General features: G+C 45.1%; 1 protein-coding gene across 1 annotated transcript; it reads left to right on the plus strand.

Annotated features, from left to right (window-relative positions):
* Positions 1 to 52374: 52374 nt before the first annotated feature.
* On the plus strand, positions 52375 to 60629 carry LOC126082522 (anomalous homeobox protein-like). The gene is made up of 9 exons (XM_049895021.1): positions 52375 to 52623; positions 54776 to 54903; positions 55982 to 56105; positions 56507 to 56723; positions 57285 to 57402; positions 58608 to 58864; positions 59268 to 59388; positions 59972 to 60121; positions 60545 to 60629. The coding sequence occupies exons 1-9, from the start codon at positions 52375 to 52377 to the stop codon at positions 60627 to 60629; spliced, it is 1449 nt and encodes a 482-aa protein (XP_049750978.1).
* The last annotated feature ends 7039 nt before the right edge of the window (positions 60630 to 67668 follow it).

Below are 67668 nucleotides of genomic sequence, written 5' to 3' on the forward strand. Positions count from 1 at the left end.
AGTGGGCGGCCTTGGGGTGTTCTTTGGAGCCTGAGCTGCCAAGAATTGCTGGTGGATCAGACTTATGACGTGAGGGGAATGGAGAAACAAAGGTGACTTCTAAAATTCAGGTGACAGAGCATGCTCACCGGAGCCATTCTCCACCATGTAGAAAACCACAGAGAAACAAGCTTGAAAAATTTACCAGAAGATTTCTTCTGGACATGTTAGATTTAAATATTTGGAGATACCAAACTTTGGGGAGCAGTGCATAGCTATGGTAAAACTGAGGCAGAGTAGTTTTCTGGGTTCTAATCAAGAATTTGTAGATCATCACCCTATAGCGGATTTGAAAGTCACTATGAGGTCAATGGAAACCCTGGTAGCATAGTTGTTAAGCACTATGGCTGCTAACCAAGAGGTTGGCAGTTTGAATCCGCCAGGCACTCCTTGGAAACTCTATTTGGCAGTTCAACTCTGTCCTATAGGGTCACTATGAGTCGGAATCAACTCAAGGATTCTACTCTGTCCTGTAGGGTCGCTGTGAGTCGGAATCGACTCAACGGCAGTGGGATTGGTCTTTTGTTTTATTTTCTGGTATGAGGTCAATACGATGTCCAAAGGGTAGAACGCTATATTTACTATAGAATACAGCTGTATAAGGTGTCCTAAGGAGTCACTGGACCGACAATCCAATTTGATATTTAAACAAAAATTTTATTGAAGGAATGATTCCGCAGGAGAGAATGCATTCAGATCAACTCTAACAGTATGCTCTGCCTTGCAGACAGAACAAAGATATTTAACAAGTAAGGCGAATACAGATAACCCTCTACATCAAAGCAATTGAAGGGGGAAGAAATTTTACAAGCAGGCAATTAACTGTGAACCTTCTCATGAGCTTCCAGTTTCACACAGATCTCTCATTTTCTATATAATTTAACTAAGGAAATATTTCCACAATGAAAAGTACAAACAATTTCAACATGAAAGTTTAACGATATGTTTGCAGCTGGGACAACTTAATTGGAATCTTTGGATACAGAACTGACCATTAGGTAGGAAGGTGTAAAGGTCAGATCAATTTCAAATCTAAGTCTTTTGAAAAGCAAACTCTGCTTATTTACCTCGGAGACAAAGAGATAAAGTCTTTGTGTCTGCTAAGGAAATTCTTTTAAGGTAGTTAAAACAACATGTTCATCTATATGTTCTAATTTATTTATCAGCTCAGTGAGGCTTTTTCTAAGGCAGGCTGCTGGAGCACTATTAACATAACAAGTGCTGAGCTTTGTCATTCAAATGGTAAACTTCAATAGAAACAATGTTTATCAGGAGTGTAGAAGTGAGATTTCAGTTAAAGTTAGAATACAGTGCCTAATTTTAGTTCTGAAATCCCCCCAATTACACCTATCAGTAGGTCAAAATTTTCCTCACACAAAGGAGAATCAAGAAACAGTTTGTTTACCATATTTACTAATATGTAATGATTTACAAGATACATTAAGTGAAAAAAGGCAGAATGAGAGCTTCTACTCTCTTCCTCATCTCTGTTCACTGCATGTCTATGTACATTGTGCCACTTACGTGGATGAAGTGTGAATTTTCTCCTCTTCATGAACTGACTTAAAGAAAAAAAGGACCATTTCCTTATTTCCTCTGTGAATACCTGGCCTTATTGAGGCTGGTCCAATTTGGTAAACATGTTATGAGACCATCATTTCTATCTCATTGTCCTGCTGGCCCAAGTGATTCCCAGGCACCTCAGTTCACTAAGAAAAGTTTTCCAGAGGCGAAGGCAATTGCCAGGCCCACAAGTGAACTTAGAAAACATCTCTGGCAGTTCTGGTAGGACATGGGCACCCTCCCCAAGACCCTCAAGTCAACGCAGATCAGTTCAGCATCCACATGGGAACGTGGAAAATTTTCAGAGCCTCATGTAAGCAGCAGGAACCCAGTGGGAATGCAGGAAAGAGCATGGGCTCTAGGTGTGTGTATGTGTGCATGGGACCCCTGTCATCATCTCCGGTTCTCTATGCATTGAGAAATTTTACTCAACAGCATGACCACCACCACCATCGTCATCATGAATAATAATGATAACAATGACCTACCCCATGGACATTCCCTGCAGGCTGTGGATGGTCTGGACCACCAGAAGGGGACTTGGAAAATTTTCTGGAGGCTCAACCAAAGATCACTCCATGAAGCATCGGAACAATATGGGTATAGGATACTGATATATCGATTGGTCAGTCCACAGCCAAGTCATGACCTGCTATCCAGGGACTAAAAGGTCTCTACAGAAATATGTTCAGGATATACAATAATTAATTGCAAAAGGAGAGTTGAAGGCATTAAAACTTTAATTCAATGCGATTGAACATTTTTACTGCAAACACAATGAATTATAACCTGCTGGGGCCATTGCCAGCTAGCTTGCCTCTTGGCATTCAAGGGAGAAGCCCTCAGGAACACAGGGATGTCAAAATGCTACCAACAACAAAGAGAACTAGGTGGAGAAGTTTTTACCTTATCCTACAGGAGAGGTGGGAAGGTGGCCAGCACTAGAACATTCTTTTCCCTCTAGGAAGGACTTGTCCCAGGAGCTGGACTGTCTGCTTTGCCACTGCCGGAGTGGGAACGAACCCACCTTTCAGTTCTTATCTCTTGAACATTTTCAAATACTGCCTCCAATATCAAACTGTTGAAACATTAGCTGTGGGCAAGAAGCCCTCCATGTTTCTCAGGTGACCTCCCTGCCAAGGAACTCTGGGAATTTCATCTTGTATTTGGGGATAGAGTTCCACAACTTGTCTTGAACAGCCAGACAATTCACATGTGTTCCTCTTGGAGTGCTGGCCATCTCCCAAGAGTCACCTCAGCCCAGGCTGCCCCCTGAAAACTCAAAGAGCATCTGTGCTCCCCAAAATGCATCACTGGAGGTTTGACCATCAGGCCACTGTACCTGGAAAACCAAACACAACATTATACACTCTGCTGCCAGGCTTCGGGGCTCTGCCTTTTCAACACAGAGAATTTTCTGACCCTGCATGAACACCACCCACTTTTGCAGCCCTGGTAGTAAACATCTCCCCATAGCACTCCATATCCACCTCCCCTCACAGCTCCCATTTTGCCAACTTCCAACCAGGAGCCCTCTTTTCCACCTGACTCATTTTTGCCTGGTTGATACACTCCAAAGGCAGCAGCTGAGCTTCTCCTCTATGCCATGCACGGGGGATACAGGAGATAGCAGGGAAACAAAGGTGCCTGTAGGAAGACCTCACCTGGCTGGAGGTCTGGGGCTGGCTTAGCTCCATGGTGGACTCAGGGTGAGGGAATGAGGACGTGGCCTGAGTCGGTTCTTGGGGGCTAAAAAGGAAACTGGGTGTCAGAACAGGGTCTGTCTCGAGTACCCAGGCATGCTAAGAAATAATAGCCACCCGTTTGGCGATGCGTATTGAGTATTTTCTACATATCAGGAACAGTTCTAGGTGTTTGACATTCATCAGGAACAAAACTTTCTGTGCTCGGGCACTCCGTTTTGGTGGAGAGAGGCAGAGAATCATGTGGAATTCGTTAGGAAGGGATGAGTGGTGTAATCTAGAGCAGAGTGGGCTCCCAGAGACAATTACAGACAGGATGTCAGCGTAGGCCTCCTTCAGCAGAAACATGAGGGCAGGAGAGATACCAGGGAAGGAGCAGACCTGGGGCGTGAAAGAAGAAAAGAGGCCAAAGTCACAAACAGATCAGAATGAGGATGAGGGACAGCAGGCAGTAGAACCATGGCAACCACTCTGGACAACAGTTGGCAGTGTTTTTTAAGGTTAAACATACACACACATAAAAATCAGGTGGGTTTCAATACACCAGCAATGAGCATTCTGAAAAGGAAAGTAAGATAATTCCATTTACGACAGCGTCTAAAAGAAGAGAATACCTAGAAATAAATTTAACCAGGGATGTAAAGGACTTACACAATGAAAATTATAAAACACTGCTGAAAGAGATTAAAAGCAGTAGAATCCACCGGATGTTCTTGCAAACCCCATGGAGCAGTTCTACTCTGTCCTATACAGTCGCTATGAGTCAGAATTGACTCGACGGCAATGGGTTTTATTTTTGGATTTTGGAAGTAAATTCGAATTCGCTGATTTGGAGACTTAATTAACATGATTAAGATGTCAACATTTCCCAAAGCAAGCTCCAGATTCAGTGTAATCATGGTCGAAATCACATAAGCTTTCTTTGCAAAAATGAAAAATAAAGTCCTCAAATTTATATGGAATTGCCAGAGGCCCCGAATAGCCAAAGCAGTCTCAATGAAGAAGGATGGAGCAGGACTACTCACACTCCCTGATTCCAAAGCATACTATAGACTATAGTAATCAAAAAGTCTGGTACTGATGTAATAATAGACACGTAGACCAACAGAATAGAATTGAGAGTGCAGAAATAAATGCATACATGTAAGTTCAACTGATTTTTGACGAGGGTGCTAAGTCCATGCAATAGACTTAATAAATGTGCTGGAACTACTGGATTTCCACATGCAAAAGAATAAAGCTGGACTCATATCTCACATCATACATGAAAATTAACTCAAAACAGAATAAGGACTTAGAACCTTAAAACTCCCAAGGGTATTGCTTCCAGACCTATACTTAACAATGAATTCTTAAATATTACACCAAAAGCATTAGTTATAAGACAAAATAAATAACTTGGACTCCATCAAAATCCAAAACTTTTGTTCAACAAAGAAATTTAACAGCAAAATGAAGAGACAATGTAGAAACTGGGAGAAAATTTCCTGGAATGACATATTGAATCAGGGTTTAATATCCTGAATATACTCTATAAAAACATCTACAACTTAACAACAAAAAGAAAAACAACCCAATCAATAAATGGATAAAGAATGTGAATAGACAGAGGGCAAAGGATTTCACCAAAGAAGGAATACAAATAGCCAACAAGCACATGAAAGATGCTCAACATCATTAACCATTACCAGTTGCCATTGATTCAATTCCAACTCATGATGACCCACAAGTTACAGAGAAGACTGTACTCTATAGGGTTTCCATGACCTTTTTGTTAGCAGCTGAACTCTTTAAACACTGTGCCCTCAAGGCTATATGCAAATCAAAACCACAGTGAAATACCACTTCCTACACCACTTGGATGGCTAAGATTGAAAAGAAATAAAAAAGAAACAAACACAAACCCAGAAAACAGCAAGTGTGGATGGATGAGGATGTGGAGAAACTGGGTCCCTTATCCACTGCCGGTGGGAATACAAAATGGTACAGCAGCTAGGGAAAACAGGTTGGCTGTGCCTCAAAAGCTAAACATAGAACTACCATACAACCCAGAAACTCCACTCTTGGATATATTCCTACCCCTTGCAGCTCGGTTAATTTCCTTCTATTTCCAACAGTCTTCAGCATTCACCACATCAATAGCAACTCCTCTCCCAGGCTGTTCCAGGCCCTTCCACACCCCTTTAAAACTACAATTTGGAATACAGAAGCAGGATCTTGTGGCCACTCAGAAACTCCCACAGTCCCTTGTCTGGGGAAAAGAAAACACTAGGAAAAGGCTTCTGGGACCTAGGGCCACCTTGGCGAAGAAGTGAGCCCTGAGCTTAGCACACTCAAAGAGCCTCAGAGATACAGGCCAGAGGACAGTGTCTAGGTCCACTCTGATGTTTCTGGGTGTTCTTCTGCTTGAGGGAAAACTACCCTTTTTTGGAGGAAGCAGCCTGGGAGGACTGCTCTCATTTTTACATATCCCTAAGGAAAGGTCTGATCTGCACAGTCTCAGGTGGGTGAGTCTACAAGTCAGGCACAACTCTGTCAGGCAGGGCCTGCATTCTCCTTCTTTGTGGCCTATAGAAAGCATTACCCAAGCCTTGGGGCTCTGCAGGGACTACCTTTGGGGAAAGATGGATTCCGGCGGCAGCAGCAGGGGCTGTAGCTCCATGTGTCCACCACCAGTACCTGGACCTTCCTCCAGATACTTGCTCTGGGGGGTCCCGCTGGGCATGTCAGTGAATCCTGTAGGAAAGAAATTCCACAACTCACTTCAAGGAGGAAGGAGTAGGACCCGTGTCAGATAGGAGGCAACGTGTGGTGCCCAGGCTCTCCATCTGCTTGGGCCTCAGTGCCCCTCTCTGAGAAAGACAAGCTCCATGAGAATGAAAGGGACACAACCAATGATCTCAATGGCCTTCCCCAGCTCTCTCATTCTTGGCTTCAGCAGACCAAAACAAGGTTGAATTTTGCAGACTTCATATTCTGCTTTGTCACAGGTGTGACCTCATTCCAGACCCCAGTCCCAGTGACCACACATGGGACTCTGCCACAAACTCCTTCCCGCTGACCTGTGAGGGATGTGCAATCCACACAATCATTGTTTTCTTTCCTAGTCGGTGCCTGAAATGGCTGAGGCCCAGCCCTTTTCCCTTTTCACTGAACTTTTACCTTGGCTTTCCCTAAGATTTCACTTACATGTAAGGTGTCACCAGCTTACCTTCCCTTTTGACTTTTTCTCTACTTAAAATGTTACAGAGGATATCTCAAAATATCTTTCACTCCTAAAGACAAGCTACCATGGATTTGACCAGAGCTAGGAGAGACACAACAAGTAAGGTGAGAATCTACGTCCGTTTCTTCCCTGAGTCTACTAGGTTGTAAAGCTAGCAGAAGGTGCTCCTGATCTTAGGCACAAAACAACAGGTCAGCTCAACTCTGTCCATGTTTACCACCACGGTGACCTCCTGAACCCGGGGGCCACCTGTCCAGGATCTTCTTGGACTGAAGGGATCTTTACAACTATTTGGTATATGAGGCTACTTTTGCCTTCCCATTATTTTCTTATTCCTGGAGAACCCTGAAGATGTTCTCAGGTAGAGAAAGTAAGGTTTAAGTGCTAATTTAACCATCCCAAAGCAAAACCAAACCCATGGCCGTCAAGTTGATTCTGATTCATAGCGACTCCATAAGACAGAGAATAACTGCCTCACAGGGATTCCAAGGAGCAACCGGTAGACTCAAACTGCTGACCTTTTGCTTAGCAGCCGAATGCTTAACCAGTATGCCACAAGGGCTCCCTTGCCACACTGCTGCCCCACCAACAAGATCAAGTCAGTGCCAGTGTCAGGTGCAGGAAACAATGGCTCTGTCCTGTGCAGACCCACCTGTCATGACAGCATCTGGACAGGGCATCCTGAAGCCCAGAACCTGGCTGTGGACCGATTTTCCAGGCTGGATAGAGGCTTTCCTGGAGGACACCAGTGCAAGTGACATCAGCCATGACCCTGAGGCAGCCAGGGATGGGTCTGCCACACTGCCGACAGCAGCCAGAGGGGAGAGGCCAAGGCCAGGGCAGACTAGGGTAAAGGTGGCAGGATCTTGGCCAGGACCCTACTGGTGCATCTCACCACCCTGTAGGGACCTGTAGACACAGCAAACACTGTCCCTCAGTGGGCAGAGGCTCCCCTGGCCAGCGTTGGGAAAGAGACTCCAGCAAGTCTGGGAATCTGGGTCACAACTCAACCTGGGCACCTATGGCCATGGGGCCCCACACATCACAAATCACACCGTGGCCCTATTCTCCTCGTGGCACATGGTGGATGCAAGGACTAGTGGTTAGGCTCTGACAGGTCAGCCCAAGGAGACAGTTAATAAATGCTATTTCTGGAAATCTTAAATGTAGTAGCAGTTTTATTTACAACAACCTGCACTGAAGCATTGTTCCACAATACTGAAAACGCAATGTGATCAGCCAGTGCCTATAGCCCAGTGAATAAAAGATGGCTGATCTTAAGGGAATACCATGCAGTCATGAATAATAATAACTTAAAGAATGCATGTTCCTTGAATGTTCCCGGAGTCTGAGACAGAAGACAGAGCCTTTTGCTAAACCCAGATATTCTTTGCAACAACTCCACACTGCAGGTCTTGTCATTATTCCCCATTGAACAGGTGAGAAAACTCAGCACTGAAAGGCCATGAGAACCTGCCCAACGTCAGACACCTGGATGGTACTGGCCCAGATGCCAGCCAGGCAGCAGGTATCAAAATGTTAAATGCTAAAGGAGGAACAGAGAGGTGACACGTGGTGTCATGGTTAGGTGGGGACTCAGGCTTGGCCCAGGCCTGCAGGGTGCAGTCCTGCGAGCACAGCACCTTCTCACCCAAGGACTGACTCAACACAGGACAATCTTGGGGCTCAAAGAAATTGCTTAGAACAGCATGTAGCACCTTGCAGAACCCCACAGACGGTTGGCAATGACATTTTTTTCTCAATGACATTAAAAAAAAAACACAAAAGACCATAAGAGACCACAGTAACCACAGGGTTGTATTTCAGAGGCAGGCTGGTAAGGTTTTTCCTTCTTTCTGAGTCTGTTTCCTTCACTCTCTAGGCTACAGAGGAAGTCAGGCTCTAGGGAGTATGCTCAGGGTTGGGAAATGCTGCCTGAACTGTCCCTGATGTGATCCCTTGCTTGTGCCTCCCCTTGACCCCTAGGACCATGGCTATCTCTCTTCTCATCACCCTGGGCCCCAGTGTCAGGGGGCCATGTCTCCTATCCCTGGGGAAGAGGAGGAGGCCAGACAGGTGAGCTGGTCATGCAGCTGTGGGGTCTCAGTACCTGGGAGCCAGTGGCTTTGAGAACCTCTTGTCTCCAGGAAGGCCCAGGGCAGGAACCAGCGGTGCCCACAATCCTTTAGTGGCCTCTGGGGACCATGGAGGCCCCTTTTCCTCACGTCCTGATTACAACAGAGCACAGTCAGATGGGGAAGGCTTAGTGGTGCCCTGAGTCCATGGTCTCCTTCCCTCAGGCTCTAGCTGTGCTTCCCAGAAGGTAAGAGTTAACCCCAACGTCCTTTGTCTCTGCCCTTTGGTCTGAACCAGCATTCTAGAGAACACAGGAGAGCCCAAACCCTGGTGCTTAGTTGGCCCCCCAGGTTCATTTGCCAACTGCCTCTCTCTAGCCACCTGATGCTGTCACCAGTCAACTCCTCCCATGGCCACACTGTAAGACCTCAGTGCACAATGGAGGCTATAAACCTATGGCCAGGCCCAGCGCCACAGACAAACCCCTGAGCCTATCCCGTGCCCAGCATCAGCCTCAGCAACCTCACTCCCTGATGAAAAATGTCCAATCTATAGCCTGACTATTAGCTTTCACCACTGGGTGAACCCCATCCCTGCTGAGGGGCCGCCTGCCTGACCAGAGCGACCCTGGACATAGTGGGGAGTGGGGGGAAACTGAGGGTCCAATATTGCCCTAAACCACAGGAGGCTGGGCCCTTGGGCCACTCACTCACCTGAACACTGAGACCTGTCCCTACACCAAGGGTCTGCATGGGGGTCCCCTGAGGGACAAGGGGGATCCAGACCCCTCCCCCAGGCATCAGGACCTTGTGCTGCCTTCCCCTCAGCCAGTTCTACGTGCTGGAGAAGGGCTCTTCGTTTCCGGTGATAATTGGCAAACCAGTTGTAGACTTGCTCCTCTGATAGGCTTGTCTCTGACGACAAGGTCTCCTGTGGAGACAACAGAACCCTGTGCCTGCTTCCACACCAAGAGGCACAGAGGGCTCCCCAACCATCATGCCCACTGAGAAAGGGCCCCGAGTCTGCCATGATCCCTCCAGGACCCGGTCATGTGTCCTGGCTAGAGGAGTATCTGCTGAGTACTTGCTCTGGGCAGCCCCTGGGGGACGCAGCCCCTGAGGGAGAATGGACTGCGTCCTCCCGCCATGGCCACATGACTGTTGAGGATGGGTCCTCACTGAGAAGCAAGCCCCACAGTGCAGGGACTGCCTTGTGGGCCAGCAAGACCCTCCGTCCCCAGTGAACTTGAGGGGAGCCCAGTCCACCCTCACCCTGGCAGATGGGGGCCACTCAGTATGTCTGAGGTGCCACAGGTGGGACAGCTTCCTCTTACCCGCTGGGCCTTGACAGGGTTGGTGCTCACGCCTGAGGCGAAGTCTTGCAGCTTCTGTCGAACCTCCCTGGGCAGGTTCCAGCTCCTCAAGCCCTCGGGACAGAGGGAGGGGGAGGGCGGTGGTGGGTTCCTGGATGAGGACAGGAGGAGGCAGTCTCAGAATAAGACCCCAGAATTTGCCTCTACCCAGACGCTGTCTTCCAAGGAAGTGATGTCCCAGGTCTTTTCGTCATGGAGCCTCTCTGGTTTTGGGCAGATAAGAAGCTCTTCTCTCCCCACAGAAATGAGAACACACAGAAGGAGTTCCCAACTGCATGGAGCCCAGCGGTTCCCCAGCCCCAGGTGCAGATGCAGAAGAGCGTGCTGAGGTTATATAACAGTCCCTCTCCCACAGCATGGCCCCCTGGACAGCACCCATGCTTGAGGTGTGTCTCCAGGCTGGTGGTGTGTACCAGCATTCCTGCCCATGTTCTGGCCACCCCTTGCCACAGTGTGACCCAGGAGCCCTCAACACTACCCACACTTGCAGTGAGTCCCTGAGCTCCTCCCACACGGCCATCTGGCCCCTCCAGGACTCCATGGCCTGTCACCAAAGACTCTGAGACCCTGACGTGCAGGGCACTCAGTCTAGGCTCCGCCTGGAATGCTGGTTCCCAGCCAAGCCTGACTCGAGGATAATCTCCTGCCTTTATTCCCTCTTTCACCATGAAAATTTCTTCTACCGAAGCATCCCCATTAGCAGATGAATGCTCTGTGCATCTCCCTCCCTCTGCCTGGGCAGCTCCTGTCTAGCTTAGGCCTCCCTCCAGGGCCCACAGCCTGTGCTGACTGCCTGTCCTAGAGAAGCCCTCCCGTGCAGCCCTCAGCTGGCAAGGCCTGGGGAGAGGTCAGAGGAGGAGGGCAAGGTCAGGGCACCCAGCTCCACCTCTCTGCAGCCAGCCTCCTTGTGGTCCTGGAGACTGCTCCCTCATACACTGCCTGGCCAGCCCTGGTCACCACTCAGGGTAAGCCTGACCACTCTCAGCCTATACCAGAGGTTCGTAAAGAGCTCACTCACACCAGCCCACTGTTACCATTGCGCTCCATCTGACCGGTGCCACCCTATTTTCCCTCTTCTGCGCTGCCTGGACCCCACCTTGATCCCTGGGGTGCCCCACAGGGCCTGCGTGAATAAACATACCCTTTCATGCAGTGGAACTTCTGCATGGGGCTCAGCATGACCACACCCAGCTTCCTCATGGCCAGACGGTAGTGTATGTCATTCCAGAGCTGCACCAGCTCCAAGCTTCTTCCAGGCACCCGACAGTCCTGCCGAGGAAAGCCTGGCTGAGCCATGGCTGCCTAGGCTGGGGGCACCTGGGGCCTACCCTCCTGGACCAGCCCGACCCCCGCACAGGCCAAGCTATCTGTGGAAGAATAGGGCCCTTGTTCCAATCCCACTCTCGCTGTTCACCAGTGGACCCTGGAGTTAGGTGGTCAAGGTGGAAATCCCTGCCAGCCCTGTGGTGTGACCCTGGGTAGCTGGTCACTCAGGGTGCTAGCCCTCCTGCCCCTGAGACCCTGCAGCCCTCTCAGGATGCACAGGAGGTCAGCACACAAACGTTTCAGGAGGGCCAGTTGTCAGGTGCCTGGTGAGTCCTGCGCTGGGTGGAACGGGGGTTCCCCTCTGTGTTGGCAGAACCTGCTGCACAGAACTGGACCTTCAGGATGACGGGCTCTCCTGTGAGGCTGTGGCCATTCATATAATTCAAATCATCTGCACAAGGCCACCCGTGACTCAATGATTTTGAATAATGTTCTCAGGATCTCAATGTAAACAATGTTCTTCTTTCTCCACATCGGGAAAGTCCTGGAATCCTGCCTGGCCTTGTGCTGAAGGCCCCACCCAGAGCTGTCTGCAGCAAGTGTGTCTGTGGGCCAGTCTACTGGATCCTCTCCACCAGGATGCAGTCACTGGGCTCGTACTGGAGCACCAGGGAAACATCATGGACACTCCAAACAGCTCAGACTCACCTCTCAGGGCCCAGCTTACATCTCTGCTCCCAGAGGTCACAGGCCCTGACTGGGTGTGTGAGCCCTCTCCTGGAGCTCTCTATCATCACGCCACTGACTGCCTTCACAGCAGCACTCACAGCTCTAAGGATGCGTTCCCATGTTTCTCATGTCATTCAGTTGTACTGACAGATTTGAAAAGCTCAAGTTCCTGCTGGCCCCGGGTGCTATCCTGTGTGCCAGTGGTCCCTAGGGTGGGGAGGACCAGATGGCCCCTCCCTCACAGGGCTTGCAGTGAAGTGAGGGAAACGGTGATACACAGATACACAAATATAAGGGGAGGGGCTGTGGTGGCTAACCAGGGTGATACTGGAGAATAATAGGGGGCTCCCTTAATGGGGTCATAGGGAAGAGCTGCAGGAGGCGGTGTCACTTGGCAGGACCGTGAAGAGTCAGAGAGCACCATGCACAAAAAGGGCACAGCAGAAGGAAGAGTATGTGCAAAGGTCCTGAGATGGCAAATACCTAGCTCTAGGACAGAAAGGAACCCAGCACAGCCACTGCAGAGGAAACCAGGGGAGACGGGACTGGACGACAGGCAGGGTGGCCACAGAGACCAGAGCCAGGGTCCCATCTGTAGTTATAAAAACTCCTCTGGCTGCTGCGTGAAGAACAGACTGGAGGGGGCAGGAGAGAGCAAAGGGGAGCAGCCAGGAGGACACAGCACAGAAAGAACAGGATGCAACTGAGGTGTTTCTGAAGGCAGACTCAACATAGTTATTCATGGATTGTATTATGAGGTGAAAAACAAACCCAGCCAAACCTGCCCCCATCGCGTCAATTCTGACTGATGGCAACCCTGTGGGGCTCAGTAGAACTGCCCCAATTGGGTTTCCAAGGAGTGGCTGGTGGACTCGACTGCCAATCTTTCGGTTAGCAGCTGTAGCTCTTAACCAATGTGAGGGAGCAAGGGAGGAATAAGCCCACAACCCCTTATTAAAAACTTTGGACCAGATGGGTTTTGGAATTGAAGATTTTTCAGATTTGGAGAAGTGACAGGAGATATATTTCTTGCGCTGCCCCAGCGTGATCTAGGGCCACATCCTATAATCAGACATATTCTTCTTTATGAAGCAAAACAGACACAGTTCGTGGAAAAGAAAGACCATAAATAGCTTCTCACCAACACAGGGCAGGGTTTGCTGCCAAATAAGTTCAGGCTCAATGTTGCACCAGATGAGTTTCAAAGATTCTCTTGATTTTCAGAGTTTTGGATAAAGGATTAAAGTCCTGAACTGATCCCCCGTTTGTCCCACTGACGAGCGTGTTGACTCTCAAGACATGACATGGTTCAGTTTGACTCTCTTGTGCTTTTCATTATCTGTCTGAGTACCTGGCACAGGGCTGCCACTCAGGAAATATATGATAAATGAATGTTTTTACATCAGATCACCAGGCTAACCAGAGCTGAGTGAATGGAGGTGGGGAAGAGAAGGTTTTCCCTTTGGGCTTCGGACCCTGGCTGACTTTTGGGCTCCCCTGTTCTGGGCCCCCCACCCTTCAGGCCCACCCTACCTCCAGGGCCCTGAAGGCTGCCTGGTGCTGCTCCTTCCAGGCCAGGACAAGCACACACACCAGGACAACGTCCTCTCTGTCCAGTAGGTACAGGAGGAGGGGGCTCCCCAGCACAGCCTCAACCAAGGGCTCCACCTGGGCAAGGTCATCCCGGAAGTCCCGGCACAGCTTTCCTGCAAGGTCTGCCAGCTCCGCCAGGGGTGGGCACCTGCCCCTGCTCTCCTTCAGTAGCTCCAGGGAGCTCTGCACCCTGCCCTGGCCCATGCTGTAACGCAGGTAACAGTGGGGACAGTGCTGACCACGTCCTCTCAGCACAGTCCTCAAACCAGCCAGGTGGCCCCATCATCACCTTGTGCCCAGACACTTGGAGGAACATGAGAACCCACCTTAGAGAGACAGGTGTGTCAGAAGCCACTAGAATTTCCTTTCAATCCCTGAAAAGCCTTTACGAGCTCCGTGTGCACCAGGCACTGTGCTCCTAGCTGTCCCCGCCACAGTGTCCCTCACTTCTCAGACACCAGTCATTCCCTGGGGACATGTCCTCTGGAGCCCAGACCACAAGGCCCATTGTCCACCCCTCCCCTGGCTCCTTACTACCCCCTCGTTCGCACTACGGTTTCTGCTGATGGCCACGTCTGACTCAACTCTGGCTCCCCAGCCTTTGTCAGATGACACCAGGGCCTCCTGCACCCCTTTGGCACCAGGTTGACCCAGGGAAACAGCCTGGGTCCTGGACAACTCTTATGTATGCTTTCTGCACGCTCGCAAATCATATCTGATTCTGTAATGTTCTTAAAACACATATGCGTAAGTCACTACCGTGAATGCTGTTACATTTTATGTAGAAATTTATGATACGATGTTAGAATTTCTGCACTTAGAAATAAAAACATATATTTCTATAATGTTCTTTATCCTTTAATTGTAAGTCATTAAAAAGTTGCTCTAACATTGAAAATATAGGAGAAATATGTGAAGTAGGTTGTAAATAACTTCCTTAAATTGGGCTTTGTGCCTCCACTCTGTGATAATGGAACATGACATTAATAAAATCTCTATAAATTAAGAAAACATAAATATGTCACTAAACCATTACCATAATTTTTAAGTAATCATCTTGGCCTTGAAACTTTATGTAGTAAAGAACACAAACATGTCATCCCCTAATTGTCAATAGTTCAAATATCTATAAATTAGCAAAATATTCATATGTCATACTATACCGCCCTTAACTGACAATAAAACATACCAATTGAACATGACAGCACACAGGGTATACAAACCCATGGATTTCTGCTCATATTCAGAGAAGACAGAAGCAAAGGGTCTCTCTGACTGAGACACCACTCACCACAACTGACCTCAGATGCTAGCTACCAGGGACCTCTTCTGAGTTGAAGGGCTGGTCAGGTCTTCTCCAGAGACCACTTTAACATTTAAACTAGCTTTGTAGTTGTCAGTTCTGGCTCTCCAATGCCAAATGAATGTCTTGAGGTCTTACTTGCATGCCTTGCCCTGACTATCTTGCAATGAACTATATAAGTGTATGCATGACAAACTGAGCATTTCTTATATATTCTTAAGGTAAAATCCTCCAGGACACCAACTAAAGCAGCAGGACTAGCCCCCTCTGGTATTAACTATTTCGTTTAGAAAAAGTTCTTGTTTGAAAAGTGAAAAATACAAAGAACTAAAAGTTGCCCTAACCTATCAACTTCACAAGAAATGAAATCTGTCCTCCACAGCGACCCCGTGCAGAGACGCCCTGTCAGGTCGGCACCCTTGGGTTCACTAAGAGCCGCCCTCCCTCTTTACAGGGCTTACTTCCAAGATTCCCTGGGAGATGACCCCAACAGGGTGGTCCCAGAGCCCAAGCACTGACCCCTCGGCACCCCAAAATCCCACTCTGTTACCCGGGGGCCACCAGGGCTCGCCATCACCGACACACTGCTCTCCCCACACGGTCCAAATTCCGACCAGTAGGGCTCACAAAATTTCAGAATTCTTGAAGCTTATGCAAGTGAACACCCGCCATTTTTAAAACAATTAAGAGACTCACTTCTTAGGCTGATGCTTCACCTAACATCACAGACATTTCCTGCCTTATAGCTGCCCTGCCCAGCTTCGTCGACGCCGGGACCATAGCAACTGCCAGGGACGTCCAGGCCGCCATTTTCGTCTGCTTTTCCGCATACAAGTCCTTTTATTTCCATAGAACACACTCTACAAGTGAGGTTCGCAGGTAGTGGGACCCCGACACCCGCATGTTTACAGATACTGAGAAGCTGCTTTCCGCAAAGAGTGGGATCCCCGCGCCGCCCACAGGGTCCTCCAGGGGAGGGGACCCGCTCAGGCACCCGTGCAGCCCCAACATGACGGCCAGACGTGATGGAGACCCCTTCCCGGCTGGGTGGAAGCTGCAGGCCAGGTTCAAGCCGTGCTTGTGCCCCGGATCTCGGATACTTTGGGGTCACCTGACTTTGAGTTGGTCTGGGCCTGCCGGGCCTTTATTATTTGGGGGCAAATATAATCATAGAGGAACCCTGATGGCACAATGGTAAAGAGCTTGGCTGCTAACCACAAGGCAGGCAGTTGGAATCCACCAGGCGCTCTTTGGAACCCTTACGGGGCAGTTCTACTCTGTCCTGTAGGGTCGCTATGAGTCAGAATCTACTAGACAGTAGTGGGTTTCTTTGTTTTTAAATGGGCAAAGAAGAGGGGAAGGTGACCCTGAAAACAGATTGCAAGTCCGCGGGACTTCCCCCGCCCGAGGTCCAGCAATTATTTACCTTTAGGAGAACATTGTTCAGGAAACCAAGTCGCCCGAAGCAGGCACCGAAGGGTCTACGCTAAGCGGTGGAGGTTGCCTAGGCGCAGGCCACCGCCCCACTGTGCCCCCACTTGGGGCTGTGCATGTGCTCCGGCCCCACCCCAGGAGGAGTGTCCTTAGTGGCCCCAGGCCTAGGTCTGGATACAAAGTGTCTGCAGCCATGGTCCAATCTAGACATGGGCAACGGGGGCGGTGGAGGGTGGCTCCTGCCCGGTAACGTAGCCTGTGGGTAGCACAACACTTCAAAGCTTGCAGAACTCTCTGCCCAGGCTGAGTCCCCACCAGGTCCTGGCTCCCTAGTCCTCAAGGCCGTGGAAGAGGTATGGTGAAAATAACAGGACCAAACAAAGCCTGTCCAGGCATGGGGAGCCACAACCTCCCCTCAGAAGCGTGACCTCTGACTGACCCTGTCCTGCCTGCTGAGCTGAAACAGGGTCTGGCTGAATTGTAGCCCCGGGGGGCTCACACTTGGTGGTCTGGGATGTGATAGTCTGGTGCTGAGCCGGAGCCCTGGGAGGAACTATACCTAAGTGGGATCCTTTGGGTGACCCCGACCCCAGGTTGACCCTGCATCACCCTGAGAGTGGGCGTCCAGGGTCTCTCTGACCCAGCTTGAGTAAGTATGGGGAACTCCAGGAAATCTTCCCAGGACACATTCCCCTGAGCACCGGCCAGCCTTCCCCTTGTCTGGTTTACCTTATATGGCACAAATCAAATGCCAAGTTGTCAGATATGGTAAGCAAAAAGAAATTCCAGAATGAGAGCTGGAGAAGACTTTGATGTTGGTTTCTAAATGATCAACATGATCTGACTGGAAAGAGAAAAAATTCTATGACTTCAAAGCTCATGCATAAGCTTATGCAAAAGAATTAGGTAAAAAGAGAAATATTTCAGCTTTTTCTCAAATGAAAATCTGGAAACAATTGTAGCACCAGTAGGAATTTGCTAAATAAGCCACGGTTCTTACAGGGGATGGGCTACTGGGAGGTTATTAATAATTATACTGAGGACAATACTTGTTGACCTGGGGACCTATATCACAGCACATTCTACAACAAAAAATGTCATGTTACAAGACAGTTTGAAAGACCTGAGCCCACTTGGAGCATAGAGACAAAATTACAGACACCACATTGTAAACCCTGGTTGTACCTAGGGTGATAAAGTAATTAATTAATTTTATTATTTTAAAGGGAATTTCATTTTCTTCTTTTTCCTTATCCTAGTTTCGAATTATTATAAAATGATGAATTTTTTTTTTTAATCTATTTTTACAGAGTGGAAACAGAACATAAAGGATACGACAGAGTTGGGTGGTGTGATGGTTAAGATTGTGTGTCAGCTTGGCTGGGCCATAATGAAACAGGCAAGAAATCAGACTGGCTGAGGTGGATGAGTTCTGGCTCAATAGTCCTGTATTCCTGGATTGAAGCCTATGCACAAGCTTCACCACCCCTCCGCTTCTATGGGTTGTTAGAATGTATTCCCTTCTGAGTAAATAACCTTTTCTTTATACATTTCGCTAACAGACATCCTTGACTAATCAAGTAGATAACTACTTCAAGGCTGTTTTTCAAGTCCCCACCAGGTGCAGAGTGTGTGCAGGAAAGATCAACGTGGCCTACGAAGGACCTTCCACATGAGACAAACATGAGTAGGGACCCCTTGCCGGCACTCGAAACGATGCCCAGAGGCATCACACATGCACAACATCGCAGAATAAGTCCTGTTTGAGATCCCAGGAGCCTTTGTGACAGACTCCATCTTAGTTCCAGCAACCCCTGCGAGGAAATCCATCTTGAATTCTCATTCCTCGTGCATTTGATTTTCATAATCCCTCCCCTTCCCCTGGAAATGTCCACCCATTTCATGAATAAAAATAATGCCTTTTTCCGACCTAAAAACCTTTATAAACCCTAGGAAATCCTTTGCTTGGAGACAGACCGGAGGCTAGCGTAGGCAGAAGCCCCTCTCCGTCTCTCCCTCAGGAGCCTTTACTCTCTTTCTGTCCCTAATAGACCTTTGTTCGTGTGGAACCTGTCAGCCTCTCGTGGTCATTCCTGGTCAGTAGAAGGCAAGAACCTAGGCAGGGCTTAGTCCTGAGCTGGGAAGCCTTGCCCTGTAACAATGATTCTCAGTGTTTTGGTGGTTGGATAATGTTGTGATCACTTCCCTGTTGAGATCTGATATTTGATCATCCCCATGTTGGGATCTGCTGTGAGTAGCCAATCAGTTGAACAGGAGTTTTCTTGGACATGTGGCCTGCATTGAGTGTGGGTGGATGTTCAGGCAGGGCTGGGGGGGATGTGGTTTGGGGGGTGTGGAGTGTCAGGTGGGAGGGTGGGGGATGGGGTGTAGGGGCTCTTGCTCATTCTGGATCCTGCTTTTGTTCTTTTGACCGCCAGTCTTTGGGACTTGAACTATAAGCTTACTTGTGGTTTTGCCAGCCAGTCTTGGGATTCCTTGGTCTTCAAAGCCTGTGAGCAACAGTCCTGCCCTCTGGACTGCCTATCTTGGGTTCACCAACCTCTGTAGCTACATGAATCAGTAAAAGCCTCTTTCTTGACCCGTGGACTTGGAACGTTCCAGCTACTACAACCAAATGAGCTGTTTTCTTGATATAAACCTCTTTGTGTGTGTCTTTATACATATGTATATGACCTTTACTGGTTTTGCTTCTTGAGAGAACCCAGGGTAAGACAGGTGGACACAATAGAGATCAAATACACTGATGCCAGAGCCACTAGACCAAGGAAGGAGAACACACGGGAATTTAGAGATTCTCAGTCTGCATATGAGCATCTCTTGCTGCAGCAGAATCTCACAGGAATTTCCACCTGCATCTAGAAGTGGAGAGCTTCAGTGGGACAAAGATCTGCAGTATCACACCCCTGGGAGTCACGGTCCAGGCCTCCCCCAGGAAAGTGCCTCCTCTGCCATTCTGGGCTCCAGTCTCACCCCTCAGGTCAATGACCCAGCAAGTGGGGGACTCAGCACTCCCTGAACACTTTTTCTCCCAAACTAGTGTGAAGTTTGTGAAGCACCCAAAAACCCAGTAGTAAAGACAAATAAAGATGCCAGTGATCCCATGACAAAATTTTGTAAGCCAATGACCTATTCATTGGAAATACCTTTTTATAACAACATAAATGGCAGCTATACACTTGGACATCCTCAGTTGGAATACACAGGAATCAAGTCAACTACAGCTGAGGAAAAGAGGATGGAGAAGCTCCAGATTATCTGTCAGAACAAGGCCAGGGGCTGACTGTGGAACAGAGTGTCAATTGCTCATACACAAGTTCAAAATAAAGTAGAAAAAAACTAAAATAAGTCCACAAGAACTAAGGTATAACCCTGAGTATATCCCTCCTGAATTTAGAGAGCAACTCAAGAATAGATTTGAAACATGGAACACTAATGAGAAAGACCAAAGGGTTGTGGTCTGACATCAAGGACATCATACATGAAGAAAGCAAGAGGTCATTAAAAAGACAGGAAAGAAAGAAAAGGCTTGCTCATGAACATCGAGTAGATAAAACGAACCTAAGAAATGATCATGTAAAAGAGCTGAACGATTTCAAAGGGCAGCTCAAGAAGACAAAGTAAAGTATTATAAAGAAATGTGCAAAGACCTGGAATTAGAAAAGCAAAGATAAAGAACACACTTGGCATCAATCGAGCTGAAAGAACGGAAGAAAAAAATCAAGCCTCAAGTTGCAATGTTGAAGGATTCTATGTGCGAAATATCGAACGATGCAAAAAGCATCAAGAGAAGACGGAAGGAAGACAAGAATCATCGTACCAAAAAGAATTTGTCAATGTTCGACTGTTTCAGGAGGTAGAAGATAATCAAGAACCGATGGCAGTGAAGGAAGGAGTCCAAGCTGCACTGTATGCATTGGCAAAAAAACCAGGCTCCAAGGATTGGTGGAATACTAACTGTCTAGTCATCTTTTTTTTTTTTTTTTTTTAGTCATCTAGGGCCGCTGTAAGAGAAATACCACAAGTGGATGTCTTCAACAAAGAGAAGTTTATTTTCTCACAGTAAAGTAGGCTAAAAGTCCAAATTTAGGGTGTCAGCTCCAGGAGAAGGCTTTCTCTCTCAGCCTTCTCATCAGTCTTTTTCTGGACTATGAGCTTCTCAGTGCAGAGGCCCCGGGTCTAAAGGACATGCTCTGCTCCTGGCACATTTTTTTTTTTTTTTGGTATGATGTCCCCAACTATCTGCTTGTTTCTGTTTCCTTTCATCTCTTAAGAGATAAAAAATGGTGCAGGTCACACCCCAGGGAAACTCCCTTTATATTAGATCAGGGAGGTGACCTGAGTAAGGGTGGTATTACACTCCCACCATTATCCTCTTGACATAAAATTACAATCACAAAATGGAGGACAACCACACAATACTGGGAATCATGGCCTAACCAAGTTGATACACACATTTTTAGTGGGACATAACTCCATCCATGACACCAGCTGAGATGTTTCCACAAACAGATGCAACACTGGAAGTGATCACTTGTCTATGCCAAGAAATTTGGAAGACAGCTAACTGGCCAACTGACTGGAAGAGATCCATACTTGTACTATTCCAAAGAAAGGTGATCCAAGAGAATATGGAAATTATCAAACAATACCATTAATGTCACATACAAGTAAAATTCTGCTGAAGATAATTCAAAAAATGTTACCGAAGAACATTGACAAGGAACTACCAGAAATTCAAGATGGATTCAGAAGAGTACATGAAGAGAGGGATATCATTGCTGATATGTGATGGATCTTGGCTGAAAGCAAAAAAATACCAGAAAGATGTTTATCCATGCTTTATTGACTATGCAAAGGCATTTGATTATGTGGCTCAGAACAAATGATGAATATTGTAAAGAATGGCAATTCCAGAACACTTGATTATGCTCATACGAATCCTGTACACGAACCAACAGGCACTCATTCAAACAGAACAAAGGGATAGCGTGTGGTTTAAAATCAGGAAAGGTGCTCATCAGGATTGAGTCCTTTCACCAAATTTATTAAAAATCTCTATGCTAAGCAAACAATCCAAGACACTGGGCTGTATGAAAAGAACATGGCATCAAGATTAGAGGAAGATTCATTAACATTCAATAAGAAGGACTGAACAAAAATTGATGCATTTGAATTATAGTGTTGTCAAAAAACATTGAATACACCATGGACTGCCAGAAGAATGAACAAATTTGCCTTGGAAGAAGTACAGGGAGAATGCTCCTTAGAAGCGAGGATGACAAGACATGTTATCTGGAGGGACCAGTTCCTGGAGAAAGACATCATGCTTGGTAAAATAGAGGGGCATCAAACATACGGAAGTCCCTCAAGGAGGTGGACTGACACAGCGACTGCTACAATGGACTCAAACATAGCAAGACTGTGAGGATGGTGCAGGACTGGGCAGTATTTCGTTCTGTTATCCATTGTGTTGCTGTAAGTGGAAACCAAGTCGATGGAACCTAACAACAAAAAAGACAATAATTTCATTCAATATTTTTAAAAATCAAAATTAAAGGCTAAAAATCTGATGAACAAAATGTCAACATTTTGATTAGAGGTGGGATCAGTATTACTGATTTTTTTCTTTTGTCTCTGGCTGCGAGGTGGCTGGGCAGTGGCCCTGCACCCAGAAATGCCCCCTTTCAGCAACTGCAGTTCCTCTTTCCTGTTGTCCTAAGTCAGGAGTGGGGTGGAGGATAGGAGCCCAGCAACGGAATGCTATGTATTGAACCTGTGCCAGACACCACTCAGGTCACCTAACAGCGATTCTGCAACGTGGGTATTTGGCTAGTTTCAAATCACAAGAATGCCCATCAGAGAAGTACAGTCAATGGTCTAGAGTCATTCTGCTGGTAGAGGGTGAAAGGCTCAAGCACCTCCCAGCTGACTCCAAAGTGTGTGCTTTGTTCAACATGACCCAGTCAGTGCCTCTGCAGTTCTGGCCTTCAGGGACAAGGTGTGCCTCCCAGAAGCAGAGGCCTTCTGTGTCTGCTGTGTTTTCATGTTACCCAGCAGCACAGAGGTGGAGGGGTCTCACCTTAACCTACATTCTATCACCACTCAGCAGGACCTTCTCAATGCCCCTTATGCTCCAGGCCCATGCTGGGCCCTGACCTTCGAGATAATTGTGCATAGTCTCTGGCTTTGGGGAATTCATCCCCTCAGAGCATTCGATAGCTCCAATAAAATACTTCAATGTTCATTTTAATACCTAATTTTGGACTTTGTGTTATTATAAGCCACTCAGTTACTTGGAAGTAATTTTTAGGTTATGAAATAAATGCTGTGTGACTCAGAAATGCCTCAACTGCAAGCAATAGCTGCTAGTTTTAACCAATTATCAGTCAACTATTTCTATGTATTGAAAAAATCAATAATCTTAGGAATGTGTGCAAGGTCACACCATTTGAGAAACAGCATGAAATTTTGTATCCCCCGCCACCAAATTCACCTTTTTCTTTATATTTAAAGTGTTTCTTTTCAGTGTACAAAATCTTTTCCTACCCTGAAGTCCCAATGATATCCTCTTGTATTATCTTCAGTGCTCCCTTTCTTTACCTTTATATTTAGGTTACAATTCACATAGAAATGGGTTTTTTGAATAATATTAGGCAGGTTTCCAGTTTCATTTTTTTCCATGTGGTTACCCAGCATCCACTGCCCAGGCACATGTGGATCGATTTTTGAATTCTATTCTGCTCTAGTTGTCTACATGTGTTTGCATAAATTCTCTCTTCATTTCTACAGATTTATCGTTACTTGTTACTGTTATTCAGGATCATCTTGCCTGATTTTGACCCCTTTGATTTCTGCAAATTTTACAATTAGCTTCTCAGGTTGCATAATAAAATTTATTTTTGATTTCCATTGTATTACAATGAATCTATAGACCCACTTTGGAAGATATTCACAATACATGGATTGTTTAATTTATGAATATGGCAATTTTCTCCATTTATTTCATCTTTTATACCTACCAGTATGATTTATAATTTCTTGTCAAAGTCTGTGAAGATATTTCAGAAGACTTATTTTCAGGTATCTGGTAATTTTTGAGACTTTATATGTGGTATATTTCTAATAATTCGTTGTTAGAGCCTAGAAATGAAACAGAATTTTGAATATTTTTCTATATGCAGCAAGATTGCGGAACACACTGTATTATGCAATACATTATTTCTACAATATTGTGAATGATTTGGCTTTCATATGTATACATATGCCAAACACAAATGCTGACGATTATTGAACTTTTAATGTGGTCCTCTTCATTTTCCTCCCTTACAGCACAGGCTAGGCCATCCAGTACAATGATGAAAATAAGATGTGTTAGCAGTCATGCTTGTCTTCTTCACAGTGTCAAAGGGAAGTGTTCAGAGTTTCACCATTCAACATGATATTGGTTGTAAGTTTTTTATACTTACTCTTAATGAAGCTCTTTTCTATTTCTCATTTTCAAAGTATTCCTTATGAATAAAGGTTTAATATTGCCACATCTTTCTTTTTGTATTTAAGATAATCTCTTGCTTTTTTTTCCCTCTTCAACCTGTTACCGTGGATAATATATCCAGGACATAGCCTTCAATCATTGTGATTTTTAAATAATAAAATACACTAAGAGGCAAGGGGTGCAATTTATCCCTTACTCTGGAAGAAGCAGTCTAAAACGCCTCAAAATCATCACCTTATCTGACATTTCACTGAGATGTTAGCCCTCAACATTTTCATGTAGTTTACTTCCCATCCATCATTACCCATGTTACAGTTAAGAATCAGGATGCCTTTTCTACCATCTCATTTTGAGTAGTGCTACGTAGACAGATGAAGGACCCAACAGCTTGATTCCATCCAGGTCATCAAGGACAACTCTACTTTGAGGAGGCAGCTCTTACCTGGCATATTTTCAGTGCCTTCCAACCTGAGGGGCTTGTCTCCCAGCACTCTATCATACAATGTTTCGCTGTTGTTCATAAAGTTTTCACTGGCCAATTTATTCAGAAATACACTGCCAGATCCTTCTTCCCAGTCTGTCTTAGTCTGGAAGCTCCACTGAAACCTGTCCACCAAGGGTGACCCTGCTGGTATTTGAAAAAATGATGGCAAAGCTTCCATCATCATAGCAACAGGCAAGCTACCATAGTCCGATAAACTGAGAGACATGGAATTATCCCTGTAGTTCTTAAAATATTATTTCTTTCTTTTATTCTGATTTATTCACACACTTGAAAATATTCATATTTCATTATGAACATGTCTCACATATATTAGTAATTTCTCTAATCTGTATTTTAAATTTTGGAACATTTAAAGCATTATTTTCTTCATATTTTTACGGAAAATTATTTTTCAATTTAATTAAAATAATGGGTATTTTCAGAATGAATTTGGTAATTGATGAAGTGAGCCTTCTTGCTAAAGGTGTTACCTTATTTGATCCATTCATATATCATCATTCCTAGAGTATTATTAATAATTTTTTTAGATAGATTTTTCTTAAGGTTAAACAAACTATGCACTTCAAGGTTGTCTTTCTGTATTCATCTGCTTCATTGAGTTTCCTCCTTGTGAATTTTACATTTAATTGTGACTTTCCAACAATCATTTTATTCACATTGTTATTTACCTGTATAAATTGTTAGAGGGTCTGCCTTGCTAAAAACTTGCCCACACTCATGGAATTTCTACAGTTCCTATGTGAAATTTCTAATGTTAAATGAGCTATAAGCTAAAGGCTGAACCACATCCATGGTACTCACATTTTCCACCTTTTGTGTGTTTTTTATGTATAAAGAGTACTTTTTTCTGGATGTCCCTTGCATATTGTCTGCTTCATAAAGTCTCTATTCAGTGCAAGTTTTATGATATGTAATGAAATGATTCCATTTATACAGTTTCCATTCTATATAAATTAGTATTTCCTGTAAATTGACTTTTGAGACAGTGTCTCACTTTTAATTCATTAATTGTTTTCCTGTCCCTGTGAGTTCTCTGATGCATGAGCTGTGACTGCCAAGAAAAGTTTTTCCCACATTCAGTGCATTTACAGGAATTCTCTCCTGTATGAGTTCTCTGATGTGCACTAAGAATTGACTTCTGAGAGATCTTTCCACATTCATCCCATTCATAGGGTTTCTCTGCTGAGTGATTTTCCTGATGTACAATGAGTTGAGATTGCCTAATGAAAGCTTTGTCACATTCAAGGCATCCACAGTTTTCTGTTTCGTGTGCTTACTCTGATGTACAAGCTGTAATTTCCCACTGAATGATTTCTTATATTGAATGTATTTATGCAGGGTCATGGATTGAACTGTGTCCCTCCAAAACGTCTGTCACCTTGGCTAGGTCCTGATTCTCAGTATTGCGTGATCATCCATCATTTTGTCGTCTCATGAGATTTCACTATGTGTTGTAAATCCTATCACTGTGATGTTAATGAGGTGGATTAGTGGGAATTATATTGATAAAACAGTCTATTAAGCCAATCTCTTTTGAGGTATAAAATAGAGAAGCGAGGAGAGAGACCTGGGGACATTATACACCAAGAAAGCATCATCCGGAGAACAGCGCATCCTTTGGACAGAGGATCTCTGTGCCTGAGAAGCTCCTAGTACAGGGGAAGACTGATGACAAGGACCTTCCAACAAAAACTACAGAGAAAGAAAGCTTTCCCTTGAAGCTGATGCCCTGAATGTAGACTCCCAGACTACTAGACTGTGAGAGAATAAAATTCTGTTTGTTAAAGCCATTCACTTGTGGTATTTGTGTTACAGCAGCACTAGATGACTAAGATGGAATTTGGTACTGAGAGTGGAGTGCAGCTCTAACAGATACCTAAAATGTGGATCAGTTTTGAAACTGCCAAGCGATAAAAGACTCAGAAGGAGGTGAGCCAATAGTGAGAAGCAGCAGTGGCAGAGAGCTTGCAGCAGCAGAAAAAGAAAAGCAGCAGAGAACTGGAAGCAGTAGAAAGAGGAGAAGAATGTGAGATGACAAGCCAACCCACAGAGCCAGAAAACTGAGTGCCTTCCGGGCGAACTTTACTGGTGGGGTGCCTCCAGGCACTTTTCAGTGGAGCTACAGAGCTTTGGAACTTCTGTTTGTTAAAGGCATCCACTTCTGGTATTTCTGTTATAGCAGCACTATATGATTAAGAAACATGGGATTTCCTCTGCATGAGTTCACTCATGTACAATGCATAGTGACTTCCAAATCAAGAGTTTTCCACATTCACTACATCCATACGGTTTATCCCCAGAATGGGTTCTCATGTGCATAATTATATATGACTTACTGCTAAGGGGTTTCCACAGTCATTGCATTCATAAGTTTTCTCCCCAGCATGAGTTCTCTGATAGGAATAGTTTTTTTTTCCCCCTCATATTTGCTGCATTCATGAGGATTTTCTCCTGTGTAAATTCTCTGATGCATGCTCATTTGTGAATTGAAACTGAAGGATTTCCTGCATTCGTTGCATTCAAGTGGCTTCTCTCCTGTGTGAGTCTTCATACGTGTATGAGGTATGACTGATTCTGAAGGCACTTCCATATTCACTGCATCCATAAGATTTCACTCCTGTGTGACTTATATACCATCAGCTGTGACTTCATACTGAAGGCCTGCCCACACTGAATGCAGGCATAGTATTTCACTCCAGTGTGAACTCCCTGATGTATGATCAACTGTGACTTCAATGTAAAGGCTTTTCCGCATTCATTACAACCATACAGTTTCTCCCCTAAATGAGGTCTCTGATGTGAAATGACTTCGTCTTTCCTCCTGAAGACTTTCCCACATTCACTGGAATTCTCACCTCTGTGAATTTTCTGATGATAACAAGTTGTGAATTGAAACTGGAAGTTTTCCCATATTTACCATATTCATGAATTTCTCTCCTGCATGAGTTCTCTAATGTACAATGTGTTGTGACTTGCTGTTGAACTCTTTCCCGTATTGACTACATTTGTAGGATTTCTTGTCTGCATGAGTTAGCTGATATGCTACAAGATATGACTAGATGCTGAAGGCTTTCCCAAAGTAACTACATTCAAAGGACTCCTCTCCCATACACATTTTCTGGCATATGAGTTGTGACTTCTTATTAATACCTTTTCCAGATTCATTACTCTCGCAGTATTTAAATTCAGTGAGAATAGCCTCATGTTTCATATAGAGAAATGGTTCCTTATGTACATGAAACCCATTAGGATTCTTCCCAGCATAATTACTAGTTAAATCAATATTATGTTTTAGACTCTTTCCATGTGTGTAACATTTATGATTTTCTTGAAGAATCATGATTTGTGCTAAGAAGACAGTTTTCCAAATGCCATATATTCTTAACATTTTGCCACACTCTCCAGGTTGCTGTGATTTTCCTGTTGCCAGTCTACGTGATCAATTTCCCAGATGTTTTCTAGAAATTAAAAAAATCATGTTTAAATAATAACACAATACTAGCATAGTATAAAATTATCTTTAAAACACCATGTCATGAAGTTGTTCATTAAATTTAGGAGATCATTATATGAACTTAAATAATCTGTCAATTATATGTACTCAAATTTGCAGCACTGGGGAAAACAAAGTGAATCAAAAATAACTGTATCCAAGTATAGAAAACTGACAATGATTAAAAGTGATTTTTTTTGATAACTTGCATAACTGGGAAAGGAAAAATACTCTCAAAGAACAGACAATAAACATAATATAAACAGGTTGGAAGGGAAGTCCGAGTATTAGATTCATTCAGTAAATATTTATTGAACATCTATTACATTCCTCCACATCTTTTCTGTCATTTTGTTGTACTATGATGACTTGGGTATTACTATGATATTGGAAAATATGACCCTGATGTTTCAAACACCAAGAAACAGCCACCAAACAAATGACCTTAGAGGAGTGGAAGCCCAAATTCAAGAACAGGGTAATAGAGTTGACCTTGCCCTCCAATGCAGTGGTCATTCACAGGCCAAAACCCAAGAATGGGGTGGCAAATGATCACCAGGAGGAGGCAGAGTCAAGATGTTGGAATAGACAGACACTTGCAGCGAGCCCTCTTTAAAACAAAGACCCAAAAAAAACAAGTGAAACAAGTATGTTTATGATAAGCTAGCAGCCCTGAACATCAAAGGCAAGCTTAGAAAATGAACTGAGGGGCAGGGGGAGGAATAGACGATTCAGAAGCAGAGATGAGTTACGGGACCTGAATCGCGGGGAGCCCTCAGGCACCATTCCCAGGAGCAGGTGGCAGGCTGGTGCTAACTTTTAGCCACAGTTTCCTCAGGGAGAAGCAACCAGCCACACAGCCTACTCATACCTCCAGAACCAGAGAATAATGGCGCTCTTGGCAAAAGCTAACTACTTGTGTATATTTTACTGTGCCCCCCACTCCCAAGCCAGGTTCAGCAGCCGACTTCCCTGGGCCTGAGATAGACCCTTCTGAGTACCTACAGCCATCCTCCTGACCTTGGAGAATGAATAAATTTGCAATTGGGGGAGAAGATAATTTTCCAGCTCTGCTAACTGGGGAAGCTCAGAACAGAAGCGGCTCCTGTCCAGGCATAAACGGTCCGTGGACTTTAAGTACGTTTCACCTCTGCATATACCTGTGTGGGCCTCTTTTAGAAGACTAGGCCCTTGTTGGCAGACTCCAACTGTTTCACCTGTGCAGCAAAAAGGTGGGTGTTTGATATATGACATTGCTTTGCCTATTAAACAGGGTCCTCTTTTTTTTTCACCTACCCACATCAGGGGCCTAAGGACTGGTGGCTCCACTCAAGTCACCCAGCCACCAGTGACAGAAGTTCAAGGATAACTGTACCTCCCAGTCCTTACAACCTAAAACATTGGGTGCCCATGGTCCACCTACAGAACCTACCCACCTGTAACCTCTAGGGAACAGTGACATGCTTTCCTCAGAGTCATGTGGGGGACAATTCTCAGCCCCCTGCTTTGTTCAGAGTGTGACCCCTGCTGCAACCAGATACCGGTACCTACACTGATCACCCCTGTCCCTCTAAGACTGTAGGACAAAGCCTGTACCACACACTTGATGATCAGCTACCTGGACACCTGAGCTGAATTCATACAAAAAAAGTGAATGGACTCCTAGACTTACATACCAGATAACAGCTCTAGCTATCTGGAGACAGAACTCCAAAGGTGAAAATAATCAAGCTAGCTCACTCAAGCAACCAATTTGGGTATATCAAAACAAAACAAAGTAAGAAGCTACGACACAGTAAGCACACATAAAATAAACTAGTACAATAAGTTATAGATGGCTCGAACACAACAGTCAATATCAAGCCACATAAAGAAATAGACGATCGCTTCAACAAGCTCTCAAAACAGAGAATCAAGGGATCTTCTAGATGAAAGTGCCTTCCTGGAATTACCAGAAGCAGAGTACAAAAGATTAATATACAGAACCCTTCAAGATATCAAGAAGGAAATGAGGCAATATGCAGAACGAACCAAAGAAAACACATATAAAACAATTAAAGAAATTAGAAAGATTATTCAGGAACATAAAGAAAAATTTAATAAGCTGAAAAAATCCATAGGCAGACACCAATCAGAAATTCAGAAGATTAACAATAAAATTACAGAATTAGACAACTCAGTAGAAAGTCAGAAGAGCAGAATTCAGCAAGTGGAAGGCAGAATTTCTGAACTTGAAGATAAAACACTTGGCACTAATATATTTGAAGAAAAATCAGATAAAAGAATTTTAAAAAATGAAGAAACTTTAAGAATCATGTGGGACTCTATCAAGAGAAATAACCTACAAGTGATTGGAGTACCAGAACAGGGAGGGATAACAGAAAAGACAGAGAGAATTGTTGAAGGTGTGTTGGCAGAAAACTTCCCTGATATCGTGAAAGATGAGAAGATATTTATCCAAGACGCTCATCGAACTCCACATAAGGTAGATGTTAAAAGAAAGTCACCAAGACATATTAAAATCAAACTTGCCAAAACCAAAGACAAAGACAGAATTTTAAGAGCAGCTAGCAATGAACAAAAAGTCGCCTTCAAAGGCGAGCCAATAAGAAAAAGCTCAGACTACTTGGCAGAAACCATCCAGGCAAGAAGGCAGTGTGATGACTTATGTAAAAAATTGCCAACCAAGAATCATATAACCAGCAAAACTGTCTCTAAAACATGAAGGTGAAATTAGGACATTTCCAGATAAGCAGAAGTTCAGGGAATTCATAAAAAACCAAACCAAAACTACAAGAAATACTAAAGGGAGTTCTTGGGTTAGAAAATCAATAATATCAGGTATCAACTCAAGACTAGAACACTGGGCACTGCAATCAGAAGTCAACCCAGACAGGAAATCAAAAAAATAAATCAAGATAAAAAAAATGTTCAAAACAGGGTAACAGCGATGTTATTATGTAAAAGATGACAACATTAAAACAATGAAGAGGGTCTAAGAAATTTAGTCTCCCATATGGAGAGGAAGATAAGGTGATACAAAGAAATAAAAGTTAGTTTTAAATTTAGGAAAATAGGGGTAAATAATAACGTAACCACAAAGGGACAAATTATCCTAAACATCAAAATAAAATACAAGAAAAAAAATAGAGACTCAGCAGAAACAAAATCAACAACAATGAATATGAGGAAAGGACAATATATAAAGATAACCTATGCAGCACATAAAATTAAGTGGGAAAAAGAAACTGTCAACAACACACAAAAAAAGGCATCAAAATGATAACACTAAATTCATACCTATCCATAATTACCCTGGATGTAATGGACTAAATGCACCAATAAAGAGATAGAGAGTGGCAGAATGGATTAAAAAACACGATCCGTCTATATGTTGCCTATAAGAGACACACCTTAGACTTAGAGACACAAACAAACTAAAACTCAAAGGATGGAAAAAAATATATCAAGCAAACAACAATCAAAAAAAGCAGGAGTGGCCAATATTAATTTCTGACAAAATAGACTTTAAAGTTAAATCCATCATAAAGGATAAGAAGGACACTATATAATGATTAAAGGGACAGTATACCAAGAAGATACAACCGTATTAAATATTTATGCACTCAATGACAGGGCTGCAAGATACATAAAACAAACTCTATCAGCATTGAAAAGTGAGATAGACAGCTCCACAATAATAGTAGGAGACTTCAACACACCACTTTCGGTGAAGGACAGGACATCCAGAAAGAAGCTCAATAAAGACATGGAAGATCTAAATGCCATAATCAACCGACTTGATCTCATAGACATATACAGACCACTCCATCTAACAGCAGCCAAGTATCCTTTCTTTTCTAGTGCACATGGAACATTCTCGAGAATAGACCACATATTAGGTCATAAAGCACGCCTAATTTTTTTTTTTTTAAGCAGAATCCAAAACACTGAAATATTACAAAGCATCTTCTCTGACCATAAGGCCATGAAAATGGAAATCAATAACAGAAAAAGCAGGGAAAAGAAATCAAACACTTGGAAACTGAACATTACCCTGCTTAAAAAAGACTGGCTTGTAGGAGGAGAGCAATTAGGAGTACATAGCAAGGTGTGTATAAGTTTTTGTATGAGAGACTGACTTGATTTGTCAACTTTCACTTAAAGCACAAATTTTTAAAAAATGTAATTGAAACAAATTAAGTAGAAGACACAGCCCACTTCTGGTGCCTTCCCAGCTCCTCAGTCTCCCTCCTTGTTCTGATGCTTCTCAATACATAGCCATCACATGCCCATGTATTGAGAAGAAAGCTTAGCATGGCAGGCCGGGAACAAAGAGTTCCTGTTCTCCTCAGTGATGCTGAGCCTCCACATGTGTCAGTACTTAGGGTGGCACTACCCAGCAGGTGAGGGAAAGGACTTGCTGCTCAGTGGGCATTTAGAGAAGACATGCTGGCCAGGTACCCAGACCACCCTGGACACCTGATCTCCAGAGGCCAGGCTGGGCCCTGCAAGGTGGGACAACAGAGTTCAGAGTCACCACACAATGCCTGCTCCTGAGGGCCGTGCTCCTGGATGGGGCTATAAAAATCACATTCAAGTCAACGTCCCATTTACCCCATTCATCCCTGTCTCCCTCGCCTCCAAACAGCTGCCAGTTGCTGAGTACGTACGTTCTGAGTTCAGGGCTGGCAGTGGGCATCTGCTGTCCATGTCTACTGCTTTTGCCTTCACGTGGGTGCTGAAGCCCATGAGGGGGTGGTCTGGGTGGGCATCTGAGGTCAGCCGTGGGTGCCATCCCCAGCCACCTGGATGGAGATTCAGTTAGCGGTATTTTTTAGGCCCCCGTGACCAGGAAGAGCAGAAGGCTGAAATTTATTTTCTCACTGTTTAGGAGGCTAGATGTCTGAATTCACAGTGGTGGGTCTCAGGGAAAGCTTTCTCTCTCTGTGGGGTCTGGAGGAAGATCTTTGTGTCTTTCTGAACTTCTCCTCCTGGGTAATCTTCATGTGACTTGGTATCTCTTCCCTCATCTCTGCTTGCTAGCTTGTATTTAATCTCTTTTTAATGTCAAAAGAGATTAACATAACAAAGACAACCCATTTCCAAAGGGGACTATAACCACAGGCATAGAGGTTAGTATTTACCACACATATTTTCGGGGGATGTAATTCAATCTATAAAATTGTCCCAATCCAGGGATCTGGAATGGCCTTCCTTCTATTGATTTCAATCTTCTTTCACTTTTTTCAGTCATGGTCTAGAGTTTTCTGTGTACAAGACTTTCACCGTCCTGGTGACATTTCTTCCTAGGTACTTTCCTCTTTTAGATGCTCTAGTGAGTGGTCATTTTTCCTTCATTCCCTTTCCTGCTTGCTCATTCCTTGTATAAGACCATGTCTCTGCCAAAAGGGATGTTTGTACCTCCTCATTCCTTATGGAGATACCATCCATTGTTTTTTAAAATTGTATTTTGTCTTTTCTTATCCTATCTATCCATCCATCCATCCATCCATCCATCTATGATCATCCATCTATCCATCTATCTACCTACCTACCAACTTACCAACCTACCTGCCCACCCACCACACAACTATCAATTTATTTTTTGTCTACTTAGCCTAAAAAAAATTTTTTTTTTTTTTTAGCCTAATAGCTCTGGCTAGGACTCCCAGAAGGAGGTTGACTGGCAGTGGTGAGTCGGCACATCCCTGTCTTGTTCTTGACCTGATTGAAAAAGCTCTCAGTCTTTCTGTATTGAGTGTAATGTTAACCGTAGGCTTTTCATAAAATGTCCTTAATCCTCTTGAAGTGTTTCTCTCCACTCCTATCTTCTTAAGTGTGTGTATGTGTGTGTGTTTTTTTTTTTTTAACTAAATCAGGAAATGGTGTTAAATTTTGTCAAAGGCCTTTTCTGCATCTATGGAGACGATCATGATCATGCAGGTCTTCGAGGTCTTTTCTGGGTTGGATTGTTTGCCTCTTTGTTGTGGAGTTGTTGGTAAGAGTGGCGAGAATGTTCTATGTCCCTTTGGGAGCCCAGAGAATGGGCTGAGTGATGGGCCTGAGCTCCCACCCAATCTTTCTGAGTGTGCCTTGGAGACTGGGATCTGCCAAGGCCTCCTCCTGTGAAAAATTTTCAAATCTTCCCCAGGAGCCCCTGGAGCCAGCCTGCGCTGGCATGGGATGCCCAGGGAGGGTGTCACTCAGTCTGGTTGCCCTCCCTCCCTCCGTGAAAACGTTTCCAAGTCTGCCAGGGAGCCCAGGAATGGCCTGCATGTGTGTGTCTCAGGAAATTTTTCTAAAGTGTACCGGGAGCCCAGGAGCCGGTTTTGCTGGTCAGGGATTTCCCCGGGAGGGTGCCCTCAGTCCCCAAGCCCATGGAGAATTTTTCCAAGTCTGCCTGGAAGACCTAGCCTCAGCCCACCTCCTTTCTGAGTTTGCCCAGGGGAGCAGGAAGCACCTAGGCCTTCATGAAATGTTTTCAAGCCTGCCACCGGGAGGTCCAGAGCCCATGCTAACAGGCTGTAGTGGGGTCTTCTCCCTGGCCAGCCTCTGGTAGTACTCCACTACCCTCCTCCCACCCTCCCAGCCTGGGATTCTCTCTGGCATCTCCTGCCTGCCTGCTTGCATCTCAGGAGAATTAAAAAGAAAATTTTTGGTTGTTTTGTTTTTAATTTGGATGCCGGCAAAAATACAGATAAGAAAACATCTGCCACTTGGACAGTTTTGACATGCAGGCCCCGGTAAGCACTAATCCGCTTTGGCATCTATCATTTTCCCATTTCACGTCAGTGGGAATCCTAGGGTATCTGTCCCAATCCATGGACGCAGAATGGCCTTCCTTCCATTGATTTCAGTCTTCATTTCTTTCAGTTATGGTCTAGAGTTTTCTGTGTACAAGTTTTTACGCTCCCAGTAACATTTACACTTAGGTAGTTCCTTCCTTTAGATGCTCTGGTCAGTGGTCATATTTTTGTCATTTCATTTTCCACTTGCTCATGGCTGAAGTCTAGAAACCCAAGTGACTTTTGCCTGAGGATTTTGTACCCTGCCACTTCTCTGAATCCATTCATTAGTTCTAATATCTCTCTTGTGAATTCTTTGGGAGATTTCTAGGTATAGGACCATGTTATCTGTGAAGAGAGATAGTTTTATTTCCTCCTTGCCCATCAGGATTCTTTCTATAGTCTGTGTGTCTGTGTGACTGTGTGTCTGTCTGCCTATTCAGCTAGAATAGAAAAGCATTTTGACAGCTGAGTGTGGGTGCCTGAATACTGACCATGTGCTCCTACTCCACCTCTTGATGGTGGCATTGATGGTGGCATCTCCTTTGGGTGCTCCTGGGTCTGCTCTCTGTCCTTGTCCTCCATCCCGTGGCTTCTTGCTCCACTACCCCGTGCCACACTCCCTCTCTCTCTGACTAACTTGCTCTGGTGGATGTAAAACAGGATGTAGGCTTGTTGTCTCGGTACACAGGACACATTGCATGCCGAAACCTTGGCATTGTCTATTTGATACCACTTGCTGTTTGCAGTCTTCACATAAGAGAGGTAATGGCCCATGTGGCAAGTCCACCCAACGTGGGCCAGTACTACGTAGAGTCCATAAACAGCTGGTCCTCCATCCTGTCAAGACAGGCATCTGCTCATGTCCAGACTCTCAGGGTAGCGCACCTGCTTAGCATTTTTTCACTGGTCAAGTCTGAGAAGCATTTCAGTACAAGGACGAGGGCCTCGGGGCAAGTGTGCAAAGTCAGCATCTTGGAAGTGAGCATCTTCCTCTGACAAATCCTACAATGATATGAATTTCCATCATCCAGCTCTTCAGCCATGACCAGCTGTTCCAAAGCTTGGTTCACGCTCTGAGCTGGCAGGTCAAAGAGTAGGGCTCTCCCTCACAGGCTGCAGAATCCCAGGATGGGCAGGCGAGACCACAGAGAGCTGCTACCTCAAGTCCCAAGAACGAGAGGTCAGACCAACAGCAGCCAGCTGCAGGATCCAGAGCCAGCAAAAGCCTGCTAGCCTTGCCAGAGAGTCCACTTAGACTTAATGCAGGCCACACTCCCAGGGAAACTCCCTTTCAACTGACAGGCTACCCGCAGCAGATCCCATCATGGAGGTGATCCATTCTGTCAAATTTCATCATGGAAGTGATCACATCATCATGAGACTCCCAAACTATACCATAACTGCCAAACCACTGATAATCATGGCCCAGCCAAGCTGATGCAGGAGCTTAACCATCACAGCGAGGCTTCCCCTGCCTCGACATCAACGTGCAGAGAAGAACAACACTCCCGTTTCAGAGGCAAGTCTCCAGATGGTTGGCTTGGGCTGCCACTGCAATCCCATCAGCCCTCTTCGGGGCCAGCCCTGCCCGTACCACTACCTCCACTGCTGCTGAGCCCTTACTTCCCCCAAGGCCTGACCTGCTCCGTCACACACCTTGCTCCGGCCAGACCATTCCCCCTACCTCCTCCTTCCCTCCACTTTCCCATTGGCTACTGGATTCAACAATCCATCCCTGGCCTTTAGCTGGACCTCTGGGCTGAGAGTCTGGCCACCCCCACTCACAGCTGACTCCAATAAACACATCTCCATCAACCATTTTCTATCCCAAAACACCCAAAGCAGGTCTACACCTGCTTGTCTGGCATAAACCCAAGACAGTGGTAATGAGTTGGGTCCTACAGGGCATGGTAATATTTTTACTTCTTTTTTTTTTTGTATTGTGCTATAGGTGAAAGTTTACAGCTCAAATTAGTTTCTCTTCTGAAAATTTACACACATATTGTTTTGTAACACAGGTTGCAATCTTCACAATATGACACCCCGCTCTCCCTTTCCACCCGATGTTTCCTGTGTCCATTCACCCAGTTCCTGCCCCATCCTGCTTTCTCATCTTGCCTTCAGAAGGGCACTGTCCATTTGGTCTTTTATGCTCGATTGAACTAAGAAGGACCTTCCTCAGGTGTGTTATTTTTTTGTTTCATAAGCCTATCCAAACTACTGGAATCCATTGAGTGGCTGGGTACTCTTGCTTTTCTTCTTCTTCTTGCTACCTCTGACATCCTTGTGCTGGCAAAGGTCATTGCCAAAATTGATGGCCCACTGAGGGGGGATATCCCTGGCTGGATCCTTCAGGTGGTGGCCTTCTTGTTCCTGGTGATCCTTTGCCACTCCATTCCTGGGCTTTGGCTTGTGAATGACCACTGCATTGGAGGGCACAGTAGACTCTATTACCCTGTTCTTGAATTCAGGCTTCCACTCCTCTAAGGTCATTTGTTTCGTGGTTGCTTCTTGGTGTTTGAAACTTCAGTATCATAGCTTCCAATATCATAGTAACACCCAAGCCATCATAGTACAACAAAATGACAGAAGAGATGTGGAGGCATGTAATAGATGTTGAATAAATATTTACCCTATGAATATAATGCTCGGAGTTCCCTTCCAACCTGTTTATGTTATGCTTATTGTCTGTTCTTTGTATTTTACCTTTTCTCAATTATGCAAGTTATCAAAAAACAAAATCACTTTTAATCATTGTCAGTTTTCTGTGCTTAAATACAGTTGTTTTTGATTCACTTTGTTTTCCCCAGTGCTGGAAATGTGAGTACATGTAATCGAGAGATTATTTAAATTCATATACTATCTCCTAAATTTAATGAACAACTTCATGACATGGCATTTTAAAGATAACTTTATACTATGCTCCAACCCACCCACTGCAGTCGAGTCGATAAACCCACACACTGCCGTCGAGTTGATTCCAACCCACACACTGCCGTCGAGTCGATTCCGACTCATAGCAACCCTATAGAACAGAGGAAACTTGCCCCATAGAGTTTCCAAGGAGTGCCTGGCAGATTCGAACTGCTGCACTTTTGGTTCGCAGCCGTAGCACTTAACCACTACGCCACCAGGGTTTCCAATATTATGCTAGTATTGTGTTATTATTCAAACATGATTGTTTTTACTTCTAGAAAACATCTGGGAAATTGATCACGTAGACTGGCAACAGGAAAATCACAGCAACCTGGAGAGTGTGGCAAAATGTTAAGAATATATGGCATTTGGAAAACTGTCTTCTTAGCACAAATCATGATTCTTCAAGAAAATCATAAATGTTACACACATGGAAAGAGTCTAAAACATAATATTGATTTAACTAGTAATTATGCTGGGAAGAATCCTAATGGGTTTCATGTACATAAGGAACCATTTCTCTATATGAAACATGAGGCTATTCTCACTGAATTTAAATACTGCGAGAGTAATGAATCTGGAAAAGGTATTAATAAGAAGTCACAACTCATATGCCAGAAAATGTGTATGGGAGAGGAGTCCTTTGAATGTAGTTACTTTGGGAAAGCCTTCAGCATCTAGTCATATCTTGTAGCATATCAGCTAACTCATGCAGACAAGAAATTCTACAAATGTAATCAATGTGGGAATGAGTTCAACAACAAGTCACAACACATTGTACATCAGTGAACTCATGCAGAAGAGAAACTTCATGAATGCGGTTAATGTGGGAAAACTTTCAGTTTCAATTCACAACTTGTTATCATCAGAAAATTCACAGAGGTGAGAATTCCAGTGAATGTGGGAAAGTCTTCAGGAGGAAAGACGAAGTCATTTCACATCAGAGACCTCATTTAGGGGAGAAACTGTATGGTTGTAATGAATGCGGAAAAGCCTTTACATTGAAGTCACAGTTGATCATACATCAGGGAGTTCACACTGGAGTGAAATACTATGCCTGCATTCAGTGTGGGCAGGCCTTCAGTTTGAAGTCACAGCTGATGGTATATAAGTCACACAGGAGTGAAATCTTATGGATGCAGTGAATATGGAAGTGCCTTCAGAATCAGTCATACCTCATACACGTATGAAGACTCACACAGGAGAGAAGCCACATGAATGCAACGAATGCAGGAAATCCTTCAGTTTCAATTCACAAATGAGCATGCATCAGAGAATTTACACAGGAGAAAATCCTCATGAATGCAGCAAATATGAGGGGGAAAAAAAACTATTCCTATCAGAGAACTCATGCTGGGGAGAAAACTTATGAATGCAATGACTGTGGAAACCCCTTAGCAGCAAGTCATATATAATTATGCACATGAGAACCCATTCTGGGGATAAACCGTATGGATGTAGTGAATGTGGAAAACTCTTGATTTGGAAGTCACTATGCATTGTACATGAATGAACTCATGCAGGGGAAACCCCATGTCTTAGTCATCTAGTGCTGCTATAACAGAAATACCAGAAGCAAATGGCTTTAAGAAACAGAAGATCCAAAGCTCTGTAGCTCCACTGATAAGGCATCCCACCCCACCAGTAAACTTCGCCCAGAAGGCACTCAGCTCTCTGGCTCTGTGAGTTGGCTCACGTCGTCTCGCACTGTTCTCCTCTTTCTACTGCTTCCAGTTTTCTGCTGCTGCTCTTCGCTGCTGCATGTTCTCTGCCACTGCTGCTTCTCACTATCTGCTCAATTCCTTCTGAGTCTTCTATCCATTGACAGCTTCAAAACCGATCCACGTTTTAGGTATCTGTTAGAGCTGCACTCCACTCTTGGTGCATTATTCCATCTTAATCATCTAGTGCTGCCGTGACAGAAATATGACAAGTGAATGGCTTTAACAAACAGAAGTTTATTTTCTCACAGTCTTTTAGGCTGAGAGTCTAAATTCAGGGTATCACCTCCAAGGGAAAGCTTTCCCTCTCTATCGATTCTGTTGGAAGGTCCTTGTCATCAATCTTCCCCTGTACTAGGAAATTCTCAGGCACAGAGACCCTGGGTCCAAAGGAGCCACGGTTCTCCCAGTGATGCTTTCTTGGTGGTAAGACGTCCTCAAGTCTCTCTGCTAGTTTCTGTCTTTTATATCTCAAAAGAGATTGGCTTAAGACACTCTTTAATCAATATAACTCCTGTTAATCCATCTCATTAAAATCGTACTGATAGGGTTTAAACACAGGAAAATCTCATCAGATGACAAAATGATGGACAATCATACAATACTGAGAATCATGACCTAGCCAAGGTTTAGAGGGACACAGTTCAATCTATGACCCTGCATAAATACAGTCAATGTAAGAAATCTTTCAGTGGGAAATTACAGCTTGTACATCAGAGTAAGCACACCAAACAGAAAACTGTGGATGCCTTGAATGTGACAATCTCAACTCATTGTACATCAGGAAAATCACTCAGGAGAGAAACCCTATGGATGTAATGAATGTGGAAAGATCTCTAAGAAATCAATTCTTAGTGCTCATCAGAGAACTCATACAGGAGGGAAACCCTGTAAATGCACTGAATGTAGGAAAACCTTTTGTTGGGAGCCAGAGCTCATGCATCAGAGAACTCACAGAGACAGGAAATGTACTAATGAATTAAAAGTGAGACACTGTCTCAAAAGTCAATTTACAGGAAATACTAATTTATATAGAATGGAAACTGTATAAATGGACTCATTTCATTACATATCATAAAACATGTACTGAATAGAGACTTTATGAAGCAGTGAATATCCAAGGGGCAACCAGAAAAAAGTACTCTTTATACATAAAAAACACACAAAAGGTGGAAAATGTGAGTACCATGGATGTGGTTCAGCCTTTAGCTTATAGCTCATTTAACATCAGACATTTCACATAGGAACTGTAGAAATTCCATGAGTGTGGGCAAGTTTTTAGCAAGGCAGACCCTCTAGCAATATATACAGGTAAATAACCATGTGAATAAAATGATTGTTGGAAAGTCACGATTAAATGTAAAATTCACAAGGAGGAAACTCAATGAAGCAAATGAATCCAGAAAGACAACCTTGAGGTGCATAGTTTATTTAACCTTAGGAAAAATCTATCCAAAAAATTATTAATAATACTCTAGGAATGATGATATATGAATGGATCAAATAAGGTAACACCTTCAGCAAGAAGGCTCACTTCACCAATTATCAAATTCATTCTGAAAAAACCTATTGTTTTAATTAAATTGAAAAATAATTTTCTGTAAAAATATTACAAAGAAAATATGCCTTAGATGTTCCAAAATTTAAAATAAAGATTAAAAAATTACTAATATATGTGAGACATGTTCATAATGAAATATGAATATTTTGAAGTGTGTGAATAAATGTAATAATCAGGATAAAAAAAAGAAATAATATTTTAAGAACTACAGGGATAATTCCATGTCTCTCAGTTTATCGGACTATGGTAGCTTGCCTGTTGCTATGATGATGGAAGCTTTGCCATCATTTTTTCAAATACCAGCAGGGTCACCCTTGGTGGACAGGTTTCAGTGGAGCTTCCAGACTAAGACAGACTGGGAAGAAGGATCTGGCAGTGTATTTCTGAATAAATTGGCCAGTGAAAACTTTATGAATAACAGCGAAACATTGTATGATAGAGTGCTGGGAGACAAGCCCCTCAGGTTGGAAGGCACTGAAAATATGCCAGGTAAGAGCTGCCTCCTCAAAGTAGAGTCGTCCTTGATGACCTGGATGGAATCAAGCTGTTGGGTCCTTCATCTGTCTACGTGGCACTACTCAAAATGAGATGGTAGAAAAGGCATCCTGATTCTTAAGTATAACATGGGTAATGATGGATGGGAAGTAAATTACATGAAAATGTTGAGGGCTAACATCTCAGAGAAATGTCAGATAAGGTGATGATTTTGAGGCATTTTAGATTGGTTCTTCCAGAGTAAGGGATAAATTGCATCCCTTGCCTCTTAGTGTATTTTATTATTTAAAAATCACAATGATTGAAGGCTATGTCCTGGATATATTATCCACGGTAACAGGTTGAAGAGGGAAAAAAAGCAAGAGATTATCTTAATAAATACAAAAAGAAAGATGTGGCAATATTAAACCTTTATTCATAAGGAATACTTTGAAAATGAGAAATAGAAAAGAGCTTCATTAAGAGTAAGTATAAAAAACTTACAACCAATATCATGTTGAATGGTGAAACTCTGAACACTTCCCTTTGACACTGTGAAGAAGACAAGCATGACTGCTAACACATCTTATTTTCATCACTGTATTGGATGGCCTAGCCTGTGCTGTAAGGGAGGAAAATGAAGAGGACCACATTAAAAGTTCAATAATCGTCAGCATTTGTGTTTGGCATATGTATACGTATGAAAGCCAAATCATTCACAATATTGTAGAAATAATGTATTGCATAATATAATACAATCTTGCTGCATATAGAAAAATATTCAAAATTCTGTTTCATTTCTAGGCTCTAACAATGAATTATTAAAAATATACCACATATAAAGTCTCAAAAATTACCAGATACCTGAAAATAAGTCTTCTGAAATATCTTCACAAACTTTGACAAGAGTTCATAAAATTATACCGTGAGGTACAAAAGATGAAATAAATGGAGAAAATTGCCATATTCATAAATTAAACAATCCATGTATTGTGAATATCTTCCAAAGTGGGTCTATAGATTCATTGTAATACAATGGAAATCAAAAATAAATTTTATTATGCAACCTGAGAAGCTAATTGTAAAATTTGCAGAAATCAAAGGGGTCAAAATCAGGCAAGATGATCCTGAATAACAGTAACACGTAACGATAAATCTGTAGAAATAAAGAGAGAATTTATGCAAACATATGTAGACAACTAGAGCAGAATAGAATTCAAAAACAGATCCACATGTGCCTGGGCAGTGGATGCTGGGTAACCACATGGAAAAAAATGATGCTGGAACCTGCCCAATATTATTCAAAAGAACCCACATCTATGTGAATTGTAACCTAAATATAAAGGTAAAGAAAGGGAGCACTGAAGATAATACAAGAGGATATCATTGGGACTTCAGGGTAGGAAAAGTTTTCATACACTGAAAAGAAACACTTTAAATATAAAGAAAAAGGTGAATTGGGGGAGAATACAAAATTTCATGCTATGTACCTCTAATGATGTGACCTTGCACACATTCCTAAGATAATTGATCTTTTCATCACATGGAAATAGTTGACTAATATTAGGTTAAAACTAGCAGCTATTGCTTGCAGTTGAGGCATTTCTGAGTCACACAGCATTTATTTCATAATCTAAAAATTACTTCCAAGTAACTGAGTGGCTTATAATAACACAAAGTCCAAAATTAGGTATTAAAATGAACATTGAAGTATTTTATTGGAGCTATCGAATGCGCTCTGAGGGGATGAATTCCCCAAAGCCAGAGACTATGCACAATCATCTCGAAGGTCAGGGCCCAGCATGGGCCTGGAGCATAAGGGGCATTGAGAAGGTCCTGCTGAGTGGTGATAGAATGTAGGTTAAGGTGAGACTCCTCCACCTCTGTGCTGCTGGGTAACATGAAAACACGGCAGACACAGAAGGCCTCTGCTTCTGGGAGGCACACCTTGTCCCTGAAGGCCAGAACTGCAGAGGCACTGACTGGGTCATGTTGAACAAAGCACACACTTTGGAGTCATCTAGGAGTTGTTTGAGCCTTTCACCCTCTACCAGCAGAGTGACTCTAGACCATTAACTGTACTTCTCTGACGGGCATTCTTGTGATTTGAAACTAGCCAAATACCCACGTAGCAGAATCGCAGTTAGGTGACCTGAGTGGTATCTGGCACGGGTTCAATACATAGCATTCCGTTGCTGGGCTCCTATCCTCCACCCCACTCCTGACTTAGGACAACAGGAAAGAGGAACTGCAGTTGCTGAAAGGGGGCATTTCTGGGTGCAGGGCCACTGCCCAGCCACCTCGCAGCCAGAGACAAAAGAATAAAATCAGTGATACTGATCCTACCTGTAATCAAAATGTTGACATTTTGTTCATCAGATTTTTAGCCTTTAATTTTGATTTCTAAAAATATTGCATTAAATTATTATTTGTCTTTTTTTGTTGTTACGTTCCATTGACTTGGTTTCCACTTATAGCAACATGATGGATAACAGAATGAAATACTGCCCAGTCCTGCACCATCCTCACAGTCTTGCTACGTTTGAGTCCATTGTTGAAGTCGCTGTTGTCAGTCCACCTCCTTGAGGGACTTCCTTATGTTTGATGCCCCTCTATTTTACCAAGCATGATGTCCCTCTTCAGGAACTGGTCCTTCCAGATAACATGTCTTGTCATCCTCGCTTCTAAGGAGCATTCTCCCTGTACTTCTTCCAAGACAGATTTGCTCATTCTTCTGGCAGTCCATGGTATATTCAATGTTCTTTGACAACACTATAATTCAAATGCATCAATTTTTGTTCAGTCTTTCTTACTCAATGCCCAGCTCATGCATGCATATGAGACGATTGAAAACATCACGGCTTGGGCCGGGCACACCTTAGTCCTCAAAGTGACACCTTTGCTTTTTACCACTTTAAAGACGTCCTTTGCAGCAGCTTTGCCCAATGCACTGTAATTCATTGTTGGATTTATTAACTGCTTGTTCCTTGGATGTTGATTGCAGGTCCAAGCAAAATGAAGTGCTTCATAACTTCAACATTTTCTGCATTTATCATGATGTTGCTCATTCGTCCAGCTGTAAGGATTTTCATTTTTTTTTTATGTTGAAGTGTAATCCTACTGAAAACTGCAACTTCATCAGTAAGCGTTTCAAGTCCTTCTCACTTCCAGCAAGCAAGTTTATGTCGTCTGCATATTGCAGGATGTTAATGAGTCTTCCTCTAATCTTGATGCCATGTTCATTTCATACAGCCCAGTGTCCTGGATTGTTTGCTCAGCATAGAGATTTTAAATAAATTTGGTGAAAGGATTCAACCTTGATGAGCACCTTTCCTGATTTTAAACCACATGCTACCCCCTTGTTCTGTTTGAATGAGTGCCTATTGGTCTGTGTACAGGATTCATATGAGCACAATTGAGTGTTCTGGAATTGCCATTCTTCCCAATATTATCCATCATTTGTTCTGATCCACACAGTCAAATCCCTTTGCATAGTCAATAAAGCACGAGTAAACATCTTTCTGGTATTTTCTGCTCTCAGCCAAGATCCATTTCTTATCAGCAATGGTATCTCTCTCTTCATGTACTCTTCTGAATCCATCTTGAATTTCTGGTAGTTCCTTGTCGATGTTCTTCGGCAACATTTTTCAAATTATCTTCAGCAGAATTTTACTTCTATGTGACATTAATGATATTGTTTGATAATTTCCATATTGTGTTGGATCACCTTTCTTTGGGATAGTACAAATCTGGATCTCTTCCACTCAGTTGGCCAGTTATCTGTCTTCCAAATTTCTTGGCATAGACAAGTGACCACTTCCAGTGTTGCATCTGTTTGTGGAAACATCTCAGCTGGTGTCATGGATGGAGTTATGTCCCACCAAAAATGTGCGTATCAACTTGGTTAGGCCATGATTCCCAGTACTGTGTGGTTGTCCTCCACTTCGTGAGTGTAATTTTATGTTAAGAGGATTAGGGTGGGGTTGTAACATCGTCCTTACTCAAGCCACCTCCCTGATCCAATGTAAAGGGAGTTTCCCTGGGGTGTGGCCTGCACCACCTTTTATCTCTTCTTCTCTTACGAAAGAGAAGCAAGCAGAATTTGGGGACTTCATACCGCCAAGAAAGTAGTGCTGGGAGCAGAGCATGTCCTTTAGACCTGGGGTCCCGGCGCTGAGAAGCTCAAAGTCTAGAAGAAGACTGATGAGAAGGCTGAGAGAGAAAGCCTTCCCCTGGAGCTGACACCCTAAATTTGGATTTTTAGCCTACTTTACTATGAGAAAATAAACTTCTCTTTGTTGAAGACATCCACTTGTGGTATTTCTGTTATAGCGGCACTAGATGACTAGACAGTTAGTATTCCACCAATCCTTGGAGCCTGGTTTTTTTGCCAATGCATACAGTGCAGCTTGGACTCCTTCCTTCACTGCCATCGGTTCTTGATTATCTTCTACCTCCTGAAACAGTTGAACATTGACAAATTCTTTTTGGTACGATGATTCTTGTCTTCCTTCCGTCTTCTCTTGATGCTTTTTGCATCGTTCGATATTTCGCACATAGAATCCTTCAACATTGCAACTTGAGGCTTGATTTTTTTCTTCCGTTCTTTCAGCTCGATTGATGCCAAGTGTGTTCTTTGTCTTTGCTTTTCTAATTCCAGGTCTTTGCACATTTCTTTATAATACTTTACTTTGTCTTCTTGAGCTGCCCTTTGAAATCGTTCAGCTCTTTTACATGATCATTTCTTAGGTTCGCTTTATCTACTCGATGTTCATGAGCAAGCCTTTTCTTTCTTTCCTGTCTTTTTAATGACCTCTTGCTTTCTTCATGCATGATGTCCTTGATGTCAGACCACAACCCTTTGGTCTTTCTCATTAGTGTTCCATGTTTCAAATCTATTCTTGAGTTGCTCTCTAAATTCAGGAGGGATATACTCAGGGTTATACCTTAGTTCTTGTGGACTTATTTTAGTTTTTTTCTACTTTATTTTGAACTTGTGTATGAGCAATTGACACTCTGTTCCACAGTCAGCCCCTGGCCTTGTTCTGACAGATAATCTGGAGCTTCTCCATCCTCTTTTCCTCAGCTGTAGTTGACTTGATTCCTGTGTATTCCAACTGAGGATGTCCAAGTGTATAGCTGCCATTTATGTTGTTATAAAAAGGTATTTCCAATGAATAGGTCATTGGCTTACAAAATTTTGTCATGGGATCACTGGCATCTTTATTTGTCTTTACTACTGGGTTTTTGGGTGCTTCACAAACTTCACACTAGTTTGGGAGAAAAAGTGTTCAGGGAGTGCTGAGTCCCCCACTTGCTGGGTCATTGACCTGAGGGGTGAGACTGGAGCCCAGAGTGGCAGAGGAGGCACTTTCCTGGGGGAGGCCTGGACCGTGACTCCCAGGGGTGTGATATACTGCAGATCTTTGTCCCACTGAAGCTCTCCACTTCTAGATGCAGGTGGAAATTCCTGTGAGATTCTGCTGCAGCAAGAGATGCTCATATGCAGACTGAGAATCTCTAAATTCCCGTGTGTTCTCCTTCCTTGGTCTAGTGGCTCTGGCATCAGTGTATTTGATCTCTATTGTGTCCACCTGTCTTACCCTGGGTTCTCTCAAGAAGCAAAACCAGTAAAGGTCATATACATATGTATAAAGACACACACAAAGAGGTTTATATCAAGAAAATGGCTCATTTGGTTGTAGCAGCTGGAACGTCCCAAGTCCACGGGTCAAGAAAGAGGCTTTTACTGATTCATGTAGCTACAGAGGTTGGTGAACCCAAGATAGGCAGTCCAGAGGGCAGGACTGTTGCTCACAGGCTTTGAAGACCAAGGAATCCCAAGACTGGCTGGCAAAACCACAAGTAAGCTTATAGTTCAAGTCCCAAAGACTGGCGGTCAAAAGAACAAAAGCAGGATCCAGAACGAGCAAGAACCCCTACACCGCATTCCCCACCCTCCCACCTGACACTCCACATCCCCCAAACCACATCCCCCCCAGCCCTGCCTGAACATCCACCCACACTCAATGCAGGCCACATGTCCAAGAAAACTCCTGTTCAACTGATTGGCTACTCACAGCAGATCCCAACATGGGGATGATCAAATATCAGATCTCAACAGAGAAGTGATCACAACATTATCCAACCACCAAAACACTGAGAATCATTGTTACAGGGCAAGGCTTCCCAGCTCAGGACTAAGCCCTGCCTAGGTTCTTGCCTTCTACTGACCAGGAATGACCACGAGAGGCTGACAGGTTCCACACGAACAAAGGTCTATTAGGGACAGAAAGAGAGTAAAGGCTCCTGAGGGAGAGACGGAGAGGGGCTTCTGCCTACGCTAGCCTCCGGTCTGTCTCCAAGCAAAGGATTTCCTAGGGTTTATAAAGGTTTTTAGGTCGGAAAAAGGCATTATTTTTATTCATGAAATGGGTGGACATTTCCAGGGGAAGGGGAGGGATTATGAAAATCAAATGCACGAGGAATGAGAATTCAAGATGGATTTCCTCGCAGGGGTTGCTGGAACTAAGATGGAGTCTGTCACAAAGGCTCCTGGGATCTCAAACAGGACTTATTCTGCGATGTTGTGCATGTGTGATGCCTCTGGGCATCGTTTCGAGTGCCGGCAAGGGGTCCCTGCTCATGTTTGTCTCATGTGGAAGGTCCTTCGTAGGCCACGTTGATCTTTCCTGCACACACTCTGCACCTGGTGGGGACTTGGAAAACAACCTTGAAGTAGTTATCTACTTGATTAGTCAAGGATGTCTGTTAGCGAAATGTATAAAGAAAAGGTTATTTACTCAGAAGGGAATACATTCTAACAACCCATAGAAGCGGAGGGGTGGTGAAGCTTGTGCATAGGCTTCAATCCAGGAATATAGGACTATTGAGCCAGAACTCATCCACCTCAGCCAGTCTGATTTCTTGCCTGTTTCATTATGGCCCAGCCAAGCTGACACACAATCTTAACCATCACACCACCCAACTCTGTCGTATCCTTTATGTTCTGTTTCCACTCTGTAAAAATAGATTAAAAAAAAAATTCATCATTTTATAATAATTCGAAACTAGGATAAGGAAAAAGAAGAAAATGAAATTCCCTTTAAAAATAATAAAATTAATTAATTATCACCCTAGGTACAACCAGGGTTTACAATGTGGCGTCTGTAATTTTGTCTCTATGCTCCAAGTGGGCTCAGGTCTTTCAAACTGTCTTGTAACATGACATTTTTTGTTGTAGAATGTGCTGTGATATAGGTCCCCAGGTCAACAAGTATTGTCCTCAGTATAATTATTAATAACCTCCCAGTAGCCCATCCCCTGTAAGAACCGTGGCTTATTTAGCAAATTCCTACTGGTGCTACAATTGTTTCCAGATTTTCATTTGAGAAAAAGCTGAAATATTTCTCTTTTTACCTAATTCTTTTGCATAAGCTTATGCATGAGCTTTGAAGTCATAGAATTTTTTCTCTTTCCAGTCAGATCATGTTGATCATTTAGAAACCAACATCAAAGTCTTCTCCAGCTCTCATTCTGGAATTTCTTTTTGCTTACCATATCTGACAACTTGGCATTTGATTTGTGCCATATAAGGTAAACCAGACAAGGGGGAGGCTGGCCGGTGCTCAGGGGAATGTGTCCTGGGAAGATTTCCTGGAGTTCCCCATACTTACTCAAGCTGAGTCAGAGAGACCCTGGACGCCCACTCTCAGGGTGATGCAGGGTCAACCTGGGGTCGGGGTCACCCAAAGGATCCCACTTAGGTATAGTTCCTCCCAGGGCTCCGGCTCAGCACCAGACTATCACATCCCAGACCACCAAGTGTGAGCCCCCCGGGGCTACAATTCAGCCAGACCCTGTTTCAGCTCAGCAGGCAGGACAGGGTCAGTCAGAGGTCACGCTTCTGAGGGGAGGTTGTGGCTCCCCATGCCTGGACAGGCTTTGTTTGGTCCTGTTATTTTCACCATACCTCTTCCACGGCCTTGAGGACTAGGGAGCCAGGACCTGGTGGGGACTCAGCCTGGGCAGAGAGTTCTGCAAGCTTTGAAGTGCTGTGCTACCCACAGGCTAGGTTACCGGGCAGGAGCCACCCTCCACCGCCCCCGTTGCCCATGTCTAGATCGGACCATGGCTGCAGACACTTTGTAGCAAGACCTAGGCCTGGGGCCACTAAAGCGACTCCTCCTGGGGTGGGGCCAGAGAACATGCACAGCCGTGAGTGGGGGCAGAGTGAGGTGGGGGACTGCACCTCGCCAACCTCTACGACTGAGCTCAGATCCTCCAGGTGTCTGCTTGGGGCAACTTGGTTTCCTGGACAATGTTCTCCTAAAGGTATGGGATCTCGGGACCTCGGGCAGGGGAACTCCCGTGGACTTGCAACCTGTTTTCAGCGTCACCTTCCCCTCCTCTTTGCCCATTTAAAAACAAACAAACAAACCCACTGCTGTCTAGTAGATTCTGACTCATAGCGACCCTATAGGACAGAGTAGAACTGCCCCATAGGGTTTCCAAAGAGCGCCTGGTGGATTCCAACTGCCAACCTTTTGGTTAGCAGCCAAGCTCTTTACCACTATGTCACCAGGGTTCCTCTATTGTTATATCTGCCCCCAAATAATACAGACCTGGAAGACGCAGACCAACTCAAAGCCAGGTGAACCCAAAGTATTCCAGATCCAGGGCACAAGCACGGCTTGAACCTGGCCTGCAGCTTCCACCCAGCCGGGAAGGGGTCTCCATCACCTCTGGTCGTCATGTTGGGGCTGCACCGGTGCCTGAGTGGGTCCCCTCTCCTCGAGGACCCTGGGCCTGCTGAGCCGTGCTGGGATCCCACTCTTTGTGGAAAGCAGCTTCTCAGTATCTGTAAACATGTGGGTGTCGGGGTCCCGCTACCTGCGAACCTCACTTAAAGAGTGTGTTTTATGGAAATAAGAGGACTTGTATGCGGAAAAGCAGACGAAGATGGCGGCCTGGACGTCCCTGGCGGACACTATGGTCCTGGCGTCGACGAAGCTGGGCAGGGCAGCTACAAGCCAGGAAAAGTCTGTGATGTTAGTCAGGTGAAGAAGCATCAGTCTAAGAAGTGAGTCTCTTATTTGTTTTAAAAATGGGTGTGTGTGCATATATTTACATTTGCATACACTTCAAGAATTCAAAAATTCTGTGAGCCCTACTGGCCGGAATTTGGAGCGTGTGGGGAGAGCAGTGTGTCAGTGATGGCGAGCCCTGGTGGCCCCCGGGTAACAGAGTGGGATTTTGGGTTTTTTTTTTTTTAAGGGGTCAGTGCTTGGGCTCTGGGGCCAGCCTGTTGGGGTCATCTCCCAGGGAATCTTGGAAGTAAGCCCTGTAAAGAGGGAGGGCGGCTCTTAGTGAACCCAAGGGTGCCGACCTGACAGGGCATCTCTGCATTGGTCGCTGTGGAGGACAGATTTCATTTCTTGTGAAGTTGCTGGGTTAGGGCAATATTTACTTCTTTGTGTTTTTCACTTTTCAAATAAGAATTGTTTTCAAAAAGAAGCAGTTAATACCAGAGGGGGCTAGTCCTGCTGCTTTAGTTGGTGTCCTGGAGGATTTTATCTTAAGAATACATAAGAAATGCTCAGTTTGTCATGCATACACTCATATAATTTATTGCAAGGTAGTCAGGGCAAGGCATGCAAGTAAGACCTCAAGACATTCATTTGGCATTGGAGAGCCAGAATTGACAGCTCACAATGTTAGTTTAAATGTTAAAGTGGTCTCTGGAGGAGACCTGACCAGCCCTCCAACTCAGAGGAGGTCCCTGGTAGCTAGGATCTGAGGTCAGTTGTGGTGAGTGGTGTCTCAGTCTTCAGACAGTGAGTCAGAGAGACTTTTTGCTTCTGTCTTCACTGAATATGAGCAGAAATCTATGGGCTTATAGACTCTGCATACTGTGGTGGTCAATTATAATTAGTATATTTTATTGTCAGTTAAGGGCAGTATAGAATGACATGGGAATATTTTGCTAATTTATAGATATTTGAATTATTGCCAGTTAAGGGATGACATATTTGTATTCTTTATAACACAAAGTTTCAAGGCTAAGATGATTACTTAAAAATTATGGTAATTGTTTGGTGACATATTTATGTTTTCTTAATTTATAGAGATTTTATTAATGTCATGTTCCATTATCACAGAGTGTAGACACAAAGCCCAATTTAGGGAAGTTATTTACAACCTACTTCACATATTTCTGGAAACCCAGGTGGCATAGTGGTTAAATGGTATGGCTGCTAACTAAAGGGTCGGCAGTTCGAATCTGCCAGGCACTCCTCGGAAACTCTATGGGCAGTTCTACTCAGTCCTGTAGGGTTGCTATGAGTCGGAATCGACTCGACAGCGCTGGGTTTTCACATATTTCTACTGTATTTTCAATGTTAGAGCAACCTTTTAATGACTTACAATTAATGGTTAAGGAACATAGAAATATATGTTTTTATTTCTAAGTTCAGGAATTCTCTAACATATCATAAATGACATTCTACATATAATGTAACAGCATTCATGGTAGTGACTTACACATATGTGTTTTAAGAACATTACAGAATCAGATGTGATTTGGGAGCATGCAGAAAGCATACATAAGAGTTGTCCAGGACCCAGGCAGCTTCCCTGGGTCAGCCTGGTGCCAAAGGGGTGCAGGAGGCCCTGGTGTCATCTGACAAAGGCTGAGGAGCCTGAGTTGAGTCGGACGTGGCCATCAGCAGAAACCATAGTAGGAGTGAGGAGGTAGTGAGGAGCCAGGTGAGGGGTGAACAATGGGCCTTGTGGTCTGGGCTCCAGAGGACATGTCCCCAGGGAATGACTGGTATCTGAGAAGTGAGGGACACTGTGGCGGGGACAGCTAGGAGCACAGTGCCTGGTGCACACGGAGCTCGTGAAGGCTTTTCAGGAATTGAAAGGAAATTTAGTGGCTTCTGACACACCTGTCTCTCTAAGGTGGGTTCTCATGTTCCTCCAAGTGTCTGGGCACAAGGTGACAGAGGGGCCACCTGGCTGGTTTGAGGACTGTTCTGAGAGCACGTGGTCCCTGTTCCCACTGTCCCCTGTGTTACAGCGTGGGCCAGGGCAAGATGCAGAGCTTCCTGAAGCTGCTGAAGGAGAGCAGGGGCACCTGCCCACCCCCGGCGGACCTGGTGGACCTTGCGGGAAAGCTGTGCCGGGACCTCCGGGATGACCTTGCCCAGGTGGAGCCCTTGGTTGAGGCCGTGCTGGGGAGCCCACTCCGCCTGTACCTACTGGACAGAGAGGATGTGGTCCTGGTGTGTGTGCTTGTCCTGGCCCGGAAGGAGCAGCACCAGGCAGCCTGCAGGGTCCTGGAGGTAGGGTCAGCTTGCGGGTGGGGGAGGGGGGTGCCCAGAACAGGGGAGCCCAAAAGTCAGCCAGAGTCCGAAGCCCGAAGGGAAAACCTTCTCTTCCCCACCTCCATTCACTCAGCTCTGGTTAGCCTGGTGATCTGATGTAAAAACATTCATTTATCATATAGGCAGCCCTGTGCCAGGCACTCAGTTAATGAAAAGAGAGTCAACACTCTCGTCAGTGGGACAGACGGGGAATCAGTTCAGGACTTTAGTCCTTTATCCAAAACTCTGAAAACTAAGAGTATCTTTGAAACTCATCTGGTGCAACATTGAGCCTGAACTTATTTGGCAGCAAACCCTGCCCTGTGTTGGTGAGAAGCTATTTATGGTCTTTCTTTTCCACGAACTGTGTCTGTTTTGCTTCATAAAGAAGAGTATGTCTGATTATAGGATGTGGCCCTAGATCATGCTGTGGCAGCACAAGAAATGTATCTCCTGTCACTTCCCCAAATCTAAAAAATCTTGAATTCCAAAATCCATCTGGCCCAAAGAGTTTTGAATAATGGATTGTGGGCTTCTTCCTCCCTCGCTCCCTCACATTGGTTAAGAGCTACAGCTGCTAACCAAAAGGTTGGCAGTCGAATCCAACAGCCACTCCTTGGAAACCTAATTGGGGCAGTTCTACTGAGCCCCACAGGGTTGCCATCAGTCAGAATCGACGCGATGGGGGCAGGTTTGCTTGGGTTCATTTTTCACCTCGTAATACAATCCATGAATAACTTATGTTGAGTCTGCCTTCAGAAACACCTCAGTTCCATCCTGTTCTTTCTGTGCTATGTCCTCCTGGCTGCTCTCTTATACTCTCTCCTGACCCCTCCAGTCTATTCTTCACGCAACAGCCAGAGGGGTTTTTATATATACAGATGGGACCCTGGCACACACCCGCCGCATGGCTCTGGTCCCTGTGGCCACCCTGCCTGCCGTTCAGTCCCGTCTTCCCTGGTTTCCTCTGCAGTGGCTGTGCTGGGTTCCTTTCTGTCCTAGATCTAGATATTTGCCATCTCATGACCTTTGCATGTACCCTTCCTTCTGCTGGGCCCTTTTTGTGCATGGTTCCCTCTGACCCTTCAGGGTTCTGCCAAGTGACACCACCTCCTGCAGCTTTTCCCTATGAATTTGTGTATCTGCGTATCACCTTTTCCCTCACCACACTGTAAGCCCCATGAGGGAGGGGCCGTTCAGTCCTCCCCACCCTAGGGACCACTGGCACACAGGATAGCACCTGGGTTTGGCAGGGCTTGAGCTTTTCAAATCTGTCAGTACGACTGAATGACGTGAGAAACATGGGAACACATCCTTAGAGCTGTGAGTGCTGCTGTGAAGGCAGTCAGTGGGGTGACGATAGAGAGTTCCAAGAGAGGGCTCGAATACCCAGTCAGGGTCCAAGACCTCTGGAAGCAGAGGTGCAAGCTAGGCCCTGAGAAGTGTCTGAGCTGTGCTCCAATACGAGCCCAGTGACTGCATCCTGGTGGAGACGAACGGCAGACTGGCCCACAGACACACGTGCAGCAGACAACTCTGGGTGGGGCCTTCAGCACAAGGCCAGGCAGGATTCCAGGACTTTCCTGATGTGGAGAAAGATGAACATTGTTTACATCGAGACCCTGAGAACATTACTCAAAATCATTGAGTCAAAGGGTGGCCTCGTCCAGATGATTCAAGTTACGTGAATGGCAACAGCCTCACAGGAGAGGCCAGTGACGGGAGCCCTGATTCTGAAGGTCCAGTTCTGTGCAGCAGGTTCTTCTGACCCAGAGGGGAACCCCTGTCCCACCCAGTGCAGGAGTCACCAGGCACCTGACAACTGGCCCTCCTGAAACGTTTGTGTGCTGACCTCCTGTGCATCCTGGGAGGGCTGCAGGGTCTTAGGGGCATGAGGGCTGGCACCCTGAGTGACTGGCTACCCAGGGTCACACCACAGGGCTGGCAGGGATTTCCACCGTGGCCATCTAACTCCAGGGTCCACTGGTGAACAGTGAGAGCGGGATTGGAACCAGGGCCCTATTCTTCTATAGATGCCTCGGCCTGTGCAGGGGTCGGGCTGGTCCAGGAGGGTAGGCCCCAGGTGCCCCCAGCCCAGGCAGCCGTGGCTCAGCCAGGCTCTCCTCAGCAGGACTGTCGGGTGCCTGGAGGAAGCTTGGAGCTGGTGCAGCTCTGGAATGACATACACTACCGTCTGGCCATGAGGAAGCTGGGTGTGGTCATGCTGAGCCCCGTGCAGAAGTTCCGCTGCAGGAAGAGGTATGTTTACTCACGCAGACCCTGTGGGGCACTCCAGGGATCAAGGTGGGGTCCAGGCAGCGCAGAAGAAGGAAAATAGGGTGGCACCGGTCAGATGGAGCGCAATGGTAACAGAGGGCTGGTGTGAGCGACCTCTTTACGAACCTCTGGTATAGGCTGAGAGTGGTCAGGCTTACCCTGAGTGGTGACCAGGGCTGGCCAGGCTGGGGACATCATCCCTGTGTCAGCAGGGGAGGAGGGAGCAGTCTCCAGGACCACAGGGAGGCTGGCTGCAGGGAGGCGGGCTGAGTGTCCTGACCTTGCTCTCCTCCGCTGACACTCCCCAGGCCTTGCCAGATGAGGGCTCCGTGGGAGGGCTGCTCTAGGACAGAGGGTCAGCACAGGCTGTGGGCCCTGGAGGGAGGCCTCAGCAGGGGGCCAGGAAGAGGGAGGGAGATGCACAGAGCATTCATCTGCTAATGGGGATGCTTCAGTAGAAGAAATTTTCATGGTGAAAGAGGGAATAAAGGCAGGAGATCAACCTCCAGTCAGGCCTGGCTGGGAACCAGCATTCCAGGCGGAGCCTAGACTGAGTGCCCTGCATGTCAGGGTCTCAGTGAGAGTCTTTGGTGACAGGCCATGGAATCCTGGAGGGGCCAGGTGGCTGTGTTGGAGGAGCTCAGGGACTCACCGCAAGTGTGGGTAGTGTTGAGGGCTCCTGGGTCACACTGTGGCAAGGGATGGCCAGAACATGGGGCAGAAATGCTGGCACACACCACCAGCCTGGAGACACACCTCAAGCATGGGTGCTGTCCAGGGGGCCATGCTGTGGGAGAGGGACAGTCATATAACCTCAGCACGCTCTTGTTCTGCGTCTGCACGTGGGGCTGGGGAACCCCTGGGGTCCCTGCAGTCCGGAGCTCCTTCTGTGTGTCCTCATTTCTGTGGGGAGAGAAGAGTTTCTCATCTTCCCAAAACCAAAGACAGAGAGGCTCCACCAGGAGAAGACCTGGGGCATCACTTCCTTGGAGGACAGGGACTGGGTAAAGGCGAATTCGGGGGTTTTGTTCTGAGACCTCCTCCTTCTGTCCTCATCCAGGAACCCACCACCGCCCTCCCTCTGTCCCGAGGGCCTGAGGAGTCGGAACTTCCCCAGGGAGGTTCGACAGAAGCTGCAAGACTTTGCCTCAGGCGTGAGCACCAACCCCAACAAGGCGCAGCGGGTAAGAAGAAGCCAGCCCCTCGTGTAGCACCTCAGACATCCTGAGTGTCCCCCATCTGCCACGGTGAGGGTGGACTGGGCTCCCCTCAAGTTCACTGGGGACGGAGGGCCTTGTGGGCCCACAAGGCAGTCCCTGCACTGTGGGGCTTGCTTCTCAATGGGAACCCACCCTCAACAGTCATGTGGCCATGGTGGGAGGGCACAGTCCATTCTCCCTCAGGGGTTCATCCCCCGGGGCTGCCCAGAGCAAGTGCTCAGCAGATACTCCTCTAGCCAAGATACAGGACCAGGTCTTTGAGGGATCAGGGCAGACTCGGGGCCCTTCTCAGTGGGAATGATGGTTGGGAAGCCCTCTGTGCCTCTTGGTGTGGAAGCAGGCACAGGGCTCTGTTGTCTCCACAGGAGACCTTGTCGTCAGAGACAAGCCTATCGGAGGAGCAGGTCTACAACTGGTTTGCCAATTATCGCCGGAAACGAAGAGCCCTTCTCCAGCACGTAGAACTGGCTGAGGGGAAGGCAGCACAAGGCCCTGATGCCTGGGGGAGGGGTCTGGATCCCCCTTGTCCCTCAGGGGACCCCCATGCAGACCCTTGGTGTAGGGACAGGTCTCAGAGTTCAGGTGAGTGGCCCAAGGGCCCAGCCTCCTGTGGTTTAGGGCAATATTGGACCCCCAATTTCCCCCCACTTCCCACTATGTCCAGGGTTGCTCTGGTCAGGCAGGCGGCCCCTCAGCAGGGATGGGGCTCACCCAGTGGTGAAAGCTAACAGTCAGGCTATAGGTGGGACATTTTTCATCAGGGAGTGAGGTTGCTGAGGCTGATGCTGGGCACGGGATAGGCTCAGGGGTTTGTCTGTGGCGCTGAGCCTAGCCATAGGTTTATAGCCTCCATTGTGCACTGAGATCTTACGGTGTGGCCAGGGAAGGAATTGACTGGTGACAGCATCATGTGGCTGGAGGGAAGGGATTGGCAAATAAATCTAGGGGCCAACTAAGCACCAGGGTTTGGACTGTCCTGTGTTCTATGGAATGCTGGTTCAGACTAAAGAAGGACAAAGACACAAAGAACATTGGGGTTAACTCTTACTTTCTGGGAAGCACAGCTAAAGGCTGAGGGAAGGAGGCCATGGACTCAGGGCACCACCAAGCCTCCCCCAACTGACTGTGCTCTGCTATAATCAGGACGTGAGGAAATGGGGCCTCCATGGTCCCCAGAGACCACTAAAGGATTGTGGGCACCGCTGGTTCCTGCCCTGGGCCTTCCTGGAGACAAGAGGTTCTCAAAGCCACTGGCTCCCAGGTACTGAGACCCCACAGCTGCATGACCAGCTCACCTGTCTGGCCTCCTCCTCTTCCCCAGGGATAGGAGACATGGCCCCCTGACACTGGGGCCCAGGGTGATGAGAAGAGAGATAGCCATGGTCCTAGGGGTCAAGGGGAGGCACAAGCAAGGGATCACATCAGGGACAGTTGAGGCAGCAGCACCCCCTCACCCTGAGCTTGCTCCCTAGAGCCTGACTTCCTCTGTAGCCTAGAGAGTAAGGGAAACAGACTCAGAGAGAAGGAAAAACCTTGCTAGCCTGCCTCTGAAATACAATCCCGTGGTCACTATAGTCTGTTATGGTGTTTTGTGTTTTTTTTTAAATGTCATTGAGAAAAAAAACGTCATTACCAACATTTTGTGGTGTCCTGCTATGTGCTACGTGCTGTTCTAAGCAGGTTCCTTGAGCCCCAAGATTGTCCTGTGTTGAGGCAGCACTTGTATGAGAAGGTGCTGCACTCTCAGGGCTGCACACCGCAGGGCTGGGCCAGGCCTGAGTCCCCACCTAACCATGACACCACGTGTCACCTCTCTGTTCCTCCTTTACCAGTTAACATTTTGATACCTGCTGCCTGGCTGGCATCCGGGCCAGCACCATCCAGGTGTCTGACCTCGGGCAGGTTCTCACGGCCTTTCAGTGCTGAGTTTTCTCACCTGTTCAATGGGGAATAATGACAAGACCTGCTGTGTGGTGTTGTTGCAAAGAATATCTGGGTTTAGCAAAAGGCTCTGTCTTCTGTCTCAGACTCCGGGAACATTCAAGGAACATGCATCCTTTAAGTTATTATTATTCATGACTGCATGGTATTCCCTTAAGATCAGCCATCTTTTATTCACTGGGCTATAGGCACTGGCTGATCACATTGCGTTTTCAGTATTGTGGAACAGTGCTTCATTGCAGGTTGTGGTAAATAAAACTGCTACTATATTTAAGATTTCCAGAAAAAACATTTATTAACTGTCTCCTTGGGCTGACCTGTCAGAGCCTAACCACTGGTCCTTGCATCCACCATGTGGCACGAGGAGAATAGGGCCACGGTGTGATTTGTGATGTGTGGGGCCCCGTGGCCATCAGTGCCCAGGCTGAGTTGTGACCCAGATTCCCAGACTTGCTGGAGTCTCTTTCCCAACGCTGGCCAGGGGAGCCTCTGCCCACTGAGGGACAGTGTTTGCTGTGTCTACAGGTCCCTACAGGGTGGTGAGATGCACCAGGAAGGTCCTGGCCAAGATCCTGCTACCTTCACCCCAGTCTGCCCTGGCCCTGGCATCTCCCCTCTGGCTGCTGGCAGCAGTGTGGTGGACCCATCCCCAGCTGCCCCAGGGTCGTGGCTGATGTCACTTGCACTGATGTCCTCCAGCGAAGCCTCTATCCAGCCTGGGAAACCCATCCACAGCCAGGGTCTGGGCTTCAGGATGCCCTGTCCAGATGCTGTCATGACAGGTGGGTCTGCACAGGACAGAGCCATTGTTTCCTGAACCTGACACTGGCACTGACTTGATCTTGTTTGAGGGGCAGCAGTGTGGCAAGGGAGCCCTGGTGGCATACTGGTTAAGCATTCGGCTGCTAACCAAAATGTCAGCAGTTTGAGTCCACCAGTCACTCCTTGGAATCCCTGTGAGGCAGTTATTCTCTGTCTTATGGAGTCGCTATGAATCAGAATCAACTTGACGGCCATGGGTTTGGCTTTGCTTTGGGATGGTTAAATTAGCACTTAAACCTTACTTCCTCTACCTGAGAACATCTTCAGGGTTCTCCAGGAATAAGAAAATAATGGGAAGGCAAAAGTAACCTCATATACCAAATAGTTGTAAAGATCCCTTCAGTCCAAGAAGATCCTGGACAGGGGGCCCCCGGGTTCAGGAGGTCACCATGGTGGTGAACGTGGACAGAGTTGAGCTGACCTGTTGTTCTGTGTCTGAGATCAGGAGCACCTTCAACCTAGTAGACTCAGGGAAGAAACGGACGTAGATTCTCACCTTACTTCTCTCCTAAAAAACCCTAGCTCTGGTCAAATCCATGGTAGCTTGTCTTTAGTAGTGAAAGATATTTCTAGATATCCTCTGTAACGTTTTAAGTAGAGAAAAAGTCAAATGGGCAAGGTAAGCTGGTGACAGCTTAATGTAAGTGAAATCTTAGGGAAAGCCAAGGTAAAAGTTCAGTGAAAAGGGAAAAGGGCTGGGCCTCAGCCATTTCAGGCACCAACTAGGAAAGAAAACAATGATTGTGTGGATTGCACATCTCTCACAGGTTAGCGGGAAGGAGTTTGTGGCAGAGTCCCATGTGTGGTCACTGGGACTGGGGTCTGGAATGAGGTCACACCTGTGACAAAGCAGAATATGAAGTCTGCAAAATTCAACCTTGTTTTGGTCTGCTGAAGCCAAGAATGAGAGAGCTGGGGAAGGCCATTGAGATCATTGGTTGTGTCCCTTTCATTCTCATGGAGCTTGTCTTTCTCAGAGAGGGGCACTGAGGCCCAAGCAGATGGAGAGCCTGGGCACCACACGTTGCCTCCTATCTGACACGGGTCCTGCTCCTTCCTCCTTGAAGTGAGTTGTGGAATTTCTTTCCTACAGGATTCACCGACATGCCCAGCGGGACCCCCCAGAGCAAGTATCTGGAGGAAGGTCCAGGTACTGGTGGTGGACACATGGAGCTACAGCCCCTGCTGCTGCCGCCGGAATCCATCTTTCCCCAAAGGTAGTCCCTGCAGAGCCCCAAGGCTTGGACGACGCTTTCTGTGGGCCACAAAGAAGGAGAATGCGGGCCCTGTCTGACAGAGTTGTGCCTGACTTGTAGACTCACCCACCTGAGACTGTGCAGATTAGACCTTTCCTTAGGGATATGTAAAAATGAGAGCAGTCCTCCCAGGCTGCTTCCTCCAAAAAAGGGTAGTTTTCCCTCAAGCAGAAGAACACCCAGAAACATCAGAGTGGACCTAGACACTGTCCTCCAGCCTGTGTCTGTGAGGCTCCTTGACTGTGCTAAACTCAGGGCTCACCTCTTCGCCAGGGTGACCCTAGGCCCCAGAAGCCTTTTCCTAGTGTTTTCTTTTCCCCAGACAAGGGACTGTGGGAGTTTCTGAGTGGCCACAAGATCCTGCTTCTGTATTCCATATTGTAGTTTTAAAGGGGTGTGGAAGGGCCTGGAACAGCCTGGGAGAGGAGTTGCTATTGATGTGGTGAATGCTGAAGACTGTTGGAAATAGAAGGAAATTAACCGAGCTGCAAGGGGTAGGAATATATCCAAGAGTGGAGTTTCTGGGTTGTATGGTAGTTCTGTGTTTAGCTTTTGAGGCACAGCCAACCTGTTTTCTCTAGCTGCTGTACCATTTTGTATTCCCACCAGCAGTGGATAAGGGACCCAGTTTCTCCACATCCTCATCCACACTTGTTGTTTTCTGGGTTTGTGTTTGTTTCTCTTTTATTTCTTTTCAATCTTAGCCTTCCAAGTGGTGTAGGAAGTGGTATTTCACTGTGGTTTTGATTTGCATATAGCCTTGATGGCACTGTTTAAAGAGTTCAGCTGCTAACAAAAAGGTCATGGAAACCCTATAGAGTACAGTCTTCCCTGTAACTTGTGGGTCATCATGAGTTGGAATTGAATCAATGGCAACTGGTAATGGTTAATGATGTTGAGCATCTTTCATGTGCTTTTTGGCTATTTGTATTCCTTCTTTGGTGAAATCCTTTGCCCTCTGTCTATTCACATTCTTTATCCATTTATTGACTGGGTTGTTTTCTTTTTGTTGTTAAGTTGTAGATGTTTTTTATAGAGTATATTCAGGATATTAAACCCTGATTCAATATGTCATTCCAGGAAATTTTCTCCCAGTTTCTACATTGTCTCTTCACTTTGCTGTTAAATTTCTTTGTTGAACAAAAGTTTTGGATTTTGTTGGAGTCCCAGTTATTTGTTTTCTCTTATGACTAATGCTTTTTGGTGTCGTATTTAAGAATTCATTGTTAATTGTAGGTCTGGAAGCAATACCCTTGGGAGTTTTAAGTCCTTATTCTGTTTTGAGTTAATTTTCGTGTACGATGTGAGATATGAGTCCAGCTTTATTCTTTTGCATGTGGAAATCCAGTAGTTCCAGCACATTTATTAAGTCTATTGCATGGACTTAGCACCCTCGTCAAAATCAGTTGAACTTACATGTATGCATTTATTTCTGGACTCTCAATTCTATTCTGTTGGTCTACGTGTCTATTATTACATCAGTACCAGACTTTTTGATTACTATAGTCTATAGTATGCTTTGGAATCAGGGCGTGTGAGTAGTCCTGCTCCATCCTTCTTCATTGAGACTGCTTTGGCTATTCGGGGCCTCTGGCAATTCCATATAAATTTGAGGACTTTATTTTTCATTTTTGCAAAGAAAGCTTATGTGAGTTCGACCATGATTACACTGAATCTGGAGCTTGCTTTGGGAAATGTTGACATCTTAATCATGTTAATTAAGTCTCCAAATCAGCGAATTCGAATTTACTTCCAAAATCCAAAAATAAAACCCATTGCCATTGAGTCAGTTCTGACTCATAGCGACTGTATAGGACAGAGTAGAACTGCTCCATGGGGTTTCAAAAACAGCTCGTGGATTCTACTACTTTTAATCTCTTTCAGCAGTGTTTTATAATTTTCATTGTGCAAGTCCTTTACATCCCTGGTTAAATTTATTTCTAGGTATTCCTTTCTTTTAGACGCTGTTGTAAATGGAATCGTCTTACTTTCCTTTTCAGAATGCTCATTGCTGGTGTATTGAAACCCACCTGATTTTTATGTGTGTGTATGTTTAACCTTAAAAAACACTGCCAACTGTTGTCCAGAGTGGTTGCCATGGTTCTACTGCCTGCTGTCCCTCATCCTCATTCTGATCTGCTTGTGACTTTGGCCTCTTTTCTTCTTTCATGCCCCAGGTCTGCTCCTTCCCTGGTATCTCTCCTGCCCTCATGTTTCTGCTGACAGGAGGCCTACGCTGACATTCTGTCTGTAATTGTCTCTGGGAGCCCACTCTGCTCTAGATTACACCACTCATCTCTTCCTAACGAATTCCACATTTTTCTTTGCCTGTCTCCACCAAAACAGAGTGCCCGAGCAGAGAAAGTTTTGTTCCTGATGAATGTCAAACACCTAGAACTGTTCCCGATATGTAGAAAATACTCAATACGCATCGCCAAATGGGTGGCTATTATTTCTTAGCATGCCTGGGCACTTGAGACAGACCCTGTCCTGACACCCAGTCTCTCTTTTAGCCCCCAAGAACCGACTCAGGACACATCCTCATTCCCTCACCCTGAGTCCACCATGGAGCTGAGCCAGCCCCAGACCTCCAGCCAGGTGAGGTCTTCCTACAGGAGAGGCTCAGCTGCTGCCTTTGGAGTGAATCAACCAGGCAAAAATGAGTCAGGTGGAAAAGAGGGCTCCTGGTTGGAAGTTGGCAAAATGGGAGCTGTGAGGGGAGGTGGATATGGAGTGCTATGGGGAGATGTTTACTACTTCTGAGTCCAGGGCTCCAGAAGTGGGTGGTGTCCATGCAAGGTCAGAAAATTCTCTGTGTTGAAAAGGCAGAGCCCCGAAGCCTGGTGGTGGAGTGTATAATGTTGTGTTTGGTTTTCCAGGTACAGTGGCCTGATGGTCAAACCTCCAGTGATGCATTTTGGGGAGCACAGATGCTCTTTGAGTTTTCAGGGGGCAGCCTGGGCTGAGGTGACTCTTGGGAGATGGCCAGCACTCCAGGAGGAACACATGTGAATTGTCTGGCTCTTCAAGACAAGTTGTGGAACTTTATCCCCAAATACAAGAAGGAATTCCTGGAGTTCTTGGCAGGGAGGTCACCTGAGAAACATGGAGGGCTTCTTGCCCACAGCTAATGTTTCAACAGTTTGATATTGGAGGCAGTATTTGAAAATGTTCAAGAGATAAGAACTGAAAGGTGGGTTTGTTCCCACTCAGGCAGTGGCAAAGCAGACAGTCCAGCTCCTGGGACAAGTTCTGTGCAGCTCAAGCCTTCCTAGAGAGAAAAGAATGTTCTAGTGCTGGCCACCTTCCCACCTTTCCTGTAGGATAAGGTAAAAACTTCTCCACCTAGTTCTCTTTGTTGTTGGTAGCATTTTGACATCTCTGTGTTCCTGAGGGCTTCTCCCTTGAATGCCAAGAGGCAAGCTGGTTGGCTGTGGCCCCAGCAGGTTATAATTCATTGTGTTTGCAGTAAAAATGTTCAATCGCATTGAATTAAAGTTTTAATGCCTTCAACTCTCCTTTTTCAACTAATTATTATACATCCTGGACATAGTTCCATAAGAGACCTTTTAATCCCTGGATAGCAGGTCATGACTTGGCTGTGGACTGATCAATCGATATATCAGTATCCTATACCCATATTGTCCCGATGCTTCATGGAGTGATCTCTGGTTGAGCCTCCGGAAAATTTTCCAAGTCCCCTTCTGGTGGTCCAGACCATCCACAGCCTGCAGGGAATGTCCATGGGGTAGGTCATTGTTATCATTATTATTCGTGATGACGATGGTGGTGGTGGTCATGCTGTTGAGTAAAATTTCTCAATGCATAGAGAACTGGAGATGATGACAGGGGTCCCATGCACACATACACACATGTAGAGCCCATGCTCTTTCCTGCATTCCCATTGGGTTCCTGCTGCTTACATGAGGCTCTGAAAATTTTCCAGGTTCCCATGTGGATGCTGAACTGATCTGCGTTGACTTGAGGATCTTGGGGAGGGTGCCCATGGCCTACCAGAACTGCCAGAGATGTTTTCTAAGTTCACTTGTGGGCCTGGCAATTGCCTTCGCCTCTGGAAAACTTTTCTTGGTGAACTGAGGTGCCTGGGAATCACTTGGGCCGGCAGGACAATGAGATAGAAATGATGGTCTCATAACATGTTTACCAAATTGGACCAGCCTCAATAAGGCCAGGTATTCACAGAGGAAATAAGGAAATGGTCCTTTTTTTCTTTAAGTCAGTTCATGAAGAGGAGAAAATTCACACCTCATCCACGTAAGTGGCACAATGTACATAGACATGCAGTGAACAGAGATGAGGAAGAGAGTAGAAGCTCTCATCTGCCTTTTTTCACTTACTGTATCTTGTAAATCATTACATATTAGTAAATATGGTAAACAAACTGTTTCTTGATTCTCCTTTGTGTGAGGAAAATTTTTACCTACTGATAGGTGTAATTGGGGGGATTTCAGAACTAAAATTAGGCACTGTATTCTAAATTTAACTGAAATCTCACTGCTACACTCCTGATAAACATTAGGTTTCTATTGAAGTTTACCATGTGAATGACAAAGCTCAGCACTTGTTATGTTAATAGTGCTCCAGCAGCCTGCCTCAGAAAAAGCCTCACTGAGCTGATAAATAAATTAGAACATATAGATGAACATGTTGTTTTAACTACCTTAAAAGAATTTCCTCAGCAGACACAAAGACTTTATCCCTTTGTCTCTGAGCTAAATAAGCAGAGTTTGCTTTTCAAAAGACTTAGATTTGAAATTGATCTGACCTTTACACCTTCCTAACTAATGGTCAGTTCTGTATCCAAAGATTCCAATTAAGTTGTCCCAGCTGCAAACATATCGTTAAACTTTCATGTTGAAATTGTTTGTACTTTTCATTGTGGAAATATTTCCTTAGTTAAATTATATAAAAAATGAGAGATCTGTGTGAAACTGGAAACTGACGTGAAGGTTCACAGTTAATTGCCTCCTTGTAAAATTTCTTCCCCCTTCAATTGCTTTGATGTAGAGGGTTATCTGTATTCACTTTACTTGTTAAATATCTTTGTTCTGTCTGCAAGGCAGAGCATACTGTTAGAGTTGATCTGAATGCATTCTCTCCTGCGGAATCATTCCTTCAATAAAATTTTTGTTTAAATATCAAATTGGATTGTCGGTCTGGTGACTCCACTAGGACACCTTATACAGCTGTATTCTATAGTGCATATAGCGTTCTACCCCTAGGAGATCGTATTGACCCCATACAAAATAAACCAAACCCTCTACCGTTGAGTTGACTCATAGTGATCCTACAGGATAGAGTAGAACTGCCAGATAGAGTTTCCAAGGAGTGCCTGGCAGATTCAAACTGCCGACCTCTTGGTTAGCAGCCATAGTGCTGAACCACTAAGCCACCAGGGTTTCCATTGACCTCATGACTTTCAAATCCACTATAGGGTGATGATCTACAAATTCTTGGTTAGAACCCAGAAAACTACCTCAGTTTTATCCCTAGCTATGCACTGTTCCCCAAACTTTGATATCTCTAAACATTTAAATCTATCATGTCCAGAAGAAATCTTTTGGTAAGTTTTTCAAGCTTGTTTCTCTGTGGTTTTCAACATGGTGGAGAATGGCTCTGGTGAGCATGCTGTCACTGTCACCTGAATTTTAGAAGTCACCTTTGTTTCTCCATTCCCCTCATCTCATAAATCTGATCCACCAGCAATTCTTGGCAGCTCAGGCTCCAAAGGACACCTCAAGGCTGCCCACTTTTCCCACCTGCACTACTGCCATTGTTCCTCACCCTGACCACTGTAGAAGCTTCCTGACCAGTCCTCTGTACTTGTTGTGCTCAAGTTATCCTGACCTGCAGTCAGTTCCTGGCACATACTTTTTCTTGTCTCAAGACTGTCACCACATTCCAGAAAACCAAGTCTGTTTCAGATGAAATCAAACAGGTTTATTCCAAGCAAAGATCACAGTTAGAACTGGGAACAGCACGTATCATTGAGGTGAGACAGTGACGTCTAAAGAGGGGGTCTGAATCAGGGATAGTTATACTACTGCAGCAAGGATCAGCCATAGGTTATTCACGAGTGGGTGCGTCTCCGATTAGGGGGGTGGAAGGTGGGATCCTTCTGAGGTGGGGTAAGTGTACCTTACTGGTTTAGAGGGTATAGGTGTAAGACACTGCTTGGTTTTTAATTATTAATGGCTCAAATTAGAGATTACATAACTCTCACAAGATACTTAAATAATCATCACAAGATGTTTACATGCAGAATCTTTGTCTACCTTGCAAAAAGACCTTGCTGACAACAGCACTCAGCACCCTTCCTGAGTATGTGTATTTTGAGGGGTGCAGAAGGTCACATCCTGGTTTTGACCACCGAGCAAAAACATATTTTCCTCAAAAACATAGCTGTTAATCTAGAAATTCAGATCAAAATTAGCATGGTGAACATATTATGCCTGTGTCTCACAGATCACACTAAAAGTTTTCTTTTCCCAAGACAATTCCCTTCTTTTAAGCACTTGGCTGCTAACCAAACAGTCAGCAGTTCAAATCCACCAGCCACTCCTTGGAAACACTATGGAGTAGTTCTACCTTGTCCTAAAGGGTCATTATGAGTCAGAATTGACTCAACGGCAACAGGTTTGAGCTGCCATCCCATTAACAACATCGTTACTTATTTGTTCCATGGTGGCTGAATGATTTTGAGTGGGTTCCTAATATCAGGGATGCCTACCAATGCAAGATACCTCAGAGAAAAGCCCGTCCATCTCCAGATCTCTCTATCACTGGGTTGTCAATGGAGTCTCTCTTTATTCTCTTTTTCTCTAGTAAATTTAAATCACTGGTGTAATGTATACTCTCACTGTATGAAGGAATATCTAGGAGGATACCTATATGTCCCAAGGTACATCGGCCCATCATGTTCTATCCATGTAAACAAGGCCATACCCAAGTGTACAGCTTATTGCTTGTGTCTGGCTTATTTGTGGTGAGATAATCTCCCCCCCAACATAAAAACACATAACTATAGGCGTATAGATCACTTGTTTTGGTTATAATTATGTGGGAAGGGGATATTTTGATTTACTTGCATAAGCTAAGGTTCCACTTGGAAATTGTTACAAATGGATAACTGTCCAGAGACTGGTACAAAGAAGGGGAAAGTCATTCCTTTTATAGTCAGTGAATTCTTTTGCCTTACTTGATAAAATCTCAAAGTATCTGTGGAATTTTCCATGTTGGAATGAAATGCTGATTCAGCAAACATGAACACCCGTAAGTTTTGTAAAAACACTCTAAACCTCTGCATGACCTGGTCAGGTGTTATAGATTGGCTTAAATTAAAACATGCCTTCTGCAGTGATCCAGGAGGGTGCCATAGTCTAACATGTATGGCTCACTTAAGGGTGATGTTGAGGTTAATGGTTGCATTGGGTATGAAACTATAATTTAATATCGTAGATGCTAAAGGATCAGAATTAGCAAGACTG

This window comes from Elephas maximus, chromosome 9, assembly GCF_024166365.1.
Source record: "Elephas maximus indicus isolate mEleMax1 chromosome 9, mEleMax1 primary haplotype, whole genome shotgun sequence".
NCBI lineage: Eukaryota > Metazoa > Chordata > Mammalia > Proboscidea > Elephantidae > Elephas > Elephas maximus.

What these genes read in the sequence shown, in the direction of transcription:
- LOC126082522 (XM_049895021.1), top strand. Translation starts at nt 52,375, where the DNA reads ATGCAGAGCTTCCTGAAGCTGCTGAAGGAGAGCAGGGGCACCTGCCCA. An exon ending in AAGTTCCGCTGCAGGAAGAG is followed by an intron (nt 54,904 to 55,981) that starts GTATGTTTACTC and finishes GTCCTCATCCAG; the next exon opens with GAACCCACCACCGCCCTCCC. An exon ending in GACTCAGGGAAGAAACGGAC is followed by an intron (nt 59,389 to 59,971) that starts GTAGATTCTCAC and finishes TCCTCCTTGAAG; the next exon opens with TGAGTTGTGGAATTTCTTTC.